Source organism: Tiliqua scincoides, chromosome 2 (assembly GCF_035046505.1).
Source record: "Tiliqua scincoides isolate rTilSci1 chromosome 2, rTilSci1.hap2, whole genome shotgun sequence".
Taxonomy (NCBI): Eukaryota; Metazoa; Chordata; class Lepidosauria; order Squamata; family Scincidae; genus Tiliqua; species Tiliqua scincoides.
Genome location: NC_089822.1, coordinates 119,942,811 through 120,006,387, shown reverse-complemented (window position 1 = coordinate 120,006,387; position 63,577 = coordinate 119,942,811). Strand labels below are relative to the sequence as shown.

General features: G+C 46.2%; 6 protein-coding genes and 3 non-coding genes across 9 annotated transcripts; all 9 read left to right on the top strand.

Annotated features, from left to right (window-relative positions):
* The first annotated feature begins 109 nt into the window (after positions 1–109).
* Positions 110–1,066, top strand: LOC136638715 (olfactory receptor 13H1-like). The gene has a single exon (XM_066612750.1). The coding sequence runs from the start codon at positions 110–112 to the stop codon at positions 1,064–1,066; it is 957 nt and encodes a 318-aa protein (XP_066468847.1).
* Positions 1,067–8,211: 7,145 nt separating this feature from the next.
* Positions 8,212–9,168, top strand: LOC136638714 (olfactory receptor 13H1-like). The gene has a single exon (XM_066612749.1). It carries the CDS (start codon positions 8,212–8,214, stop codon positions 9,166–9,168), a length of 957 nt encoding a protein of 318 aa, XP_066468846.1.
* Positions 9,169–18,120: 8,952 nt separating this feature from the next.
* LOC136638713 (olfactory receptor 13H1-like) lies at positions 18,121–19,077 on the top strand. Its single transcript, XM_066612747.1, has one exon. The coding sequence runs from the start codon at positions 18,121–18,123 to the stop codon at positions 19,075–19,077; it is 957 nt and encodes a 318-aa protein (XP_066468844.1).
* A 3,517-nt stretch (positions 19,078–22,594) lies between these two features.
* LOC136638712 (olfactory receptor 13H1-like) lies at positions 22,595–34,913 on the top strand. The gene is made up of 3 exons (XM_066612746.1): positions 22,595–22,657; positions 24,785–24,902; positions 33,961–34,913. Exons 1-3 carry the CDS (start codon positions 22,595–22,597, stop codon positions 34,911–34,913), a joined length of 1,134 nt encoding a protein of 377 aa, XP_066468843.1.
* A 4,283-nt stretch (positions 34,914–39,196) lies between these two features.
* Positions 39,197–42,452, top strand: LOC136638711 (olfactory receptor 13H1-like). The gene is made up of 3 exons (XM_066612745.1): positions 39,197–39,220; positions 40,308–40,557; positions 41,710–42,452. The coding sequence occupies exons 1-3, from the start codon at positions 39,197–39,199 to the stop codon at positions 42,450–42,452; spliced, it is 1,017 nt and encodes a 338-aa protein (XP_066468842.1).
* Positions 42,453–45,363: 2,911 nt separating this feature from the next.
* On the top strand, positions 45,364–45,436 carry TRNAA-AGC (transfer RNA alanine (anticodon AGC)). The gene has a single exon. It is a non-coding gene; the product is annotated as a tRNA-Ala (tRNA).
* A 1,791-nt stretch (positions 45,437–47,227) lies between these two features.
* TRNAA-AGC (transfer RNA alanine (anticodon AGC)) lies at positions 47,228–47,300 on the top strand. Its single transcript has one exon. It is a non-coding gene; the product is annotated as a tRNA-Ala (tRNA).
* Positions 47,301–47,401: 101 nt separating this feature from the next.
* On the top strand, positions 47,402–47,474 carry TRNAA-CGC (transfer RNA alanine (anticodon CGC)). Its single transcript has one exon. It is a non-coding gene; the product is annotated as a tRNA-Ala (tRNA).
* A 10,179-nt stretch (positions 47,475–57,653) lies between these two features.
* LOC136638710 (olfactory receptor 13H1-like) lies at positions 57,654–58,610 on the top strand. Its single transcript, XM_066612744.1, has one exon. The coding sequence runs from the start codon at positions 57,654–57,656 to the stop codon at positions 58,608–58,610; it is 957 nt and encodes a 318-aa protein (XP_066468841.1).
* Positions 58,611–63,577: the final 4,967 nt, after the last annotated feature.

The window sequence follows — 63,577 nt, the reverse complement described above, 5'->3', positions numbered from 1 at the left end:
TAGAATTACACAACCTGTCCACAATTAACAATGAGGAGAACATGATCTCATATTCCAACTAATCTCGTATATTTGCCCATTTTACCTTCCATGCAGGTAATAGGACATCATGGTCACACTTTACAATTCCACCCTTCCTGCAAGCAAGAATGAGACTGAGCCAGAGATCTTCCTACTGACTGGTCTCTCCAGCCAGCCCTTCATTCGTAAGGTGCTCTTTGTGGTGTTTCTTTTCCTCTACCTGATCACCATCATGGGGAACGGACTCATTGTGCTATTGATTGCAGTAGATTCGCACCTCCACACCCCCATGTATTTCTTCTTAGGCAACCTCTCCCTTCTCGACATCTGCTACACTTCTAGCACGATCCCTCAGATGTTGGCCCACAACCTTGCAGAAAATCCCACCATCTCCCATGCCAGGTGTTTTGCTCAGATGCGCATCTCCCTCTTCCTTGGTGTGACGGAATGCATTTTGCTGGCCGTCATGGCGTATGACCGCTTTGTGGCTATATGCAGCCCTCTCCACTACTCACTGATCATGAACAGAAAGGTGTGTGGTTGTTTGGCTGCCTCTGCATGGGCCTTGGCTTTTCTTCTATCTGTTGTACCATCCTTCACCTTGAAGATCCACCTATGTGGTCACAATGTTATCAATCATTTTTTATGTGAGGTGCAAGCTGTAGTGAAACTGGCATGCTCAGATATCTCTGCCAGTTTGGGTGTTACACTAGGCAGCAGTGTTTTTACTCTTCTTGTACCATTTGCCTTCATTCTGGTGACTTATGTTCGCATTGGTCTGGCAGTGTTGAGAATCCGCTCAGCACAGGGGTGGAGAAAGGCTCTCTCTACATGTGGCTCTCATCTTACAGTGGTTGGGATCTTCTATGGCACAGCCATAGCTATGTACTTGAAGCCACCAGACAGATCGTCAAACCAGGACAAATTTGTTGCAGTCTTCTACATAGTGGTGACCCCCATGCTCAACCCTCTGATTTACAGTTTGAGGAACAAGGATGTGAAAGGAGCCTTGTGGAGAGCAACGGGAAGGAAAATGGATTCCTAAAATTTAATGAATATATTGGAATATTCCTCTTAGATTCTCAAGTGGGAAAAGGTCCTCGTTCAAGCAGAGAAATATCAAGCTGCTGAAGAATTATGCACTGTCCCTCCATCCTTTCTCGGCTTCAGACTTATTCCTCTTTAAGCTATTTCTCTGTAGAAGAACTGACCTTTGTCCTGATAACACATACATAGGAATGTTGAGAAGGCATAGTTTACCCTCATAATACTTGGCATCTTCAAGGTTAATTTTGTATGTGAAGAGGCAAGTGAGGAAAAACATTAGGAAATAGTGATGAAATGTTTTTGGAACAACATATTAAGCAGAATAATTTTATTGGATGTTGGAGGCCTGCCAATGGAGGTGGGTTGGCAGAGTGGAAGTAATGGACAGGGATGGGAACTTGGCACTGCAGTGAGAATCGAGTCAGTGCCCGAGTCTCCGCCCCCAGCAACTCAACTTGTGCATGAGTCGTAGCGAGTGCTTGTGGTGACTCCCCCCCCCCCAAATTCCCAAATCAATTTGGTTAGAGTCTTTTGAGAAGTGGGCAGCATGGGTCAGGCACACCAGGGCATGGACCAAACGGGACTGGGCAAGGCAGGAGAGGCTGCGTGAGAGTGAAGACAGAAGTGGCAAGCAGGAGGAGGGTCACACACAGCAGCTGGGAGGCTTAGCACTACAACCCAATCCTTTGCACCTCTACTCAGAAGTAGCCCTTTTGCGCCAGTCATTCAATGAGGCTTCCTCCTCCCAAGTAATAAAGAAGCCCGCAGAAGCCATGAGGCTGGAAAGTGTGATCGCTACGAACCACCTGCCCCTGGCTTGCCCACCTGCTTCCCCCTCCAGGCTTCTTCAGCCACGTCTAAGGCAAAAACCCTCTTGGGCTCCTCCTTCTGCCCTCCCTCATCCAAAGAAAAAAATCAGACTACCCAGAAATCAGACAAGAGAGCCTGCTCCTGCCTACCTCTCCCACCTCCTGCTCAATGCAAACGGAAAACATTACGCTTTCCCTGCCTCCTGGCTGGAACCGCTGGCTTCTAAATGGTCCCACAAGGTCTTTCAAGCCGTGGGGAAAAGTAGGCAAGCACACCCACTCACTTGAGTTGTTCACATTCATTACTCATGTCTGAATCAGTGGCCTGAGGCCCGAGTCAGTGCCAGAGTCATCAACATGGGTGGCTCAAGTGTACATGAGTTGGCAAAAAAGTGTACATGAGTCGGCAAAAAAAAGTGTACATGAGTCGGCAAAAAACGTGTTTTCGCAATCACAACATCTGTGTTGTGTCAGAGGGTCCTCTACACAGAACTCTCCCCCCCCCAACTGCTCTACAGGACAGGTAACTATCTGGAACCTGAAACTCTTTCCCTTCTCCCCCCCTTTTTTCTCCCCTTCTCTCCCCATCTTTAGTTATCAATTGGGTTTGGCAGACCAGGGACCCCTAAAATCCTTCCCTACAACCTTTCCTTTTTCTAATTTCCTCGGATGCACCAAACATTCTCCACGCGCAACCACCATGAAAGCTAGGTACACTGGATTCAAGCACTAGGACCAAGGAAGATATACCTATCATTTTTCCACGTGCATTATGTTTACCTTTGTGCTTTTGTAATAAAACTATAATCTTTTATTAAAAGTTATCTTTCTCCCAGTCTCCTCTTTGAGCTAAAGGGAATTTCTCGGCATTACACCCTCTTGTTATCCAGCCTGCGATTCTGAGGTTCCAATAAGGGTAGTGTAATAATTCCCCCTAAACAAAACAGCCCTTTTGGTAACAAACGGTCTATCTGGTCCAGCTTCCTGTATCTCACAGTGGCCCACCAAATGCTTCAGGCAGGGACTACAAAAGACAGCAAGACACAACCTAAGTCCTGATGCCGTCCCCTGCATCTGGCATTCCAAGGTACTCCACTTGTAAACCCCCCCCCCCAAGAGCTGGACTGGTTTTGTCCTCTGGGTCCCCTTACAGCCCCACTTTCCCCTGCTTTAGTAACTGTCAACATCAAAGGCTGCTCCAGCCAGAGTCAGGCAGTCCAATGCCAAGCTGGTCTGGTGCCCAGCACTGCAGGAGTGTCATAGGGCCACTACTGCATCCTGTGAGGCTGGGGCAGGTGCTGGAGTCTCCTCAGGGTAAGGGAACCCTGTTTGTTCCCATACTGATAATAAAGCCCCAGTGGCCCCAGTGGCTCTCCTCAGAGCTGTGCCAGCTATTTTTCTGGTGCAGAACCAAGAAGGCCAGTGTAGGGCCCTGCAGGTCAGGTGGCAGTGTTTGCCACCATCTCTGTCCCCCCTTCTGGGCCTAATCATCCTCTGACCTGCCCTCCCCTGGCCTAGTTCTACCCCCACCCTGCTCTCCCAGTGCCCCCAAAAGCCTCTCCACTGGCTGGCAGGAACACTTACCACTGGCCACTCTGTGGGGTCGTCTTCCCAGCACTGAGGTCAGCGCCAACTGCTATGGGCATCAGTGCTGGCAACTCATCCTCACTGCTGGTGCAGATGTGCCTTATAGAATTTCTGCAACAGTGGCTGTCGGGGCAGTGTAGCAGCTGCTGGCACTGCCCAGCAATGGGATTGAGCCCTAAATAACTCGGGTCCAAAGGATAGCCAAAGAAAGCCAGACAAAAATGTGTGTTTTATGGAATCAGCCAACCGCCACACCAGTGTTCCGCTTCCGGATGTGGCAATGTTGACCTCTGTCCTTAGCAACAGCTGTGGTGGAGAACTGGTGTTGGGCCTCAACAGCCTCTGTACCAGAGCACTGGAGGCTGGGAGGGGTTGAGAATGATAGGGACAGTCTAAGATTGGGGCAAGGCAGGATGGGGAGAAGAGGAAGACTTGAGGATGATGAGAAGGGAGGAGGACAAGAGGAAGCAGGAAGGGCAAAAACAAGAGGAAGGCAAGGAGGAAGAGGCTGAGAAGCCTTGAGTCTGATCTGTTTGGGCCAGAGGGAAGGAAGAGTGGAAATAAATGTGAGAAGGGATGAGAGGAGTGAAGTGAAAGAGGCAGGAAAGTACCAGGGAAGAGTAAAGGAATGGAGAGGGACGACAAGGGGAACCAAGTAAGTCTACGGCCCTTCCGAATGCATTAGTGAGGGCTTAGGGTCCAATCCTAAACTGGCCCAGAACCAGTGCTGAACAGGGAGTGCTGGAACAGGGTCCACGCCAGTCAGCGCTGACAGGAAGAGGACATGCTGCCACCAGGGGGTAAGTGCAACTGCCAGGTGTCAGTGCAGCCTCTGGGGGGCGGGGGGAGCATGGAACAAGGATGGGGGAAGGAGGAACTGGGAGTGGAATTGGCAGAGCTCAACTTCTCCGTACCCTGAACTCTGACTCTCAGGTCTATGTCGACAAAATAGCCAAAGAAAGGCTTGAGAAGCCTCATTGTGAGGCTTGGGGCTTTCTTTCCCTGGGGGAAGGGGACCTCCAGCTGCTTCCTGGTGCCCACTGGATACAGCGATAGTCACTTTACTTTACAACACGGCAAAATGAAGAGGGCTGTCAGAAAAGAATGCTTGGGTGTAATTCACAATAAAATCGACTGCATCTAATGCCAACCGCGGCTTGGCAGCATTCACTGCCTGTTTGCCTCCCAGGTCCTCAGAATGCCTTAAAAGGTATAAGGGAACCGGAAGTAGCATTTTTTCGTGCTACAGAGGCCACACGCAGATGTGTGCAGCCTCTGGGCTTCAGAAAGTCCTCCACAGGAGACCAGAGCACAGCTCCGGTCACCTTTGAAAGGTTTAAAGGGGCCGAAACCACAAATTTCCTTATCCACATTTTTCAGTGCCGGCGAGGGGTCCGAGAACGGATCTCCTATTGGATACAAAGGCCCCACCTGTATATACAATGTTACACACTTCTTGTGATCATATTTTACTGCTGTGCCCATCGTTGCCTGCTATTTTGGCTGGAAATATAGCTTGCAAATGCCTGAAAGGCATGCCTATCCTATACTGGCCAGGATTTTAATTGCCCATTTGGGACATATTCTCAATGGTATGGGCAATTCTGCCTCTTAATCTCTTAAATGACTCAGAGCGGGAAAAGCCTGTTGGTAAGAGTTTTATCCTGTTATAATTACAAGGTGCCTTCCTTAGTTTCTAGCCACACAAATAGGTTGGTTTCCAGTGAAGTTGCTCCACGTTGTCTAGATCTCAGGTTTATTCTTCCATGCAGATAAGAAGGTCCTCTTTATCACAGAGGACCATTTTTTAAAAGATTTGTCTTGATGCAATACTCTTTGTATCGAATTCATTTGCAGAACCCCAATAGGAGCTGTCATGGAGAGTGAGATATTTACATGGCACCTATCAGTTGTAAATAGCTAGTGGAATCGGCAGGGATCTTGACCCAATTTACGCTCACATGATAAACCTAACCTAAACTTATCATACAATATAGTCATTTGTAGCTTTTGGTGAATTTATTATTGCTGTTGTTCATTTGCTCTTACTTTCAAATTGGGAAGATTTGGATTTTTTTCTTCATCCACAACTGTTTCACTGTCTGCATGATGACGATTTATGAAACTCTCTTCCATTATTTTTTAATTGTCCTTAGGCTGCAATCCTTTCCATACAGACAAGGGAGAAAACTCCACTGATTAAAATGGTACTTAATTCTAAATAAACATGCACAGCAGCTGGCTGCACAAGGCAGTCCAATCCAGCTGCATCAAACAACAGAGGACAAGAGAATTGTCTCTAGCCAGATGTTTTCAGGAAGAAGATCAGACGAGTCCTTCATGTTCATTTTCCACTGGCTGAAGGTAAGTTCTCCAAGGTTCTTTTTCCAATTATACTGCACATTTCAAGTGTCCATAAGATTTACATTCAAAACTCATGTATCTGAGAACATTTCCTATGCTGCCATTCTTACTTATGAAGGCAACCAAAGGAGGTCCTCAATAACATTAAAAAAATACTACCAAAGGTGGAAAAAAAACTAATTAAAAAATAGGCCTGAAGTAAAACAACACAGCACAACTGAAAAGCCATAGCAAAATAACTGCATCAGAACTGTGGAATATCACCCCCCTCGATAAACAGAAGCCAGGTTTTAACATATTCAGCACATTTTAACACATTCAAAATGTTCTATCCAAATTATTATTTTCCAAGTTCAGTGGCATGGAATATTTCACTGATGTCAGAAAATGGAAGTCCACTATTATGTGTGGTCCTGAAAAGGCCCATTAAGGCCCATCTTATTGGAACTGGGATATATAATATGCCAGTGGTTCCCAAAGTCCTACTCAGACTTTGGGAACCCTGTAAGTATGGGGAGGGGAGAGGAGGGGGCAGCAACATGATCGAGACAATCGTGCTACTGCCAGGGAGGGAAAAGTTTTTAAAAATTACCTGGGGGTTGCTGTGGCTCTCCGGAGGGTCTGGGGAGCCTGCAACCCCTTGTGCAGGTCTCCTTGAGTTGCCAATAGGCTTTGATAAACAAAAAATAACACTTCCTGTTTGTTTTTCGTGAAACCAGTTTTTTTTTTCTTTTTCAAAGGAGTTTGGAAGCTCATGGAGAGCTACAGAGGGAGTCACAGGCTCCCCAGACCCTCTGGAGAGCCATAGTGACCCCCAGGTAAGTTTAAAAAACCCTTCTGTCCCCGGCAGCAGCACAATTGCCCCAGTTGCGTTGGTGCCAATTTCTGAGCCGTTCCCTTTAAAAGGGAATGGCCCTTTTCTGGTTCCCCAGTGGGTTATGACCCATCAGTTTGGGAACAACTGTAATATGCTATACCATGATGTGTTCAGCCTTCAGGTTTTATCTGTGGAGGTCCATAGTCTCTGAGTAACGGGAGGAGATATCTCTGCTTGAGGAATGTGACTTGACCTTCCCTAAAAGAATGTAATTAATCTCAACAAACAGGAAACACGAGGAGAGTAGAATTTTGTATTCAGACTGTGCTTTCTTGAAAACCATATGACTTTGAGAATAGAAACTAATCTATAAGAAGCAGGAGAATTTGCCAATTTTGGTAATAGACTGAATTTGAATATGCATCAGGCCTTTGGAACAGATATATAAACATGGAATGTCTGTATCTGATTGTACATCTCTCTCATAGCTGACCAGCATGCTAGCTGTGATTGACTCTGTGCCAGACAATTGTCTTGAATAAACAGAAGTGAATGTCAGAACAGTGGGCTGTTTGTCTCTCTGAGTTCTTTCAGACTTAGAATGCAGGGGGAAGGGGATAACCAGATTCCCTTCACATTGAAAAGCGCTACAGTTCACAAATATTTGCAAAGCTCGGGGAACACCTCATTGTCCTCTTGATCGTTGTAGGTTCTCATCTCCCCATCACTTTGTATTTCCTAGGGATCTCTGACAGTACAATCACATTTATTATCTTAGTAAGTGGATTTTGGGTTGAAGAAGATTAGGAAATACTATATGTCCATATCAGGGTGCAATCCTAACATGGTGTTAGGCCAGCCCAAGTCCCTTGCGCTGGCTCAGGAGCGTCAGGAAAGTGCGCCACTCTGGAGGCACCCCACCCTGTGCCATCGTGGGCTCTGAGAAAGGTGAGTTTGCGCTGGTCAAGCTCGGCCATGGCAGGGGTCTGGGCAGGGCAGGTAGGAGGCGGGAGGGAGGCATTCCAGGGTGGGGAGTGGGCAGCAGGCATTCCTGAGGACGGGCGGTCAGGGAGCAGATCCAGCAGTTATGCTAGATCCTGACCCCATTCCTGGGCAGCCTGGGCCAGCCCTAGGCTGCTCAGAATTGTGCTACTTCCAGGGGTGGCGAAGATCTGAGTAGCCCCACTGGGGCTGCAGTGGCTCTCCCCCGGGTAAGGGGAAGCGATTCCTCTTGCCCTGGACTGAGCCACTAAATGCCTGAACCTTGTGCTGGATACAGCGCAGGCATGCTGGCCTGTCCCAGCGCAAGTTAAGATTGCGCTGTAAATTGATTGTCTCCAGATCAATGCTTGCAGGGTTTATAACATTTCTTCTCTACTACTCATGAATATTCTACAGTTAGATGCAATACTGGCCTGCCGAAGTCTTCTTAAACTGTAGCACTAAAGGGAGCATGCAAACAAGTAGGATTACATCATGTTTCCACAAATAGTGATGAGAACATGACATTACATTACAGCTAATCTATTTTTCTCTATTTACCCTCCATGCATATAATAGGACATCATGACCAGGCTTTACAATTACACCCTCCCTGCAAACGAGAACGAGACTGAGCCAGAGATCTTCCTACTGACTGGTCTCTCGAGCCAGCCATTCATGCGTAAAGTGCTCTTTGTGGTGTTTCTCTTCCTCTATCTGATTACCATCACTGGGAACGGACTTATTGTGCTTCTGACTGCAGTAGATTCGCACCTCCACACCCCCATGTATTTCTTCCTAGGCAACCTCTCCCTTCTTGATATCTGCTACACTTCCAGCACGATCCCTCAGATGTTGGCCCACAGCCTCGCAGAAAATCCCACCATCTCCCATGCCAGGTGTTTTGCTCAGATGCGCATCTCCCTCTTCCTTGGTGTGACGGAATGCATTTTGCTGGCTGTCATGGCGTATGACCGCTTTGTGGCTATATGCAGCCCTCTCCACTACTCACTGATCATGAACAGAAAGGTGTGTGGTTGTTTGGCTGCCTCTGCATGGACCTTGGCTTTTCTTCTATCTGTTGTACCATCCTTCACCATGAAAACCCAACTGTGTGGCCATAATGTTATCAATCATTTTTTATGTGAGGTGCAAGCTGTAGTGAAACTGGCATGCTCAGATATCTCTGCCAGTTTGGGTGTTACACTAGGCAGCAGTGTTTTTACTCTTCTTGTACCATTTGCCTTCATTCTGGTGACCTATGTTCGCATTGGTCTGGCAGTGTTGAGAATCCGCTCAGCACAGGGGTGGAAAAAGGCTCTCTCTACATGTGGCTCTCATCTTACAGTGGTTGGGATCTTCTATGGCACAGCAATGGCTATGTACTTGAAGCCACCAGACAGATCTTCAGACCAGGACAAATTTGTTGCAATCTTCTATGGGGTGGTGACCCCTATGCTCAACCCTCTGATTTACAGTTTGAGGAATAAGGATGTGAAAGGAGCGTTCTGGAGAGTGATGGGACGGAAAATGGGTGCTTAATAAATGTATTGAAATAGTTCTTTTGAGTCTTTCACCTTTATTTTATCTACTCAAAGCAATATATACTAAGAAATTGATTGTGGTATGAGGTACAGAAAGGAAAATGGATTCCTAAAATTTAATGAATATGTTGGAACATTCCTCTTAGGTTCTCAAGTGGGAAAAGGTACTTGTTCAAGCAGAGAAATATCAAGCTGCTGAAGAATTATGCACCGTCCCTCCATCCTTTTTCAGCTTCAGACTTATTCCTCTTTAAGCTATTTCTCTGTAGAAGAACTGATCTTTGTCCTGATAACACATATATAGGAATGTTGAGAAGGCATAGTTTACCTCATAGTACTTGGCATCTTCAAGGTTAATTTTGTATGTGAAGAGGCAAGTGAGAAAAAACATTAGGAAATAGTTACGAAATGTTTTTGGAACAACATATTAAGCACAATAATTTCATTGGAAAAATTGGGGACCAACCAAGTGCATTAAATGAATACTGCTAATGTTACCCCTGCTAATTGGGTAAGAGGCACTTTTTCAAGTGGGTGCTCCTTTTTTTAGCAGGGGGAGAGTAACTGGCTCACCTCACCCCAGCAGTGTCTGTTCTAGTGGCTGTCTGCTGGTATTCTTTTGCATCTTTTTAGATGAGCCCTTTTGGGACATGGAGCCATTTAGTTATTTTGATTTTTCTCTGTAAACCGCTTTGTGAACTTTTAGTTGAAAAGCGGTATATAAATACTGCTAATAATAATAATAATAATAATAATAATAATAATAATAATAATAATAATAATAATAGAGGAAGTCACGCAGACATTTCAGCTGGACTTTGGACTTTGCTCTCAGTCTGGAGAGTTTGAAGAGCTTTCCATCTGATCTGGTCCGGAGATAGATGCCTTCTGTTGCAGTTCCAAAGGCATGCTTCAGCAGAACAGCGAAGAAAATCCCAAACAAGGTTGGTACAAGAACACAGCCCTGCTTCACGCTGCTTCAGATGTCAAAGGGGTCTGACGTGGAGCCATCGAAGACAACAGTGCCCTTCATGTCCTTGTGGAAGGATCTGATGATGCTGAAACAGAGACGCCTGCGTTGGCTCGGTCATGTCGCGAGAATGGATGATGGCCGGATCCCAAAGGATCTCCTCTATGGAGAACTCGTGCAAGGAAAGCGCCCTACAGGTAGACCACAGCTGTGATACAAGGACATCTGCAAGAGGGATCTGAAGGTCTTAGGAGTGGACCTCAACAAGTGGGAAACCCTGGCCTCTGAGCGGCCCGCTTGGAGGCAGGCTGTGCAGCATGACCTTTCCCAGTTTGAAGAGACACTTGGCCAACAGTCTGAGGCAAAGAGGCAAAGAAGGAAGGCCCATAGCCAGGGAGACAGACCAGGGACAGACTGCACTTGTTCCCAGTGTGGAAGGGATTGTCACTCCCGAATTGGCCTTTTCAGCCACACTAGACACTGTTCCAGAACCACCTTTCAGAGCGCGATACCATAGTCTTTCGAGGCTGAAGGTTGCCAATTCATTCATTCAATAATAATAATAATAATAATAATAATAATAATAATAATAATAATAATAATAATAATAATAATAATAATAATGCTAAATGGAACTGGGATGGAATAATGTTACAGAAGGACGTGACTCACAGAGCAAATCTGTGCATGTTTACTTGGATAGAAATAAGAAACGTATACAAAAGTGAGCATAGAATAGCAGGTTTAGTCTATATCAGTGTTTCTCAATAGGATTGGGCCCTAAGAGCCTGATCCAGAACCTGGCTATTTTTTAGTTTAAACCTCAGGATTCTTCAGCCTCAAGCATCCAGTTTCAATGTGATTATACAATGTGGAATCAGTCTATTATTTATAAAAGTTGTAAAATATCACTTATACATTATAAAAGAATGAGAAAGGGTCATTTTCTATATTACTTGGTATGTCAGTGAGAATGCTTACATGTAAGTCAATTCCCAGAGGTACCTTGGAATGATGCTGTTTCATGATGCAGAATCATTGGGAGGAGGGTACTGTGGGTAAAAAGGAGGCCATCAGCCTCCACTGGAGAGGAGGAACAATGCAGCAAGGGAACAGTGTTCTGGCAGAAGCAAAATGGAGAAAGAAGCAACAGTGAAAGGTGTGACAGGTAGGCAAGTTTTGCACACATGCCCATTCGTTGCCAACCCTCACAAAATCTGGCTGAAAATTCTTATTGAAGAAATGCAGGCCCACTAATTTGGATCTTCCTTCAAAACAATAAGACGTTAGTGGCCATTAACCTTTCGTCAATAACAAAGTCTGAGGCTTCCTTCTCCCAAGTAATAAAGGAGCCCACAGAAGCCATGAGGCTGGAAAGTGTGATCGCTACGAACCACCTGCCCCTGGCTTGCCCACCTGCTTCCCCCTCCAGCCTTCTTCAGCCACTTCTAAGGCAAAAACCCTCTTGGGCTCCTCCTTCTGCCCTCCCTCATCCAAAGAAAAAAATCAGACTACCCAGAAATCAGACAAGAGAGCCTGCTCCTGCCTACCTCTCCCACCTCCTGCTCAATGCAGACGGAAAACATTACCCTTTCCCTGCCTCCTGGCTGGAACTGCTGGCTTCCAAATGGTCCCACAAGGTCTTTCAAGCCGTGGGGAAAAGTAGGCAACACACCCACTCACTTGAGTTGTTCACATTCGTTACTCATTTCTTTTCTTTTTTTACAATGCTTTATTTATTTATTACAGATACAGGTAAGGAAAATTGGATAGACTTAGGGCTAGGACTACATCGGTTACACACAAGGGTGGTGGCCATCGATTACAACAAACATTAATCCAAACAAAATTAATAATCAATACAAAAATTATCATATTCATTAACCCAACTGGTTAATACTTTAACATTCCATATTTTTCCTCTAACCTTATCTATCCCATCATAGAAAAAACTTCAGATTTTTACTTATACACTCTTCTTACCACTAAACTAGTCTCTAAAATAAAATCTTTCTTATCTAATTCTTAATTTCTAATATCACATCTAAAAAAGAAGTCTCCGATTACAATGGTATTACCCCTTCAATATCTCTTATAGCATATTATATATCATTTTCTATAACTATCCAATCAAAAAAGGCTTCAAATTTTTACTTATAGACTCTTCTTACCACTAAACTAACCTCTAAAATAAAATCTAATTCTTAATTTCTAATATCACATCTAAAAACAAATATCTCCAATTACAATGGTATTATGCTTCGCTTATCTACCACATATTTATTAACCCAAAATACAGGTTTAATATTTTCTCCAAAATAAATTGACATCTATAATTTATTTTATTTTCCTTCTCTTTTAAAAAATAACCCTTTTATTTATCTTAATACCACTTTAATTTTCACAATACTTATATTCCAAATTCCCTTTTCATCCACTTTAATTTAATATAATTAATAAAATATTTATCTTAATTCCACTTAATTTCCGCAATGTTTATATTTCAAATTTTCATTTACATCTATTTTGATTTAATATGGTTAAAAAAAAATTCTACTTATTGTTCAACCATTTTTACCTTCTTCTTATTGCTTACTTTGTACTCTATCTTATTGGTGTTCCCTCTTAGTCCTCCGACTGCTTCTTCCACTTCTTTTTCTTCTTAAGTTTGTTGAATTTCTTGGCCCCCTCTGTTTTTCTTTCTTCTTTTTCATTCTGTTATTCTTGGATTCAATCCATAAATTCTTCCTCTTCTTGAGACAGCTTGCTCTCTGAACATTTCCTCTTTTTCCTTCCTTAAGGTTCTTAGTTATTATGACAATTGCTTCTTCCGTCTCATGTCCCATTTCAAAATACTCCACTTCTTTAACTTCACCTGACATCTGATCCATTCTTTTTTCTTCTCTATTGTTTACAATCTGTTCCTGCGAGTTTACAAGGGAGGAGCTTATTTGCCCAATTTGTTCAGACAGTTCTCTGACCTGTTGCTCCATTTCTCTTCTAAAATCCATCACAAAATCCACCAACTTGGCCTGGCTTTCATGAACATCTTTTAAATTTTCAAAAGCCATTTTTATCAACACCAACTCGAACCACTTCCTGCAGGGCTACTTTCCAATTTTTATATCCAAAAAAAAGTCAGTCAAATCAACACACTCAAATTAGGTTAGTATGCCTTTAAATGACCAAAATAAAAAATAAAAAAATTCAAGCCTCTTGCTCAGAAACCGAAAGTAACAGTGACCAGGCTTAAATCAAGGCTTTTTGCTGGGAAAATGAAAGTAGACTTTATTTCCTTCGTTGAAGATTACTTATTTATCTCTCTTCAGTACATACCATTAAAAAAAATAATCTTGTACTTACTCCAGCAGGGGAAATACCAATTCACCTATTCCCCCCTTGGGTGGCTAATGGCCAGCGTGAATAATTTAGAATTATCTCCTCCTCCTCCAGACTTCTTACTTACAGTTCTCGGTAAAACTTTTTAACGAGCCAAGTTTACTCACTCTTAATAGCTTTTTTCGCTGCGATGTTGTTGTATCTAGGCCACAGGAGGGCGAATTCTCAGCTTTCCGAGCTTCTCCAAGATGGCGCCTGGGATAGATATGATTCAGCACAGAGCAAAACAGAGAGAAATCCTTGAAATTGTCTGTTTCTAAGGACCCCCCTGCTCGAGCTCTCAGCTCTTCGTACCGTCTTCCTGGCACTGAAGCGTGCCTTAGTTGTTTAGGCACATGAAAACACATCTATTTCGCAGTCTCTTCGGAAACCCCCAAAGTTCACTGCAACTTTGCAGAGAGTTAGCTCTGCCCCCCCCCCACATTCGTTACTCATTTCTGAGTCAGTGGCCTGAAGCCCGAGTCAGTGCCAGAGTCATCGACATGGGTGGCTCAAGTGTACACGAATTGGCAAAAAACGTGTTTTCACAACTCAAACTCGAGTCACCTGACTTGAGTTTCCATCCCTGGTAATGGGACAGGGTGGGTAGTTTGGGGCTGAACTGGGAGAGTTGGATGTTGGAAGTAAGGGGGTGGCACCCGTTGCAGTGGAAGTAAGGGGGTGGCACCCGTTGCAGGTGACTTGAACCTGATGCTATTTTCCCTGGTACCAGGTACCACACACCCCACAGCATCAATCCCAGCTTGACTGCAATGCACTGGGGACAATTCAAAGTACTGATTCTGACCTTGCTAGCTCTCAATGATACACCACAGGAAGTAGTTTCTCCATTACATCCCTCCCCCATAATTTTAGAATTGTAAGAAAGGTTCTGCTCTGCTTTCTGTCCTCTTTCCTGGGAAGCTTTGCCAAAGATGCAAGGTTGGACCTTCTGAGTAATGTCCCCAGTTTGTGGGACAAGCTCCTCAGGAGATCTGCCTGCCTCCTTTCTTTCTTATGAGTTGACAGCTAGTTGAAGTTTTCCTGTTGATCGAGGCATCTCGCGGTGGCTGAATATATAGTGGGCAACGTGTTTAACAGCTGTTGCTTATTTCATCCAACACAGGGTTGGAGATCTTCTTTTAAAAATACTTTAAATGTGATGCATTTGTTGTGATCATATTATACTACTGTGCCCATCATAGCCTGCTGTTTTGGCACGAAATAGAGCATGAAAATGCCAGGAAGAAAGACATACATATCCTGCATGGGCCAAGATTTTAATTGCCAGTTTGGGACATATTCTCAGAGGTATGGGTGATTCTGCCCACACAGGTAACCTTTGAAATGGCTCAGAGGGGGAAAATGTCTGTTGGAAAGAGTTTTATCCCGTTATAATTAGAAAATGCTTTTGTTAGTTTCTAGCCACACAAATGAGTTGCTTTTAGGTTGCTTCACAGTGTCCAGATCTCATCTTTCCTCTTACCTCTATGGATAAGACCATTCTTGGAACCTCTCACTAAGTACCATCTTGAAAAGATTTGCCTTGATACAGTAGTCCTGATATCAAATCCATTTGCAGACACCCGAATAGAAGGCGTCATGGAGAGTGAGGTACTTACACAGCAGCTAGCTGTTGTAAATGGCCAGTGGAATTGGCAGGGATGTTGACCCATTTTACATTCGCACTATAAACCTAACCTGATCTGTTAAGTTTATCTTCTGTTAGCTTTTGGTGAATTTTATTATTTTTTAATTACTTTGCTTCTTCCTTTGCTCTCACTACCATTTTTTTTTCTTAATCAAGAACTGTTTCACTATCTGCATGATGGCTATTTATGAAACATTTTTACATTATTTTTTAATTGTCCTTAGGCTGCAATCCTTTCCATACAGACAAGGGAGAAAACGCCACTGATTAAAATGGTACTTAATTCTAAATAAACATGCTCAGCAGCTGACTTCACAAGGCGGTTTGATCCAGCTACATCAAGCAACAGAAGTCAAGAGAATTGTCTCTGGCCAGATGTTTTCAGGAAGAAGATCAGACGAGCCCTTCAGGGTCCTTTTTCATGGATAGGTGAGTTCCCCACGGTTTTTTTCTTATTTATCACTGCGGATTTCAAATGCCCATAGGTTTTACATTCAACACTCTCTTTGAGAACATTTTCTATGCTGCTATTCTTACCTATCAAGGCAATCCAAGGTTGATCCACGATAAAATAAAGCAATCAAAGTGCAAACAAAAGAAGAAATAACAAATTAGAAAGTAAAAGAAGACAGAACAACTGAAAAGCCACAGGTAAATAACTCTACCAAAACTGCTGGACATCACCCCCTACAGAAGCTGAACAAAGAAGCCAGGTTTTAACATACATCTAGGGAAGGGATCAACCACACCATGATGGGGAGATTATTGTATAAGATTGGTGTTATCACTGAAAAGGCTCTAATAGGGGTCACCCATGCCTCTTATGGCAAAGGCACACGGGGAGGTGTATACAGGAGGAAGTAAGGTCTTCCCACTTCACAGCCACAATTAACAATGTGGCTGTCAGATGGAAAGTTGAGAGAAAGAACACCAAATATCTCCAATTTACCACCCTATCAGACCCTCGCATGGAGGTGATGTCCATCAGCTGATGTTAGCCACCAGAGAAAAATGGAGCCTCCATGTTCAGTAGCAGTATACCTTGCTGGAGGGAACAAATAGCAAGAAAAGCTGTCACTTTATGCCCTGCTGGTAGACACCCCAAACACATCTGGCTGACCAGCATGGGCAACAAAATGCTGGACAAGATGTTCCAGTTTGATCCAGAATGTCTTCTAGGTCTTAATATTAAAATGCTTGAAGAGAGGAACAGCTGGAAGATCAAAATAACTATATAAACCAACAAAAACATGGAAACAAATATTTAAATGTCTTGGGGAGTGCAAATATAATTGCACAGGTTCTGCAGTTATTAGGGCAAAACAAGGGGGACCCACAACAAAATGCCACAGTGTATCTGCAGCTCCCTAAGAAGAGCGCTTTTATCCCAGTTTTAAATTTACCTGGAATAGGATTTTTTAAAGCAATGTTTGAATCTTTCAGAAAAAAGGAAGACACTTCAGGAGGGGAGAAGAAAAGGGGCATCTCTTGACCCTCCCACTTGCCTGAAACCTTCCATGGCTGGGTTTTAAAGTGCTACAGGGCTTGGTTTCAGGGCTGGCTGATGGATCTCGCTATACAGGATGGGGAGGGGGGAGAATAATAAAGACAAATACAGGAAGAGAAATCTGCTCATCTGAAGCTTAGTGTGATTGCAATATGTTTTCCAAAATTTGTCATTGCTGTTATGAAAAATACTGTCAAAGCACATCAAGATCAGAGTGTGTAGCTTTGTAAGCAAGCTTGCATTATGCTTTCTCTTGATAGGGCCTCCACCTTACTTGGAAGTGGTAGGCAAACTGGTACTCAGGTGTGGCATGTTCTGGCCAGCGGCCACTGAAATTGTGTCACAGCTCATCTATGCAGCAGGAACGGCAATGATGGTTTTTTCCTGCAGTCTGAAGATGGTCAGGTGAAAGAAATCTGACACTGGAGTTTACTGAAAAAGGTTGCTAAGAATTTTCTGGCTGGCAGGCAGAGATGACCCAGCCAGGAGACCAACAGAACTGGCCGCTTTGAGTGGTGGACTGGTGGACAGATGGAAAATGGGGTGGGGGGGAGAGGTGCCATTAAGTCACTGGGTGGCCTGAGGCAAGACACCTGCCCTTAGCTGCAATATGGGGATAATAATATGTACAGAGAAATCCAAAGCACAGCTAGTCAGAAGTAAGTTCCATTGCATTCAATGGGCCTTACTCCCAGGAAGGTGTACATGGAATTGAGTCCTGACTCGCATTACAAGGTTGTTCTGCACTGAGAACTACTTAGCAGATTCAGAAAGTGCTATCCCAAATTACTGTTTTCTAGGTTCAGAGGCATGGAAGCTCATCAATATACCAGCGACACCTTGAAATGTTTTCCACTGCACAAGTATTTGCAAAGATAAAGGAACGCCTCATTGTACTTTTGAACATAGCAGAGTCTCATCTCCCCATCACTTTGTATTTCCTGTGGGTCGCCATCAGGACAATGCACATTTATTATCTTAGTAAATGGATTTGGGATTGAAGAAAATAATCAGCTATTGTATATCCAGGTTGCGGCTTGTGGGTTTAGGGTATTTCTTCCCCACTATCTACGTGGGCCCAATCCTATCCAACTTTCCAGCAGCAACGTAGCCGCACTACAGCCCAGAGTTAAGGAAACAAATGTTCCCTTACCTTGAGGAGACATCCAGGATTGCCACCCTACCACAGGATGCAGTGCATGCCCATTGGAACGGTTACATCTGTGCTGGAAAGTTGGATACAATTTGGCCCCAAAGGTTCTAAGGCTAGGTGGAATACTAACCTGCCAGATTCACGTTCTTAAACTATAACGCTAAACTGAACATGCAAACTAGTAGAATTACATAACTTGTCCACAATTAACAATGAGGAGAACATGATCTCATATTCCAACTAATCTCGTATATTTGCCCATTTTACCTTCCATGCAGGTAATAGGACATCATGGTCACACTTTACAATTCCACCCTTCCTGCAAGCAAGAATGAGACTGAGCCAGAGGTCTTCCTACTGACTGGTCTCTCCAGCCAGCCCTTCATTCGTAAGGTTCTCTTTGTGGTGTTTCTTTTCCTCTACCTGATCACCATCATGGGGAACGGACTCATTGTGCTATTGATTGCAGTAGATTCGCACCTCCACACCCCCATGTATTTCTTCTTAGGCAACCTCTCCCTTCTCGACATCTGCTACACTTCTAGCACGATCCCTCAGATGTTGGCCCACAACCTTGCAGAAAATCCCACCATCTCCCATGCCAGGTGTTTTGCTCAGATGCTCATCTCCCTCTTCCTTGGTGTGACGGAATGCATTTTGCTGGCTGTCATGGCGTATGACCGCTTTGTGGCTATATGCAGCCCTCTCCACTACTCACTGATCATGAACAGAAAGGTGTGTGGTTGTTTGGCTGCCTCTGCATGGGCCTTGGCTTTTCTTCTATCTGTTGTACCATCCTTCACCATGAAGATCCACCTATGTGGTCACAATGTTATCAATCATTTTTTATGTGAGGTGCAAGCTGTAGTGAAACTGGCATGCTCAGATATCTCTGCCAGTTTGGGTGTTACACTAGGCAGCAGTGTTTTTACTCTTCTTGTACCATTTGCCTTCATTCTGGTGACTTATGTTCGCATTGGTCTGGCAGTGTTGAGAGTCCGCTCAGCACAGGGGTGGAAAAAGGCTCTCTCTACATGTGGCTCTCATCTTACAGTGGTTGGGATCTTCTATGGCACAGCCATAGCTATGTACTTGAAGCCACCAGACAGATCTTCAGACCAGGACAAATTTGTTGCAATCTTCTATGGGGTGGTGACCCCTATGCTCAACCCTCTGATTTACAGTTTGAGGAACAAGGATGTGAAAGCAGCGTTCTGGAGAGCAACGGGAAGGAAAATGGATTCCTAAAATTTAATGAATATATTGGAATATTCCTCTTAGATTCTCAAGTGGGAAAAAGTACTTGTTCAAGCAGAGAAATATCAAGTTGCTGAAGAATTATGCACCCTCCCTCCATCGTTTTTCAGCTTCAGACTTATTCCTCTTTAAGCTATTTCTCTGTAGAAGAACTGACCTTTGTCCTGATAACACATATATAGGAATGTTGAAAAGGCATAGTTTACCCTCATAATACTTGGAATCTTCAAGGTTAATTTTGTTTGTGAAGAGGCAAGTGAGGAAAAACATTAGGAAATAGTTATGAAATGTTTTTGGAACAACATATTAAGCAGAATAATTTTATTGGAAAAATTGGGGACTGACCAAGGGCATTAAATGTATGCTGCTAAATGGAACTGGGATGGAATAATGTTACAGAAGAACGTGACTCGCAGAGCAAATCTGTGCATGTTTACGTGGATAGAAATAAGAAACGTACACAAAAGTGAGCATAGAATAGCAGGTTTCGTCTATATCAGTGTTTCTCAATAGGATTGGGCCCTAAGAGCCTGATCCAGAGCCTGGCTATTTTTTATTTTAAACCTCAGGATTCTTCAGCCTCAAGCATCCAGTTTCAATGTGATTATACAATGTGGAATCAGTCTATTATTTATAAAAGTTGTAAAATATCACTTATTATACATTATAAAAGAATGAGAAAGGGTCATTTTCTATATTACTTGGAATGTCATTGAAAATGCTTACATGTAAGTTGTTTCCCAGAGGTACATTGGAATGATGCTGTTGCAGGATGCAGAATCATTGGGAGGAGGGTACTGTGGGTAAAAAGGAGGCCATCAGCCTCCACTGGAGAGGAGGAACAATGCAGCAAGGGAACAGTGTTCTGGCAGAAACGAAATGGAGAAAGAAGCAACAGTGAAAGGTGTGACAGGTAGGCAAGTTTTGCACACATGCCCATTCGTTGCCAACCCTCACAAAATCTGGCTGAAAATTCTTATTGAAGAAATTTGGATCTTCCTTCAAAACAATAAGACGTTAGTGGCCATTAACCTTTCGTCAATAACAAAGTCTGAGGTTACATATAGACTAATGGCCCAATTCTATGGGCTGCTGCTACCACGGGAACTAGAGTCACACTTGTCAGGACTGCATCCAGAGAGATCATGGATGTTGGAGGCCTGCCCATGGAGGTGAGTTGGCAGATTGGAAGTAATGAACAGGGATGGGAACTTGGCACTGCAGTGAGAATCGAGTCAGTGCCCAAGTCTCCGTCCCCAGCAACTCAGCTTGTGCATGAGTTGTAGCGAGTGCTTGTGGTGACTCGCCCCCCCCCCAAAATATTCCCAAATCAATTTGATTAGAGTCTTTTGAGAAGTGGGCAGCATGGGTCAGGCACACCAGGGCATGGACCAAACGGGACTGGGCAAGGCAGGAGAGGCTGCGTGAGAGTGAAGACAGAAGTGGCAAGCAGGAGGAGGGTCACACACAGCAGCTGGGAGGCTTAGCACTACAACCCAATCCTTTGCACCTCTACTCAGAAGTAGCCCTTTTGCGCCAGTCATTCAATGAGGCTTCCTCCTCCCAAGTAATAAAGGAGCCCGCAGAAGCCATGAGGCTGGAAAGTGTGATCGCTACGAACCACCTGCCCCTGGCTTGCCCACCTGCTTCCCCCTCCAGGCTTCTTCAGCCAGTTCTAAGGCAAAAACCCTCTTGGGCTCCTCCTTCTGCCCTCCCTCATCCAAAGAAAAAAATCAGACTACCCAGAAATCAGACAAGAGAGCCTGCTCCTGCCTACCTCTCCCACCTCCTGCTCAATGCAAACGGAAAACATTACGCTTTCCCTGCCTCCTGGCTGGAACTGCTGGCTTCTAAATGGTCCCACAAGGTCTTTCAAGCCGTGGGGAAAAGTAGGCAAGCACACCCACTCACTTGAGTTGTTCACATTCGTTACTCATGTCTGAATCAGTGGCCTGAGGCCCGAGTCAGTGCCAGAGTCATCAACATGGGTGGCTCAAGTATACATGAGTTGGCAAAAAAGTGTACATGAGTCGGCAAAAAACGTGTTTTCGCAACTCGAACTTGAGTCACAACATCTGTGTTGTGTCAGAGGGTCCTCTACACAGAACTCTCCCACCCATGCAGAATGTGTTCAATCTTTGTTCTATCGAAAGGTACAGCCAAAAAACCAATGGGGGTGGGGCAATGGTATATCACCACGCCCAGCACTTAGGGTGTTGCCCCACCCATTGCATGGGGGGTGACACGCTGGCATTCCGCACCGGGTAACCCAAACCCTAGTGACGCCACTGGGAAAATGCTGCCTCTGCCTAACAGGACACATTTGCAGTCAGTGTCCTACCTATCTAGTAACTCAGTAAGAAATAAACCTGTCTTACCTTTGCTGCATTCTTACCAATGAATGCAAAGATCCCAGAAACACTGAGAAGTAGACTCATTATGGAGCTGGTCTTTTTTTTTTTAATTTAAAGCAAAAAAACTCACAAGAGGGCAAACATTTTCCAAGGAACAATCAAGCAATTCCTTTCAAAAACATAAGTAGGTGCTAGTATAGCAGTCACTCCTGACTATCCCATTTTCTAAACCAAAAGGATTTCTGGATAAGAAAGTTAATCTTGACTAAAATGACCTCACACTGGAGACAGAAGCCATAACTTTTGCCACTACCTCATGTATCAAATGAGCACCATCAGATATTACCAATGTTGAGCCCCTGTGCCACGTAAGTGGAATGCATGCTACTTTACTCTGACAATTTCCTTCCAAGCAGTTTCCAGAATGCCCCCTTCACATCTCTGTTCCTCAAGCTGTAGATCAAAGGGTTCAGCATGGGAGTTAGAGCCCAGTATGCTACAGATATTACCTTTCCCTTGTCAGAAACAGACTTTTCTTGGGGCTGCAAGTACATGATCATGATTGTGCCATAAAAGATACTCACCACCGTGAGGTGAGAGCTACAGGTGGAGAACGCTTTCTTGCGCCCCTGTGTTGAACTGATACGCAGCACAGCCAGACCTATGCGCCCATACGTGACAACAATGAAACCAAAGGGTGGTATTAGGATAAAGAGACTGGAAACATGCATGAAAATCTCACTAATATGCGTGTCAGAGCAGGCGAGCTTGAGGAAAGACTGCAGCTCACATCCAAAGTGGTTGATGATGTGTTGGCCACAGAAGTCAGTGGGCTGCAACACCACTGTGATCAGAGTTATTAGGAAGGAGAAAGACAGAGACGCAATCACTAGAGAAATGCATAATCTCCAACTCATGATCTGCATGTAATGTAGAGGTTGGCATATGGCTGCAAAGCGGTCGTATGCCATGATAGCAAGGAGAATGCATTCGGCTGTAATGAGTAATAGACCAATGTACATCTGGGCCAAACATCTGGACAAGGAGATTGTGGGTCTGGGAATAAAGCAGTTGGCTAACACCTCAGGAATTATATTGCTGGTGAGGATGAGGTCTATCGAGGAGAGGACACAGAGGAAGAAATACATGGGGGTATGAAGCCGTGGGTCAGCGATACTCAGCAGGATGAGGAGGCCATTGCCAAGAAAGCTGATGAGGTAAGCCACCAAGAGGAGACCAAAGAACACAGCCTGAGCTCTTGGGTGTTGCGATAACCCGATTAAAATGAATTCAGTCACCCTTGTCCTATTTGAAGCTCCCATTACATTCTCTGCTGGGTCTCTTCTGCAAGGAAAAATAGAACAAATTGTTTATATGTGGCACTGAAAAAGGTTTCAAAGTGCTGCTGATGCCTAAATAGTTGAAATGTTTTAATTCTCTCCACCATCCATCACAAAATGAAGCATGTTGAAGTGGAATGGATGCTATAGAAGGGACCGTTATGTACATTATTCTGGCTGAAATCAATCACATGTATGGCCCAATTCTAAGAAGGTTCTGCACAGGCAGAATGTCCATTCAGTTACAAAGATGCTGTAAGCCTTCCCCCTGGTGCCAGCAGTTGTCAGGAGGCCCGCTGGAGCAACTAGGTCCAGCACAGAGGCGGAAGGAGGGCAGAAAGAGGGTTGAACGGGATGGTGGATGGTGGAACAGAGTGGCAAAGGGGGTGCGGTGTGGGCAGATTGGAGCCAGAAGGGGAACAGGACTGGCAGCGCTATTGTGCTCTATATCCAAAACCCATTCTTGGGCCTGATCTGTCTACACAGATCAACGTGGACTTGCACCAGTGATATCGCTGGCACAGGTCTCAGTTGATCCCTTGTGGCTGATGGAGCTTCTGCTGGGACAAGCAGACTAATGTCCCCTTACCCCAAAGAGACCTCCAGCAGCCAAAGATGCCCTGCAACATCACCGCACAGGGATTTATGTTGGATTGGGTTGCTAGACTACAATCCTATACACTCTTACCTGAGAGTAAACCCTACCAAATCCAGTGGAAGATAATTCTGAGTAGACACACAAACTATTTCTGAGCTAGATATTGGATTCATTGAAATCAATAAGCTCAGGGATGCCTAGTTGTAAATAAATGGCTATGATCCCTTTTATTAATCTGCCTACTCAAGTCATATTCAAATTATGCAAGGGCACCCTAGACCTCCACTGCTTTCTCCTAAGGAAAACTAGAACCCAGATTAAATCAAAAGGCTTTTAACAAAACCAAAAGATATGCCCCCTTCACGGGCACACACTCAGCAAATCTCTGGGTGGGGGGAGCTAACCATGCACCCTGACACTGACACATTCTGCTGGCCACTTTGCCTGGAGACCAGGCACTTGCCATTTATAAGTAGGGGATGGGTCTGAACAATCAGGGGGTTCTTCCATGTCATTTGAAACCCTGACCTTTCCAAATCATGTGGAGGAACCCTCTCTGCTTCTTCCATTTCTGCCTTTTGCCAATTTCAAATGTGTGGCTGCAGTGGGATGTGGCCAGCGGGGTGGGTCAGGAGCAGGGCAGATATTCCTACTCTGCATCCAGCAGAGGGGAGCAGGCTTGTATCCAGCAGACACAACAAGCCTGCTGCCCTCTCCCAGTTGCTGGATGTGAAGTGGGGATATCTGGAGCAGGCTCAAGACGCAAAAAGAATGAGAGGGAGTGAAATTGTGCTACTCTTGCAGATATGATTCTGTTCTTGTTTTCCTATCACTTCTCAGATATTTTATTTGGGCAGGTGTCTCCAAATTCATGTGAAAATTTCAGTGTAGGTGAAATTTAGCTGCACTTCTAACTCTTTCCATGGATGAGCAGCCATCTCTCTTGCTCCATCAGGTTCCTAGTCAGGGTACTAATTCACTTCTATTCACACTTTCCTGGGATAAGTCTGAAGAAACACAATGGTTCTTACTTTTGAGTAGTCATGCATAGGATTGTGATGTTACTGTTTCCACTTGTACAATCTCACCTATTATTTGTTGGGGGGAGGGGGAAGAGGAGAATTCCCTATCCAATAACTTGGATACTAAAGAACTGTTATAACCAGAGTTGTGTTTTCTTTACTCATTAGCCTAAAATTAGTATTAACCAAACTATCACTAACTGTGGCATACATTTATTCAGTTTAAAATCAAAGCCTCCTTTCATTCTTACAGATCCAAAAGTTCTACTGCACAGATGTTATTATTTATGTCACTGAGGGCGCAATCCTAACCGGCAGTTATGCCGGTATAGGTGGCCCTGGAGGGTCGCAAACATGCCGTAAAGCACGTTTGCACCTCCTTAGGCGGGAGCTGCGTTGGCGCATTCAGATGCGCTGACACACGGACAGAGGCAGAAGCCTCCACCACAGCTCCCGCGCCAACGCTTGTGTCGGCTTGAGCGTGCCAACATAAGTGGCAAAGGTAGGTGTGGGGGGCGTGGGGAGGGGGCGTTGCTGGGCAGGGGGAGGGCGGGCTGGCTTGCCTGCTCCAGCACCGGTTAGGATTGTGCCCTATGTTACTTGATGATATTATGTATGTCAATTGCTGGGCATATTTGTTTTTCCGATTGTAAACAGCACACTTGTAGGACCCTGATCTGGATCAGGACCATTGTGGGGATAGAGAGGCATTTGCCCTACCCCACACCACAATCCTGACCTGAATCAGGGGTCTGCATGCATGCATTCTATGGCACTTCAACATTATTTCTCTTTCCACATTCTCAGTCCTCTCAGTTCACTGCTATCAGTGCTCCTCTAGCCATCATTTTGTGCCTCAGCTGCAGGATTCTCTTTGCATTTCACTAAGTCTAAATGTATTACTTAATGCAACAGGAAGGAACTTGAGTTCTACAAAAGCATCAGAATAACTGGAGGCCCAATCCTATCCAACTTTCCAGTGCTTATGCGGTCATGCCAACAGCATGTGTGCTGCAACCTGCAGGGGGTGGTCAGTCACGGGGGTTTTCTCAAGGTCAGGGAATGTTTGTCCCTTTACCTTGAGGCTGCATTGTGGTTGCATTGGCACTGGAAAGTTGCAGATGTTTGGGCCCTGGTTCCATTAAAAGAAATACACAAGAATGAAAATGCAGTCCTAAAGTGGCTGTCTGCTGGTATTTCCTGGCATCTTTTTAGATTGTGAGCCCTTTTGGGACAGGGAGCCATTTAGTTATTTGATTTTTCTCTGTAAACCGCTTTGTGAACTTTTAGTTGAAAAGCGGTATATAAATACTGTTAATAATAATAATAATAATAATAATAATAATAATAATAATAATAATAATAAAGCTGGTTTTGACATACATCCATTCTATAGCTAAAGTACCCAGCGTCAATTCATACAGTGATGCCTTGAGAGAAGACTGAGATATGTCGTAATTGGAACTCTTTACTCCAAGTACCTTTCAAGATCCAGGTCAAGCAGTAAGAGCTCTTCTTGCCAACAAGCTTGCACATGTGTTCAAGGTCAGAGAAATTCAGTTTCCTTCAGGAGCAGCTCATCTCTGCCTTGGTTCCAAAAGTGGGCTTTGGGGCTTTGCTAAGATCAATGCTCACACTGTTTCCACCTGATGATCTGTGAGCTGTGAGGGGTATTCAAGATTCCTTGTCCACTCTAGGAGGAAAAACATCATACAATGGAAAAAATGGTGGAAAGCGTTTCACTGAAGACAGCTCTATTCGTGGGGAAAGAAGGTAATGATTTAGGATGCACCTGATCCCTAGTGGTTAACATGCTATGGGTCCTCTGGAGTATGACAGGTAGGCCCAGGGGTGATTCCAAGACTGGTCTTTAATTGAACTCCAAGGATATCACTTTGGCACTTTAAATAATCGATTATTCCTAAAAGTATATGACCAGTACAGGGAAGGAGAAAAGAGCATTCAGACTCCAAGCCTTAATGATCTCCATAAACATCTCATTTGTAACTTGTATAATAACATTGGGTCAGGACCCACTAGGTGGGTCATGAGCCTATTTCAGGTGGGTCCCCATTCATTTCAATATTTTATTTTTAATATATTAGATTTGATGCTTCCATGGTATGTGACTGCATTTGGGGAAATGTGGCCTCCACGGGCCTCAGAAGGCCTTATGATCTTCATAAACATCTCCTTTATAATTTGTATAATAACAGTTATCTCCATTTTCTCTCTTTCCTGTGTTATGGTCCACTGTACCTGCTGGGATTGAGCAGTTGGGGCCTCCTTGTGGACATAGGCTGGTCCTTATGAAGGTGTAAGAACATAAGAAGACAAAATTCCCATGAATTTCTGATCTGACCTAAACCTTTCTGATCTCTTTGGGACAACCCGGGCTGGATAATTACACATTCTCCACCCAGAGAAACAAATAGCTCCAAACTTAAGCACTCTGGTTGCTCTATCAGACAACGGGCACAATCCCAGCCTGCACTGGGCAAGCCATGAAGCTTGCAATGTATCCAGCGATGGGCAGGGGCCATAAGCAGCTGAGCCAGAGGCAAGGGGAAACATTTCCCCTTACCTCCAGATAAGGGCCGCTGGCACCTATGGATCTGCTCGGAGTTGTGCCACCTCTTGAGCTGGCACAAGTCCAAGGCAAGCAGAGCGACTTGGAGGTGCTCCGTTCTCCCTGGGAACGGGGATTGGGATCTGGCATAACTGCAGGACCCCAGCCCCACCTCCTGCTCCCTGTTCGCCCTCCCTCCCTCCACCCAGCCATGCCTCCCTCCCTCCCACCTCCTCCGCGCCCCCCGCCTACCTCAGAGCGTTGCGTCAGCGCAGCCATGCTGATGCAAGGCGCTCTGAGCATTGGCCCAGCTGTTACCAAAAAGGGCTGTTATGTTTTAAGGGGAATTATTATATTACCCTTTTGGAAACTTTAGGATCGCAGGCTGGATAACAAGACAGCGTAATGCAAAGAAATTCCTTGTTTAGCTTAAAAAGGAGACTGGGAGAAAGATAACTATTCAATCAACGATTATATTTTTATTACAAAACACATAGGTAAACATAATGCACATGGAGAATTGATAAGTATAGGTTTCTAGTACTTGTGTCTAGTGTACCAAGCTTTATGGTGGTTGCATGTGCCGTGTATTTGGTGCATCCGAGAAGGAATCAGAAAAGGATAGGTTATAGGGAAGGATTTTAGGGGTCCCTGGTCTGCATAACCTAGTTGCTAACTAAGATGGGGAGAGAATGGGAGAAATAGGTGGGGGAGAAGGGAAAAGATTCCAGACGCAAGATATAGTTACCTGTCCTGGGAAGCAGTTGGGGGAAGTGGAAGAGTCCTATGGAGGACCTGTGCCTTGGGGGGCAGCCAGAGAGAGAGAGAGAGCACATGTGGCGAAGTTCTCTCTTAAAAGGCTTTTTGCTGACCTGGACGCTGGATGTGAATGACCCCCGGATGTGGCCTCCTGGATGCACATGCTCACTACACACAGTAGGACACGTGGAGCATGCAAGACAATGATGACTGGGTATCAGCCATGACTGGCCTCCTGGGGGAGGGAGGCAGTTTGCATAAGGTGCTTAAGAGTGATAAAGCTACAACAATAGAACAATAGACTTCTTCCTCCGGAGGTGCATGCTAGTTTTGCATAACAGTAATTGAATCAGGAGGCATCCCTGCATTGCTAGAGGTTGTGCAAACTTGTGACTTCTACCAGGGCCTTGGAAAAGTGTACTGGGGGAAGGGTGTCCTGTATTCTGAGGTTTGACCTGCATGAGTTTTAGTCCATAATACATACAAAATCACAACTTGGAAGGGAAAAGGAGATTTTCACGTAACACGGCTTCCTTCCGAGGAGGCGCCAACATGCCTTACAGCACGTTTGCTACCCTCCTGTGTCAGTGCAATTGACTTTCACTGGCATAAGTCAAGGACTGGATTGTACCCAATGAAGCACTGGAAGCTCATAGATTAGGAAATCCCCCAAAATGTATCAAGGAATCAAACCCTGAAATCAAAACCTGAAAGGGAGAATTAAGTAATTCTAAAGGGGAAAAAATCTGCAGTTAACATACCTCACATGCAGGTTATGTATGCCTTACTTTGTATTGGACTGTAACCATTGTTAGTACACCTGCTCAGTTGTACACTTAGGGGAAATTGGTATTTTAGAGAAGAAAAGGAAAGAAGTCAAAGGGTTCAAAGCACAGTACACAGTTGATTTAGGGATTATTTCTAATATGGAGGGGGAATCAAATAAATGAAGTACAGGACGAAAAATTAAATAAACAAAAGACCAGTAATATACTAACAATCACACATAGGCTGCAATCCTAACCAACTTTCCAGCACTGACATAAGGGCAATGCAACTCCAAGGTAAGGGAACATACATTGCCCTACCTTGTAGAAACCTCCATCTGGGCCACTGCTACGTTAACCGGGGTAAGGGGAATCACTTCGCAGCCAGCCTCAACCCTGCGCTGTATTCAGTGCAGGCTAGCCGGCCGGCCTGTTCCAGCGCAGGAAATGATTGGGCTATGAATGTATGCAATAAGTTGGAAAGTAGATTTGAATAATTAAGCTAGGGATACATTACCTATGATCGTTGGAAAACAGAGATTGATAAATACTATTTAGGGAAGAGAGAAAAACTGTAGAATCAATGGGCTGCATGTAAGAAGGAGGAAAATAGTTGAGAGTGGTGTTTTCACCACCATTTCATTGGAGAGCCCAATGTTCATGTCGGCTGCCTTTTCAGCAGCAACACCTCAGCACTGCTCAACAGCTGAGAGCCTAAAAGTTGGATAAAAAGCTTCCGCAGGCCGCATTCAGCCCCCCGGCCTTATGTTGGACACCCCTGCCTTAGAAGGTCACTTCTGGTTTTCAGGAGGAGACTGGAAGTGACCTTTTAGGCCAGCTCTAATTGCCCCTGCAAATGCCACTGCACCACTGTATTCTTTTCCGCTTTCCCGTAGTAACCAACAATGGAAGTGTGGTAGTCCGGATTGTAGCCTACTTTTTCTTTCCTTCTTTTTTTCAGTGAGTGGTTATATGTGTAAGCCCCAGCACATTTGTTATTAGAGGGGGAAATGTTCAGTCTTTTTTCAAACTCTTGAAATTCAAATTGCCACTTGGAAAGAAATTGTAAAAAGTTTCTCAAACAGTATTTGGATTGTACACCAAAAAAAAAAATAATAATAATAAAAGAAAGAGTTGAAGCCATCTCCTATAATTAGGCTGAGCTGGTTTAAATTAATGAAATTGTTACACCTACTCCTTTAGGGTAAGACTCAAAAGTCTTCACTATAACCAAATCATGATGATGCAACAGAGTTGCTATTCAATCTGATCATTAGGAGGAAAAAAGTGACTAGCTGGGATTTAAGCACTAATTAATGACTTTTGTGCATGATCCTGCTGCCTTTGGGATTCCAGTGAAATCATGCCCCATAGACATAATTAAAATTTATCTTTTTTCATATTGCATTGAGTATGGTTTCTGATATTGACTACTTAGCACTTTTTGACCCTTTTTTCATACGTTGCCTGACCTTTGAAACAAAAATCCCCTGCCCATTGCTGGTAATCAGATCCATAACCTGAATCAAGCTTCCAGACTTCATTGACCCCAGGGAACGGTCTTCATTTTGGCCATCTAAAAAGATGGCTCATGCTGCGGCCGCTGTCCGCTAAGGCTGTGTGCAAGAGGCCCTGTGGAAACAGTTAGAATTGAGGAGCCCTGAGGTATTCAATCTGTGCGTCCCGCCTCCCTAGTGAGGAGTGGCTAGCCTCCAGAGGTGTCGCCAGGCATCTGGGGGGGAGAGAGGTGGCCGCAGCTGCTCTTCTCTGCTCGGCTGTAGGTGCTGCCTCCTGACTTGCTGCTTTTCTGAGGCTGAGAAGGAGGTCAGTGGGGCAGCGTGAGGTGGGGAGGGTATGGGAAACAAGGTGGGGGAGAAGGCTGGCTGGGCAGCAGCAGAGGTGCTGCATCTCATCAGCACAGGGTGAGCTCCTGGCAGGCTTCAAACTGGGAGGGAAGCCTGACCTAGAGAGAGCAGCAAAGCGCTTTCCTCCACTTGGGGAAGAGGGAGCCAGCCTGCTCTTGGGGGGGGGGAGTGTCCAAATGCCCAGCCTGCATCCCTCCGTCTTGCCTGGGGGGAACAGGGGTAGCATCTGCATGTTGGGGTGTATCTGTGTGAGCAGCCCCCGTCTACTTTGGGGGTGAGTTGTAATCTTGCTGGGTGTGTCTGCAGTCCTAGCCACACTTTCCTGGGAGTAAGCCCCATTGACTCAAATGGGACTTACTTCTGAGTAGACCTACATAGGCTTGGAGTCTGTGTCAGCTTAACCCAGGATCCTCACCTTTCTCTTTTTCCTCCCCCTTCAACAAAGAGAAAAAAGTCACTCTTGATGGCTTTGTCTTCAAAAATTGGTTAAAAATAAAAACACCCAATTCTTTTCGGCCACCCCCCTTTTTCCTCCTGCCTCCTTGTAGTGGAATAGCGGAAGATCTGGCGAGGAGGTAGAGTGTGGTGTCCACAGTGCCCCTTGCTCTAAGTAAATGCAGGGTTAAAGCCCAGGTGGTAGCTGGAGGTGTGCTGCACAGCTGCAGCCACTAAAGGCTAAAGTGAACCTGGGAGCATACAAACACCTGGAGGAACTAGTGGGGGTGGGTTGTAGAAGGAGTGCAGGTTGGAGGAGATGAGGTGAGACTGACTGGGTTTATTGACTTTGGAATCTGACCTTGGACTGTGACTTGGTGTATTGACTTTGGACTTTGACTTGGGTACCCTGACTGATTTGACTGCCTTACCTGGAACCTGACCTCGACTGTAACTCGGCTTATTGGCTCTGGACTCTGATCTGGCAACTCTCATTGATTGGACTGGTTTACTTGGAATCTGTGGACTGGAACTGGACTCTGACTTTTGCTTGCTGCACTGGTGAGTTTCACAAGGGAAACTAATCAGCCTTAAGCGGGCATGAGGCCCAGTGGATTGGGATTTGGCAGAACACTCCTTTTTGGGGGTTACTTCCCATGTTAGCTGCTATTATAAGACAAAAGGCACAATCCTAGCTAGCTGTACTCAGAAGTAAGTCCTATTGTGTTCAATGGGACTTACTCCCCGGAAAGTGGGGTTAGGATTGCAGCCTCAGAGTGCTGGCAGCTGTTTTTTTGGTTTCTACTGTATAATTATAACACCTTCACCCCCATTTTGGGGGTAACTGAGGAGAGGTGTTGTAATGGGGAGCCGTGGCCAATGGCCACAAGGATCAGGGGAGCCACGGGCTGGAGAAGTTCAAGAACCACTGGTCTAGATAATTCCTGATAGATAATTCCTGTCACATCTTTGCCCATGTTTCTTCTGCAATCTGCTGGTAGAAGACTGTTCCTTTCTCAAATCAGAATGCTTTGATATTATTATACAATAAGTAATTCTTAGTTTTTCTAGTTCTACTTCTGGCTACAATGAGAACAATGGAAAATGCCATGGATGCTGTTCACATTGACATTTTTAGATATTTGTAAACGTGGCTAGTACTAGACAGTACTAGACTGACAGTTCCTTTACCTGCAGGCTGGGGCCCAATCCTAAACACACCCTGCGCCAGTACTATGCCCTAGTGCTGGTGCTGTGTGCCTGTAAATGTGCTGTACAGCTAGTTTACCCCACCCAACGAGTAGGGAGTGCTGGCACCAGGCCCATGCCAGTCAGGCACTGGGCCCAGCACCAGCTGGAAGGGGACATGCTGCTGGCCGGGGTAAGTGAAATTCTGAGCCGGTGGGGGGGGGCAGAACAAGGGCGAGCTTGGGGGAGGAACCAGGCAGGAGGGGGTGGGAATGGTGGAGCTCTGCTCCACCACATTCTGAACTCCGTGTTGGGCTGAAAAGCCCAACATGGAGTCTCTGAAGCCTGCATCGGTAAAATAGCTGGCACAGACTTGAGAAGCCCTATTGCTGGCCTTGGGGCTTTCCTTGGGGAAGGGGACAAAAGTCCTCTTTCCCGGAGGAGACTCCGGGTGGCTTCCCAGTGCCCTTTTGATACAGTGGTGGCTGTTTTGGTGCAGCTGCTCCAGGGGCACCAGAAAACTCAGGAGTGTACTGTGAATATCCTGATTTATTTTTTGAAGTGATTACCATTTCTTAGCAAAGAGATCGCAGTGTCAGCTGGTCATGGGAAGCAACGTAGGAATCCATAACACTATCAGTGCAGTGATTTGACAACAGCATCACCTTCCCAAAGCGGGAGCAGATTCTTCTGCTCTTTTAAACACACCTCTCCTTGTACAGGAAAAAGATGCATTTGAGTTTGAAAACACTGGGCAGAAAATGCAAATGTACTCATCTGTACTAATTGAGGGTGCTGGTGGTGAGGCTGCCTGGTGGTGCTTCTTACCATCCTGCAGTGTCTGGCATTATTCTTGTTGTCGTCGTTATTCAGTACAGTTATAGCGCTTTTCAATAATGGCCATTCACAAAGTGGATCAGATTGCAAAATAAATCAGAAGGTTCCCTGTTCCCAAAGGGCACACAACCTTTAAGAAAAGAGACACCAGCATCAGCCACTGGAGAAGACCCCCTGCAGGACTGAAGACAGGTAGTTGTGCTCTCCCTGCTAAATATACAAGGACAGCACTTTATAAGGTGCCTCTTGGCCCAGGTATCCTCTTATCACAGGCTGCGCTCAGGTTGAAAGGACCATCTGTGTCATGGTGCGCATATTTCAAACGGAGGCTGAGCCTGATGGATTGTGCTGTTCAACTCTAACTGCTGCTTTCTTAATCTGGATTGCTGAAATCCAGCTTCACAGATAACAGTCACCATGTCAGTGGCACACAGCCGGCACGCACACTGTCAAGATGGATGAACAGAGTAGAACAGTCCCACTGGGTACGCACATATTTCACATGAACCCACTTTACATGACACGATCCCTGTTCCCCTAATCAAATGTCCATCTGAAAAACAGACCGTAAAACAATTGCACGTGGCCTCCATAAACATGAAGTCAAGTCATTCCAAACATTTCAAAGAGTAGGCTCAGAAAGAACTTGCCGCCCTGATGGTAAAAACCCTGCAAAATTTTGTCGACTGTGTTATGCTTTAAGATGACTACTCCAACCCAGGGCACTGACATGCAACCATATTCTGCCATTAAGGCATGCTGTGTTCTGTGGCGACATTCTTCTTTGCCATCTCTTTGACTATGAACTTCTTGCAGGAAAGGGGAAAAAGGATCCCAGTAGCTACTGACCCACTGCCCCAGAGGGAGACTCTCCTGTGCTTTGTTCCTCAGGCAGCCTAAGAGAAGCTGGCTGTTCAGATGGAGTTCCGTCTGGGAGGACTCAGTGTAAGCTCCCAAGAGCTGCCAGCACTGCTTCATTGAATGGATTAGCCTCTAGGACATGGATTGACTACATACTCCCATCACACAGCCTTTGGAGGCAATTTCAAGAGGTCACAGCATAGCTGCTCAGTTGTGAAAAGAGACCTTCTGGTCATGCTCATCTCTCTGGTCTTTGTCTCTGATTTGTTTCCTTTGCAGGTGGGCAAGCATCAACAATGTTGGAGGACATGAGCAATAATGAGACCTTTGAGTTTGTCCTGGTGGGGCTCTCCCATCATCCCCAGGCCCAGGCTGTCTTCTTCTGGTTCCTGCTAGTAGTCTACATGGTAACTTTGATTGGCAACGGGCTCATTGTCATGGTGGTTGTGACTGATCCTGCCCTGCACACTCCCATGTACTTTTTCCTTTGCAATCTCTCTTTCCTTGACATCTGCTACTCATCTTGCAGCATCCCGCAGATGATGATCAATTGTCTGGTTGAAAGGCCAGTTATTTCTTTTACCAGATGCTTGCTTCAGATGTACGCAAGCCTTTTCCTTGGGATGACAGAGTCCCTGCTCCTGGCTGTGATGGCATATGATCGATTTGTGGCTATATGTAGTCCCCTGCACTACACTCTCATTGTAAGCTGGCGGGTGTGTGTCCAGTTGGCGGTCATGTCTTGGGCTAGTGCCTTCTTGCTGACTCTGTTACCAGTACTTGTGCAACCCACGAAATTCTGTGGCCACAATGTGATAAATCACTTCACATGTGAGCTACAGGGATTCATCAAATTGGCTTGCTCTGATACCCGCCTCAACAAGATCATTATGTTTGTCACCAGCTTTCTGGTCTTGGTGGTGCCCTTCACATTCATCCTGGTGACATATGGGCGCATTGGGCTGGCTGTCCTCCGCATCCGTTCAGCACAAGGCCGGGGCAAAGCCATCTCTACCTGCAGCTCTCATTTAGCTGTGGTAGGGATCTTCTATGGCACAGCTATGGCCATGTACTTGAGACCCCAGGACAAAACCTCCTCAGATCATGACAAGCTAGTTGCTGTGTTCTATGGAGTCATCACCCCTATGCTCAATCCCCTTATCTATAGCCTGAGAAACAGAGATATAAAGGGAGCTCTGCAAAGGACTTTTGGAAGAAAATTCATTGAGTAATATTGTATTATGATAAGAAATTTTTTTTTTTAAATATGGCTAATGTAGAAGGTGCACTTCTTATAATACTGGGGTGGCCAAAGCCAGTGGCGTAGCTAATGATCGTGTAGCCTCGTGCCAAGCTCAAAATATTGCCTCTGAAGTGATGTCACAACTTGAAGTAACATCACGCCACGGCTTTTTAAAAGTGAAAATTCTCCCCACAGCAGCTCACCCACTTGCTCTGCTGCCTTCCCCCAATCAGTGGTTTAGCTAAGGCATCTATCTGCTTCCTGGGTCAAAGAAGATTTTGTAGCCCCCCTCCCCTGTATGATAAAGTTGAATTTAATTAAGTAAATAAATAAAATAAAAAGTTATTGGTTCCATGCTGTATCATAATAACATCTCATTGGCACTCAGAACAATCAGTCTCATAGGTCAGTGTGGAGTTAAGCAAATCCACTTTTTGTTCCACAAGACAGTTGTGTTTTCATTTTCTGGCAGTTTATTTCATTGCACTCTGCGTTAAATTACCTTTCCAATGATATATAACATGATGGTATTATTCATGCATACCAAGGTTTTCACAAATTTGGTCACTAATATCAAGCTAAGCTTGTTGCCCCCCTAAAGCTTGATGCCCGGTGCAACTGCTACCCCCTGCACCCCCTTAGGTATGCCACTGGCTTGCAAGCATCTTGTGGCTCTTTGACACATTATGTTCAGCTCCTCAAAATACATTGGCTGAGCTGCTTTTAGCATCACAATTAATAAAAACTGTAAATAAATTTTTTCAAGCTTTGTAATTATTTACCAAGTATAAACTGAGAGTCTACTGGATGAAAACATAAGTTTAATGTTCATGGTAAGTAAATACGTATATTTAAGAATTTAAATGCTTCTTAAATATTGCAGTTCTCAAACACTTCTCTTGTGGATCTGAAACATCAGATATTTATCATATGTGACTCTTAGATTAAGCAAGTTTTGTCACCCCTGCATAAGAGAGGAATCATGAATATATCTCCTCTAGGTGAAGTTTCCATTTGTTAGCTCTCATCAAGGCCAAAATTGCTTCCACACACCGCCTCTCTATGACTAGAAATTGTAGGTCCGAGTGCCATTGGCTTGATACTTCAACCGAAACCTTTGGGTGACTTCTTGTAGTAGTTTCATGTAGTTGTTAAACAGCATGGGGGATAAGTTGGAACTCTACAGCACCCCACAGTCCAGTGGCCATCAGGTAGAGCATTAGATTCTCAGTATCACTCTCGGGAAGAGGTTTAAGAAGTGGGATTATAGCCACAGTAAAATGGTGCCCTCAAGTCCCATTTCTCCCAGCCAGCCCCGTAAGTTACCACAGCTGATGGTATCAAAAGACATCACATTGTCTAGGAGAGCCGTGCTGCCCCGTCTATCCCCAAGGACCTGTTCTCCACCAGAGCCATCAAGGCAGTTTGGTGTTAAAACCAGGTTGCAAACCAGATTGGAAAGGATCCAAGTTATCAGTTCTATCCATCCATGTATGCCTTTACACAAGCAGGAACTGTTTCATGTGTTTTCATGTTACCTTCAGACTCTAAGAGACACTTTGATACATGCCATCACAAAGGCCTTGTGACACGGCAAGGGCAGGTTTTAAAATCCAGACAAGTTGTACAGATTCTAATGCAGTAATTTTCAACCTTTTTCATCTCACGGCACACTGACAAGGCACTAAAACTGTCATGGCACACCATCAGGTTTTCGATAATTGCCAAGGCACAAAATGCTGCCGGTGGGGCCCTCACATCCCTACTGAACCTACTAATAAATGACCTTCCCTCAAATTCCTGTGGCACACCTGTGGACCACTCACGGCACACCAGTGTGCCACGGCACAGTGGTTGAAAATGGCTGCTTTAATACAATAAAGCCACACATTTAATAGAATGCAAAGCTTGTAATCCAGGTTTTCGCACATGCACACATAGAGGGCACAATCCTAACTTACACTGGAACAGGCAGGCTGACTGGCCTATGCTGAATCCAGGGCAAGGTAGATGAGGGCTGGGGTGAAACTTGGAGTATTTTATTCCCCTTACCCTGTGTTGCGTGCCAGCCAGCCTATTTAGATCTGTGCCTGTGATTTCTTGGGCGCAAATTCAAGCAGCCCATGTAAGTTTGCTCAAGCTGGGGACGGGGAGCGGGGGGGGGTAAGGATCCATCCTGCACTGCTGTGGCTGATCCCACCCCCTCGTGGGTCCGTTCCACCTTCTGGGTCGCCCTCCCCCCACCCAAAAACACTTCCTCACCACCTCCATTCTTCCTTCCTGCTACCCTCTCCCACCCCCTGTGCTGGATTGCCCAGGCTAGCACAAACTCATCCTGTCCAGGCCCGGGTTCAGCTCTGCTCAGTCTGCTCCCAAATACAGGTCCAGTCTTGTTATACATGGATTTTTTATACACGGATTTGACTCAACACATACGACCCCTGCAAATGAGGAGGAATGTGCTGATCCCTGGAGAGTGGGGAAAAATGCATCCTTTTAAAATCACAGTTTTAAAAGCTGCTTTTTACTGATGTAGAGAGACAGTCATGCAAGTGATTAGAGGTATAACCTAATTATCCACAGATTTTTTTTTTATCTCAATGTGATAAGTAGCCTTTAAATTAAAGGAAAACAGTCAAAACAGTTAATGTGAGAGAGCGCAGCTGGCTGTTCCATCCATCAGTCATTCTCTCTGCTGGCTTCACTCCTCCCTTCCTCATGAGCAAGTGAAAGAAAACTTAATGGCAGCTATTATCACCTCCTCTTTTCTTTCCCCCTTGCTGGGGCTCCTGGAGGAAAGGGAGGGATTGCTGCCTCCTAGTGAAGCCTAAGTGCCTGGAGAGAGACTGATTGCCTCTGTGTGCATTTCAAAAGGTCTGCAAGGCTGTTTTTAAATCACAGGAGCCAAGCCACTTTGTTCTTTAAATTTATTTGCTTTAGTGTGTTTTTTGCCATCCATGTGAGACCTGCGAATAATAAGACTCAACCTATAGTTGTGAATGTGCTTTTCAGTACCTTTAAGACACTTGGTGGGGTGGATTGTGCTGTCACTCACTCACTCAGTCTGTCTGTTCCCGAAGGCAGACAAGTGGTATATAATTAGGTTGCTCAACAAGAACATCTAATACCTGCCACTGGTTTTCAGAGAAGCTCAATACTACCAATTAATTCTGGAACAGCTACAGAGGAGACTGAGTTGTACTTCACACAGGGAAAACAAGAGCGAGACCCAACAGGTTTGACCAGGGTCCCATGTGAGCTGTGTCTGCACCCACCTAGAACAGTATCTGTAATGGATAAAGGTCTCATTATAGACATCCAGGAATTCCTTAGCAATATCATTGTAAGAAGGGTATCTGAAGCTGCTTGACATCTACTGACAGTATTGGGTAGAAACATAGCAGGTATACCACCATAGATATTTAAGCACCTTCAGTTTCTTTCAGTTTGACTGGGAGAAATAAGACTCAATTCACTGGAATCAAAACTCTTGTTTACACTGCATTCCTCCTTCACTTCAGAAGACTGCACTCCCTCACTTCTTGGAAGCAGAACTCTTCCAATTCAGAAGAGCGAAGTACAATTTTGACAATAAATTTTGCTACCTAGCTTTGATGTTAATTATCCCATGTAAGCTATTACTTTATTGCTGATTTTAGCTATATTCCCAAAGGGTACCTATTATGCCTCTCTGAACTCAGACCTGAAATGACTTAGGTCTATAAAGGTTGTTGGCAATACTTCTGAATCATAATGAGAAGACTCTCATTACTTTCTAAGCACACAAATGGATTTGCTTGCAATTATGCTACTCCGTGTTGTCTAGACTAGTTCTTACTACTGCTTTTAAGTGAAAAGGATTTACCACTCATGATCATGCCAATTCCCCCAAATCTTTGACTTTATACAGTTGTCTTTATATCTGTTTGCACAAATAAGGTAATGGCACTATATATTAGATGAAAGGTGTGCTTGATTGGTTTTTGCTTCGCATGGTAGCTTGCCATTTGACTCAGTACAGCTGTTAATAGTTTCCATTGATTATCATTAACACATCAATTTGTTTACATATTTCTCTGATCTTAAATTTTTTTTAATGTTTGCAATCTTTCCTAGCCTGTTGTCATGATAACAAAATCTTAAAGCAACACTTAAACCAGTCCTATTATATGACAAGTTATGAGATGTTGTCATATCCTTTTAGAAACATCTCTGAACTGTGGGATCCAGCACTACCAAACATCAAAGGACAAAACATTTATGTAAGGATAGATGATTCCTGGGCCAGAAGATAAGGTAAGTCCTTCCAGGATATTACTGGATATTCAAATGTTTGTAGATTCTACAGTCAAAACTGAAAATTCATATGCTATCTCATAGATACAGACTGCAACACAGCTATATTACATATTGAATTGAATGAGACTTGATTCAGAGTAAATATGCATAGGGTTGCACTGACTGTAAGTAAAATGCTGCAAGTTGCTACTACTGTATATGAATTTCAGATCAGTTGATTCACGGCCCAATCCTATCCAACTATCCAGCATCAGTGCAACCGCAATGTCGCCCCGAGGAAAGGGAACAACTGTTCTCATACCTTGAGGAGGGATCTGTGACTGCCTCCCTACCACAGGATGCAGTGCATGCCTCAATGGCATGGCTACACCGGCACTGGAAAATTGGATAGGATTGGGCCTTAAGATAACTTCCTTGTTTCCCCCTCATAACTAATTCCAGTTCCAGTTTAGCTTAGAATATCGAATTCTACTTATGTTCCAAAAGGGGTATATACAAAAATGAGAACAGTTGCTAGATTTTTAAATGGTTCCAGATCCGTTCATATCCAGTTAAGTTATTCATTTCAGTTGGTCTAACATCTCCTGATCTACAAAGATCATATTTGTATATAATGCCTATATAGCAGAATGTTCACTGTGAACAGGGCATCTCTGCTTCAGATGCCCTTGGGTGGGTGCAGGCTGTTGACATCAAAAGGAGGACCTATCTACTAGTAACTACTCAGTGTTGGTAAAGTGCAGACTGGAACTGTCTCTGCCAAGCGCAGAAGTGGAAATTCCCTGCTCATGTTGATTGTCCTGCAGCAGCAGACAGAGATTGACAACCCAATCCTAACGGGCAGCCCAATTCACAAGGGCTGCCGCTGAATCCAGTGCTCCCCGGTGCTGCTGAATCCAGCTCACTGAATCCAGCACTGAATCCAGCTCACTGAATCCAGCACTGAATCCAGCTCGCTGAATCCAGTGCTCCTGAGGTGCCTACCGTGGGAGGCACCTCAGGAGCAGGGGACATCCGCAGTGGGGCTACTCCCTTTAGCGGCACCCTTTGGGCGCCGCTAAAGGTGCTCATGTAAGGCACACAGCCTCCACGAACACCTAGCCCCCCTCCCACCAGCCCCCAGGCATGCCTCTGGCATGCCCACCCTCCCCGCATCACGCCGGCCTCCCCCCTCCCTGGAACGCCCCCGTTCCGGCCCCATTTGCCGTTCTGCAGCCCAGCGGTCGCAGGCACCACCGAGTTGCAGAACGCGGGCGCCCGCCAGGCGGTGGCTCAGTGCCGGCCGGAGCTGAGCTTGCGACTGTGGTCCGCGCCACAGAGGCGCAGTGCAGACCGTAGGTTTGGGCCCTCAGGCTGCAATCCTAACCACACTTTCCTGAGAGTAAGCCCCATTGAACAAAATAGGACTTACTTCTGAGTAGACCTGGTTAGGATTGTGCCCTTAGCTACTGCCTCTTGTCCCACCACAATGGGAGCATTAAAGGTAATCGTGTTCCTCCAGCTGACTGATCTGGCAGCTCTAGTAGTCAAGCTACTAACTCTCAGTCCCTTTCCCCCATTTCCAATAAGGGGGTGAGAACACTCTGCTAACTTACAAGGTTCTTGCAACGATTCCTTAGATAATGATTATGAAGTACTTTGAATAGTTTACAGCCCAATCCTATGGGCCTTTATGGCAGTGGGACAAGCAGCCCACAGTTGTAAAATGCCCAGTGACAGCCCAAAGATCACACTGCTGCAAGGCCATTTCAAGCTGCCACCACAAAGTAGCTGCAGTGTAGACCCCCACCACCAGGGACCCTGGACTGCACCAGGGCAGGGAAGGAAGTGGAGAAGGCTTGTCATGAGCAAGGAGGGAAGAGAGCAGGGGGTGTTTGGGGGGAGGAAGGGGTGGATCCTGGTGGCAATAAGGCCTAAATGTGTACAATGAATGGAGTTTGAGATTATACAGTCAATTCCTGGATTTTTTTTCTGGGATATTGACTGTACAATCTGGCCTATGTGCATTGGATTTCACCTGTAGATACCCTGTTTGAACATAATACTCCTACCTGAACATCTGGGGTCATGAGAGGTGAGGCAAGCATGTAGGGGAAGGGGAAGAAAGCCCACTTTCCATTTCGTAATTCAAATTCATAATTAAATATAGCATGCAGACAGATATGATTTGGACAACAAACTCCCCCCGGTCCACAGTATAGAATAAAATTGTGGAAGCTGTTAAGTAGCACCTTCTTTTTTTCACTCTCCATGCAGATAAACAGAGACTATGGAAAAAATGAACAATTCTGTAGACTTTGGAGGGAATAATGGCACAGAGCCGGAATTCTTCATCCTGATGGGTTTCTCCACCCAGCCCTGGGTGCGGATGTCACTTGCTCTCGCATTCCTGTTCCTCTATTTGATCACCGTCTTCGGAAACTGCCTGATTTTCTTTTTGATCACAATGGATTCTCACCTTCACACTCCCATGTATTTCTTCCTAGGCAACCTCTCCCTTCTTGACATCTGCTATTCCTCCTGCACTATCCCACAGATGCTGGCCCACAGCTTTACGGGGAGGCCCATCATCTCCTACGGGAAGTGCTTTGCCCAGATGAGCATTACTCTCTTTCTGGCAGTAACAGAGTGTTTCTTATTGGCTGTCATGGCATATGACCGTTTTGTGGCTATATGCAGCCCTCTCCATTATATGCTCATCATGAGCCGAAAGGTCTATGTGTGTCTGGCTGTCTTCTCCTGGACTGCTGCTCTTATGCTGTCAGTTGTGCCGTGCTTCACCTTGAAGTTCCACTTGTGTGGCCGTAATGTCATCAATCATTTTATGTGTGAAGTGCTAGCTATAATAAAACTGGAATGCTCAGATACCTCAGGGAAGGTCAATCTGTCATCAGGAACCAGTGCTTTCACCCTTCTAATGCCCTTTGCCTTCATTCTTGTGACCTACGGGCGCATTGGACTGGCAGTGATGAGGATCAAATCAGTCAAAGGTCGGAGCCGAGCTCTGTCTACATGCGGCTCCCACCTTGCTGTGGTTGGAATTTTCTATGGCTCATCCTTGGCCATGTACATGAGGCCACAAACAAAATCTTTTTCAGACCAGGACAAATTAGGAGCTGTCTTTTACATGGTGATCACTCCTGTGCTCAATCCATTGATCTACAGCCTGAGGAACAAGGACGTGAAGGGAGCCTTGTGGAGAGTGATGGGAAGGAAAACGCTCTCCTAAAAGCACTCGGGTTTCTGATTGTTTTAGAAACTCTAGCTACCCTTTTTGTCATGCCCATCATGTATTAATGGTTTAACCACTCATTGTACAGTTTCAATGTGATTTGAGAAAGATAAACCTACAACAGCAAGGCTTCAGAGGCCATTGTGGCAGGTAGTTACACCAATTTGTAGGTGTAGCTGGAGGCAACGACTTGTGCCAGGATTCTATTTTTACTTAGGGCACATCCTAACCCCTTATGTCAGTGCTTTCCAGCACTGACATAAGGGCAATGCAGCTCTAAGGTACTAGAACAAACATTCCCTTTCTTTGAGGAGGCCTCCGTGAGTGACACCCAACTGCAGGATGCAGCATGTGTTCTATTGGCACTGCTATGCTAGTGCTGGAAAGCTCTGACATAAGGGGTTAGGACTGCACCCTTAGTAAAATATTTTTACTTACCTCCTGTAAATAAGTAAATATTTTTACTTACCTCCTGCTGGTTGTCTGATTGCTTCCCCCTCCCACCATAGCATACAGTTTGCACCTACTTGCTTCATTCTATGGGGTGGGGGGATCAGATTGGGCTGCAAATGTGCTATATGCATTCCAAGGATAACTAGATTGCCCAATGAATGGGTTGGTTCAGAGGATACTTGTCCCCAATCCAGTTCATACATGTGAAATGTTTGCTTCACCCTGCTAACCTTCCACACCCATCCAGTCTGCCTCTGACTTCTGCAGATGTACAAGCTATGTTTACCATGTACTGGAATAATAGGTTTTCAGCTAATATTTCTGTCATCTTATTTCTGTCCAGAGGTGTCACTAGTGTTGGCATCACCCAGTGCAAGGGTTCATTGCGTCACCTATAATGGACCTCCTCCCATACCAGACCATACAGAATAAAATGCAATTTCGTTTGCACAGCCTAAATGCAGTGGCATCACTAGGGTTGGTGTGACCCCTGTTCACTTCATTTATTTATTTAAATATATAACAATGCAGGTCACCCAACAAATCAGTAACCTACAAAACTTGATGACACACGATTGAATAAGAATTCTAGTATTGGCTCTGATACTTGGAAATGAGAGCTCATACTAATACCTTATGGCAAGGCTGTTTAAACTGGGGTGTCGCAGCGCCCCAGACAGAAGGCCCTGGCCTCTTTCCCCTTAAGGGGTGGGAGCAGGGGGAAGGCATCTAAGGGGGCTGCAGGGACTGGCGTGTACTCACCAGTCCCTGCAGCAGCCTCCCTGGGGTGCAGGGAGCCCTGCATGAGCACCTTCAGGGCTCCCTGAAGCTTGAAAAGTGAAAGTGCAGCAATCACGCTCCACTTCCAGTTTTGCGGAGGCAGGGCGCGATTGCTGCGGTTTCACTTTTTAAGCTTTGGGGAGCCCTGCAGATGCTCGCCTAGGGCTCCCTGCACCCCAGGGAGGCTGTTTCAGGGACTGGTGAGTACATGCCAGTCCCTGCAGCCGTCTTAGCAACGTGATCTTGGGGGTCGCGTCACTGCCTTTCCCCCTCCCCTGCAAGGACTTACTGCAGTCCTCAAACTGTCTGCGAGTTTGAGAACCACAGCCTTATGTTTGCTGTGTCATAATAACATCTCATTGGCTCTCAAAACAATAAGTCTCATTCAGTCTTATTGCTCAGTTAAGAGTTGAGAAAATCTTTTTGTAACATAAGGTACTTATGTTTTCTTCTTCTGGTTAATTGGCCATAGCATTTGATAGAATACAGATAGTTCAACATGGTTTGTTTCATTACATTCTGCATGAAAGTTACCTTTCCAATGCTATATAGCATGATGGTATTCTTCATAAATGCTAATTTTCCAAAAAGTTTCCTAAATTTTGGCCAGTAGGGGTGACATCCCCTGAGGATGTCACCCAGTGCCGTCTGCATCCCTGCACCCCTAGTGATGCCACTGTTTCTGTCTGAGATAATTAGTACTTTGTTGTCCTTGATTTCTTGTACATGAATTTGTAACATGACACATCATTTTATAATTAAAAGAGACAAGTTTTTACAAGGCTTCATTGGGAATCAATATAGCACCCATTATGACCTGACTGTGGTGCTTGCATCAGTTTGATTAAATGTTAAGATTAGTTTTCAAAAGAAATTATATCCATAACTGCTATCAAAATGATAAGGGATTAGATTAGTGGATCTACTGCCTGAATTTGCAGATAATCCCCATGTTTCCCACCTTTGTAACTGGGTGAACAGGGAAAGGGAAGTGAAGCACAGCAAAGTATCCATTTCAGAGCCGACCCTCCTCTTATTTTTGGGCAGACCATCCATCCTCCATCACCTCTTCCCTCTTGTTCTCTGCTGGCTTGTTGAAACAAACAGAACAACAGAACCATGCAAAAAATAATGCAAAGGCTCACACCCACAGCCTTTATATTATTTGCAGTCCACTTTTATTGACAGTTACCCTGCACATGCCTGATCTTGTCTGATCTCGGAAGCTAAGCGGGGTCAGGCCTGGTTAGTACTTGGATGGGAGACCACCTGGGAATACCAGGTGCTGCAGGCTTATACCATAGTCTTTCGAGACGGAAGGTTGCCAACCATTTTATTGACTGCAGCAGCCAGCTATACCCGTGCCTTTGGCACTTGGGGCCACTTTGCAGGAGAGGATTGCCAGGCTCAAGCAACAAACGTGGTGGTCAAGGGCAATAAAAAGGTGTGGGCCTCTCTGCATAAAATGCATAAAATCTCCCCCATGCATGAAATCTCTGAAGATTTCAACTCACAACCTCTGGTACCAAGGGCAACAGACATACTTCTAGATCAGGCAGCCAATTGGGACCTGACCTGATGGTGGGAGCAGGCCTCCAGCCAGAGGATGCTGTCATGTTTTCCTTCCTAGGTATTTCTGAGGCTATGTGCCAGAAGGAGCATTTGCCTGCAGCATGGGGAATTAGCTCAAATGGTAGAGCGCTTGCTTAGCATGCAAGAGGTAGCAGGATCGATGCCTGCATTCTCCAGCCCTTGCAGCTGCTGCTTTTCTTTTCTGGCTGCCCACCCCTTTGACCACACATCTGGGATTGACGCCTGTCTCCACACCACACTTTTTCTAAGGCAACCTACAAAAAGCCAAAAGAGATGCCCATGCCCACATCACAAACACCTTTCTGTGCTTGCTGGCTCACATGGGACTTGAATCCATGTCCTTGGTGTTCTTATCACCCTAGTCTGACTCACTGACAACCCAATCCTAAAGGCGGGGCTGCTGCCGGGTGCAGCAGTGCCAAAGCAGCTACTGCTGCATGCTGCAGTCCTGCAGAAGCCACCAGAGGTCTCCTCCCCTGGGGAAGCCCCAAGCCCTGAAATGAAACTTCTCTAGTCTGCACTGGTTATTTTGCAGAGCTCTGCCATTCCTACCCCCTCCTGCTCTGGTTCCCCCCTGCGCTGCCCTCTCCCACCCTGGAATGCCTCCCCTCAGTGGTGTCACTAGGGTCTGCATCACCTGGTGCGGGAGGTCAGCAAGTCACCCCCATAATGGACCTCCTCCCATGCAGTGGGTGGGGCAATATCCCCGGAAGTAAACATGGTGATGCGTCATTGCCCCGCCCCTGCTGGTTTCTTGGCTATAACGTTTGATAGAATAGAGGTATTTCAGTGTGGTTTGTTTCATGCATTCTGCATGAACTTATGCATCAAATGATATATAACATGATGGTATTATTCCCATTCTGTTCAGAAATGGTGTTTGTTCTTGGCAAGGGAAAGGGCAGCAGCAGCCTGAGCACATCTACTCAGAAGTAAGCCCCACAGAGTTCACTGAGCCTTACTCCCACGTAAGTAAGTGTGTCTAGGATGGCAGCCTTGGAGACTACCATCCTATGCTACACACTCAGCTGCTGGGGGGTGAGTCTCATTCAACTAAATGAGGTTTGCAGGGAACTGCATGGGCGCATTCTTGAGTGCTCAGCCACTCACGAAATAACCCTCCAGTCTCTGGATGGAAAGGCTCCTTCTGGAAGGCTAGTGGAGGCAGACAAGCACACCTCTCCCATACACCCCGCATTGCCAGCCATGCTCCCTCCTGCACACAAGTGCTCAGCAGGTGGGCAGTACATCACCCCCTTCCAGCGCGTCACCTGGTGCGGGTTGCACCACTCACACCAGCCTAGCGATGCCACTGCCTCCTCCATCCCAAGGCCCTCACTGCTATCTCTTACCTAGCTCTGGGAAGCATCTGGCCAGCGCTGGGCTCAGTGCCAACCAGCGCGGGGCTGGCACCTGCACTGACTTGCAGCAGGGTGGTGTGGGTGTGCCTTACGGCATGTTTGCAACACCAGCAGAACACTTGCATCACCAGCGCTGAAGAGCTCAGGATTGGGCTATGAGACTGCTGGTCACATCTCTGGTTGCAGTATGTGGAATTAGCTCAAGTGGTGGAGTGCTTGCTTAGCACGTGAGAGGTAGCAGGATCAATGCCTGTATTCTCTAGCCTTTGAAGCTATTGCTCTCCTTTTTAGGCTGCCCACACCTTGGACCCTGTGGTCCTCATGTCATTGAATGAAGCAGCAGGCTCAAGCAAAGCAAATGGTGGTGGAGAGTGCATAAAAATATGAGCCCCTCCTCCCTCCATGCATAGCCTCCCCTGGGATTCAAACTGATACATACCCCTGAACCAGCCAGCCACTGGAAGTAGCTCTCTGGCTGGAGGATGTTGAAGTGTGTTCCTTCCAAAGGCATTATAGGATGTTGGAGGATGTTGAAGTGTGTTCCTTACAAAGCCAGGTGGCCCAAGAAGCTTTTGCCCATAGAGTGGGGAATTAGCTCAAATGGTAGAGCACTTGCTTAGCATGCAAGAGGTAGCAGGATCGATGCCTGCATTCTCCAGATCTTAGAGCTGCTATTTTTCTTTTCTGGCTGTCAGACAGTCCAGGGACTCTCATCTCTCCTCCTTCAGAATAGCCACTGCATCCTGCCTCTCTCCAACAGGGGGATTAGCTCAAATGGTAGAGCGCTCGCTTCGCATGCGAGAGGCAACGGGATCGATGCCCGTATTCTCCACACCTATATTTTTATAAGGGCACCTTCAGAAAGCCAAAAGAGGCACGCCTACCCAGCCACAGACATCTTCCTGCACGAGCTGGTCAACTTGAGCATGAAACCACAGCTATGGCATTATTAGTAGTATACTCTAACTGAGGTAGCTGAGGCACACCCACAGCCACTGCGGCCCTCTTGCTGTACAGTGAGCAGACCGCAAAGTTCAAGCGAGAAAAGTGGCAGAAAGGCACCTCCCACTCTTGCAGTCGTGGAAAGACGATGTAATTATTTACCCTTTTCACTTACAGTGGCTTAGTGAAACTGTAACATAATGTTTGGCAAAAGGGTTCATGGGAAAGGTGGGTTGTGATGAAGGATTAAAAAGAAGTAGAGGAGGTGGAAGCATGGATGAATTGTGGGAAGATGTTCCAGGCACAGTTTTATTAATACTCTACAGCAGTAAATATAAGAGGTATATTCTATATAACTTATGGTACATTTGCAACACTCAGCACTGGCAGTGGTCCTTCACTGAGAGTTCAGGATCAGGCCCCTCCTGATTGCCTGCTGAGTAGAGAGGCGCAGGGAGGGGATCTGAGGCTGCCCTCCAGTCCCCACTTTCCTGGGAGTAAGCCCCATTGACAGTAAGGGGACTGCCTGCTGAGTAGAGAGGTACAAGGAGGGGCTCTGAGGCTGCCCTCCGGTTCCCACTTTCCTGAGAGCAGTGGTGTAGCTAAGGAGGTGCAAGGGGTAGTAGCTGCACCAGGCATCAAGCTTTAGGGGAGCAACAAGCTGAGCTTGACACTAGTGACCAAAATTGTGAAAATCTTGGTATGTATGAACAATATCATCATGGTATATATCACTGGAAAGGTAATTTTATGCTGAATGCAAACTGCATTCAAATATCTGTATTCTATCAAGTTATGGCCAATTAACCATAAAATGAAAACATAACTGCCTTATGGAACAAAAAGTGGATTTTCTTAACTCAAAACAGACCAATGAAACTGATTGTTCTGAGAGGAAATGACATGTTATTATGTTATTGACATGTTGCAATGACATGTTATCATGATACAGCATGAAACCAATAAGGTGTTATATTAACTCTCATCAGCTCTCATTTCCATGTATTTCCATACAGTTACCCCTGCTAACTGGGTAAATAGGCACTTTTTCAAGTGGTGCCCCTCTTATATTTAGCAAGGGGAGAATAACGATCCCTCTTCACCCCAGCACAGTGTCTCTGACCGATAAGCGGCATACTTTTTAGTTATTTACTTAATTAAATTTGATTTTGTCTGGAGGGGGGCTACAAATCTTCTTTGATTTCAGGTAGCAGATAGATGCCTTAGCTATGACACTGACTGAGGGGAGGCAGCAGAGCAAGTGGGTGGCGAGCCGCTGGGGGGAGGAGATGGGCTCCTCCCAATTTTCACTTTTTGAAAAACCCGGGTGTGATGTCACTTCCTGTTGTGACATCACTTCCGAGGCAACATTTTCAGTTTGGCACTGAGCTAAACCATCATTAGCTATGCCACTGCCTGGGAGTAAGCCCCACTGACTGTAACAGGACTGCCAGCTGAGAAGAAAGGCCAGGGTGGGGCTCTGACCCCTTCCCACACTTTCCTGGGAGTAAGCCCCATGGACTATGAGGGGCTGACTGCTGAGTAGAGAGGCATAGGGAGGGCTCTGAGGCTGCCCTCCTGCCCACACTTTCCTGGGAGTAAGCCCCACTGAATATAAGGGGGCTGACTGTTGAGTAGGAGGCACAGGGTGGGGCTCTGAGGCTGCCCTCCTGTCCCCCCTTCCTGGGAGTGAGCCCCACTGGCTGTAAGGGGACTGCCTGCTGAGCAGAGGCGCAGGGAGGAGCTCTGAGGATGCCAGCCAAGACAGCTATCCGGGCTACTGCGAGGAGAGCCGCTGCCTGGTGTGCTCCTGATCCCGCCTGGGGCAAAGCAGACCGGATGTTGTTCCGTGCACGCGCTAAGCGGGCCTCGTGGGGAAGCCGGAGCATCAGGAACCTTGTGGCTCACTGAAGAGGCTCCTCCCCCGCCGCTCAGCGCGTGGAGCCTGCTTGACACGGGTTCTCGAGGGCAAAGCCGCCAGGCGCGTTGGGGGAAGAGTCTTGGCCCACATGGCGCAGAGGGAGCTCCGAGGCCGCGAGGAGCCTGCTGCCGCTGGACTCTTCTCTGCGCCACGAGCCTTCTCTCCGGGGAAGCCTGACGGGCCCCCGTCGGCCCCGCTGGCGAAAAATGGCTCCGGTGTGCACGCCGAACCCACCTTTTGCTCCCTCCCCAGGCAGGGCTGCGCCAGGCTCACAGCCCACTGGCCAGGACGCCTCCAGAGTGCCCTTGGCCAGCACTCTCTCAGCTGCACCCACCTCACAGGGTTGTTGTGAGGACCAAAGGAGGGCAGGAGCCTGCGCAACACCCCCAGCTCCTTGGCTCCAGTCCTACCCACACCTACCCAGGAGTCAGCAGGGACAGGCGCAGGGACTGCCTGCTGAGTAGAGAGGCACAGGGCGGGCTTTGAGGCTGCCCTCCTGTCCCCCCTTCCTGGGACTAAGCCCCACTGACTGTATGGGGACTGCCTTCTGAGCAGAGAGGCACAGGCAGGGGCTCTGAGGCTGCCCTCCTGCCCCCCCTTTCCTGGGAGTAAGCCCCACTGACTAGCAGGACTGCCTGCTGAGTAGAGTCACAGGGCAGGGCAGGACAAGTGGGACCCCACTTGTCCTTTCGGGAAACAGGAAAGTAACCACTTTTCTGGGAGGAAGCCCCACAGACTGTAACAGGATTTGGGAATTCTCTTTAATTTCTCCCTGACCCCTTTGGTGACAATCATGACATCCACTTTTCAAGAAACTTCCTGTATTTTCACTCCTTTTCCTCTGATCCATGTTTGTTCAGGAAGGAATCGGTCACCCTGTCTCTCAGATCATTGCATTTTTCCATTTTGTTTTAAGGTCTCACCTGTATTTGGGTATTCGACGTTAACACAGGACAGAGTCTTTTCCCAAGGCTGCCTTTTTTTTTGTCTGAGCTTCCCAGCTTGAGTGGTGGCAGCCAAGACTTATATTTCCCAGTTTAAGACCAAGACCATTCCCAGTTTAAGCAGTAAGAAGAGTGAAGCAGAGGCAAGGAAGAAAGAAGCTATCTTTACCCCCCCCCCCAACAAGAACATAAGAAGGGCCCTGCTGGATCAGGCCAATGTGTTATATGAAAATCCCCTTTTTCCTTTTAGTTGTGATTTTATATCTGGTTATGTTACTATGGACTAAAATATCATGCAGGCCAAACTACTCATACAGGCCACAATCAGGTCAAGTCACAAGCTCATGGTTACAAAATTCACCTCCCTATGATTCACATATAGAAAGAAGTCTGGCATAGTAAATCATTGTTTAAGTGTCTCCTATTCATTGTATTGTTTTAACCCAATCACTGTTTGCAAAAGTGTCTCCTAACTCAATCACTGTTTAAGTACTCTATGCAAATTTGAACTGCCTTCCTGGGTTACTGTATTCATTGTATTGTGTAAGTTCCCCTCACCTAAGAAGCCAGCCATTGCTGATAACTGACTTCCTGATCCTTTCATTGTTTTACTTACTCAAAGCATCCTGCTGGGTGGTAGTAAGCAAAGCTACCATCCAGCTCAGCACGTTCTAAAAAAACCCTTTTTAAGAGAGGGCTGGCTGCCACACGCTCTCTCTGGCTCCCCCTCCAACACATCTGTGTTGTGTCAGAGGGTCCTCTACACAGGACTCTCCCCCCCCCCAACTGCTCTACAGGACAGGTAACTATCTGGCACCTGAAACTCTTTCCCTTCTCCCCCCCTTTTTTCTCCCCTTCTCTCCCCTTCTCTCCCCATCTTTAGTTAGCAATTGGGTTTGGCAGACCAGGGACCCCTAAAATCCTTCCCTACAACCTTTCCTTTTTCTAATTTCCTCGGATGCACCAAACACTCTCCACGCGCAACCACCATGAAAGCTAGGTACACTGGATTCAAGTACTAGGACCAAGGAAGATATACCTATCATTTTTCCACGTGCATTATGTTTACCTTTGTGCTTTTGTAATAAAGCTATAATCTTTTATTAAAAGTTATCTTTCTCCCAGTCTCCTCTTTGAGCTAAAGGGAATTTCTCTGCATTACACCCTCTTGTTATCCAGCCTGCGATCCTGAGGTTCCAATAAGGGTAGTGTAATAATTCCCCCTAAACAAAACAGCCCTTTTGGTAACAAATGGTCCATCTAGTCCAGCTTCCTGTATCTCACAGTGGCCCACCAAATGCTTCAGGCAGGGAGTACAAAAGACAGCAAGACACAACCTAAGTCCTGATGCCGTCCCCTGCATCTGGCATTCCAAGGTAGTCTACTTGTAACCCCCCCCCCAAGAGCTGGACTGGTTTTGCCCTCTGGGTCCCCTTACAGCCCCACTTTCCCCTGCTTTAGTAACTGTCAACATCAAAGGCTGCTCCAGCCACAGTCAGGCAGTCCAATGCCAAGCTGGTCTGGTGCCCAGCACTGCAGGAGTGTCATATGGCCACTACTGCATCCTGTGAAGCTGGGGCAGGTGCTGGAGTCTCCTCAGGGTAAGGGAACCCTGTTTGTTCCCATACTGATAATAAAGCCCCAGTGGCCCCAGTGGCTCTCCTCAGAGCTGTGCCAGCTATTTTTCTGGTGCAGAACCAAGAAGGCCAGTGTAGGGCCCTGCAGGTCAGGTGGCAGTGTCTGCCACCATCTCTGTCCCCCCTTCTGGGCCTAATCATCCTCTGACCTGCCCTCCCCTGGCCCAGTTCTACCCCCACCCTGCTCTCCCAGTGCCCCCAAAAGCCTCTCCACTGGCTGGCAGGAACACTTACCACTGGCCACTCTGTGGGGTCGTCTTCCCAGCACTGAGGTCAGCGCCAACTGCTATGGGCATCAGTGCTGGCAACTCATCCTCACTGCTGGTGCAGATGTGCCTTATAGAATTTCTGCAACAGTGGCTGTTGGGGCAGCATAGCAGCTGCTGGCACTGCCCAGCAATGGGATTGAGCCCTAAATAACTCGGGTCCAAAGGATAGCCAAAGAAAGCCAGACAAAAATGTGTGTTTTATGGAATCAGCCAACCGCCACACCAGTGTTCCGCTTCCGGATGTGGCAATGTTGACCTCTGTCCTTAGCAACAGCTGTGGTGGAGGTGTGGTGCACCAGCTATTTTTCTGGTGCAGAACCAAGAAGGCCAGGTGGCAGTGTCTGCCACCATCTCTGTCCCCCCTCCTGGGCCTAATCATCCTCTGACCTGCCCTCCCCTGGCCCAGTTCTACCCCCACCCTGCTCTCCCACTGCCCCCAAAAGCCTCTGCACTGGCTGGCAGGAACACTTACCACTGGCCACTCTGTGGGGTCATCTTCCTAGCACTGAGGTCAGCGCTGACTGCTATGGGCATCAGTGCTGGCGACTCATCCTCACTGCTGGTGCAGAAGTGCCACTCTAGCCAGATGTTTTTAGGAAGAAGATCAGATGAGTCCTTCATGGTTCTCCAAGGTTCTTTTTGTTTCTTTGTTTCCCCAAAACAGCTGCTGGCACTGCCCAGCAATGGGATTGAGCCCTAAATAACTTGGGTCCAAACGATAGCCAAAGAAAACCAGACAAAAATGTGTGTTTTATGGAATCAGCCAACCGCCACACCAGTGTTCCGCTTCCGGATGTGGCAATGTTGACCTCTGTCCTTAGCAACAGCTGTGGTGGAGAACTGGTGTCAGGCCTCAACAGCCTCTGTACCAGAGCACTGGAGGCTGGGAGGGGTTGAGGGTGATAGGGACAGTCTAAGATTGGGGCAAGGCAGGATGGGGAGAAGAAGAAGACTTGAGGATGATGAGAAGGGAGGAGGACAAGAGGAAGCAGGAAGGGCAAAAACAAGACGAAAGCGCTGAGAAGCCTTGAGTCTGATCTGTTTGGGCCAGAGGGAAGGAAGAGTGGAAATAAATGTGAGAAGGGAAGGGAGGAGTGAAGTGAAAGAGGCAGGAAAGTACCAGGGAAGAGTAAAGGAATGGAGAGGGATGACAAGGGGAACCAAGTAAGTCTACGGCCCTTCCGAATGCATTAGTGAGGGCTTAGGGTCCAATCCTAAACTGGCCCAGAACCAGTGCTGAGCTCTGCACTGGTGCTGCGTGCCATAAACATGCCTTAAAGCATGTTTATGGTACCCAGTGAACAGGGAGTGCTGGAAGAGGGTCCACGCCAGTCAGCGCTGTCAGGAAGAGGACATGCCACAACCAGGGGGTAAGTGTAACTGTCAGGTGTCAGTGCAGCCTCTGGGGGGTGGGGGGAGCATGGAACAAGGATGGGGGAAGGAGGAACTGGAAGTGGAATTGGCAGAGCTCTGCTTCTCCGTACCCTGAACTCTGTCTCTCAAGTCTATGTTGACAAAATAGCCAAAGAAAGGCTTGAGAAGCCCCATTGTGAGGCTTGGGGCTTTCTTTCCCTGGGGGAAGGGGACCTCCGGCTGCTTCCTGGTCACTTTACAACACGGCAAAATGAAGAGGGCTGTCAGAAAAGAATGTTTGGGTGTAATTCACAATAAGATCGGCTGCATCTAATGCCAACCACGGCTTGACAGCATTCACTGCCTGTTTGCCTCCCAGGTCCTCAGGATGCCTTAAAAGGTATAAGGGAACCGGAAGTAGCATTTTTTCGTGCTACGGGGCCATTCGGAAGCCTGCAGAGGCCGCAGGCGGATGCGTGCAGTTTCTGGGCTTCAGAAAGCCCTCCACAGGTGACCAGAGCACAGCTCCGGTCACCTTTGAAAGGTTTAAAGGGGCCAAAACCACAAATTTCCTTATCCACATTTTTGAGTGTTCGCGAGGGGTCCGAGAACGGATCTCCTGTTGGATACAAAGGCCCCACCTGTATATACAAAGTTACACACTTCTTGTGATCATATTTTACTGCTGTGCCCATCGTTGCCTACTATTTTGGCTGGAAATATAGCTTGCAAATGCCTGAAAGGCATGCCTATCCTATACTGGCCAGGATTTTAATTGCCAATTTGGGACATATTCTCAGTGGTATGGGCAATTCTGCCTGCACAGGTAATCTCTTAGAGCAGGAAAAGCCTGTTGGTAAGAGTTTTATCCTGTTATAATTACAAGGTGCCTTCCTTAGTTTCTAGCCACACAAATAGGTTGGTTTCCAGTGAAGTTGCTCCACCTTGTCTAGATCTCAGGTTTACTCTTCCATGCAGATAAGAAGGTCCTCTTTATCACAGAGGACCATTTTTTAAAAGATTTGTCTTGATGCAATACTCTTGGTATCGAATCCATTTGCAGAACCCCAATAGGAGCTGTCATGGAGAGTGAGATATTTACATGGCACCTATCAGTTGTAAATAGCTAGTGGAATCGGCAGGGATGTTGATCCAATTTACACTCACATTATAAACCTAACCTAATCATACAATATAGTCATTTGTAACTTTTGGTGAATTTATTATTGCTGTTGTTCATTTGCTCTTACTTCCAAATTGGGAAGATTTGGATTTTTTTCTTCATCCACAACTGTTTCACTGTCTGCATGATGACGATTTATGAAACTCTCTTCCATTATTTTTTAATTGTCCTTAGGCTGCAATCCTTTCCATACAGACAAGGGAGAAAACTCCACTAATTAAAATGGTACTTAATTCTAAATAAACATGCACAGCAGCTGGCTGCACAAGGCAGTCCAATCCAGCTGCATCAAACAACAGAGGACAAGAGAATTGTCTCTAGCCAGATGTTTTCAGGAAGAAGATCAGACGAGTCCTTCATGTTCATTTTCCACTGGCTGAAGGTAAGTTCTCCAAGGTTCTTTTTCCAATTATACTGCACATTTCAAGTGTCCATAAGATTTACATTCAAAACTCATGTATCTGAGAACATTTCCTATGCTGCCATTCTTACTTATGAAGGCAACCCAAGGAGGTCCTCAATAACATTAAAAAAATACTACCAAAGGTGGAAAAAAAACTAATTAAAAAATAGGCCTGAAGTAAAACAACACAGCACAACTGAAAAGCCATAGCAAAATAACTGCATCAGAACTGTGGAATATCACCCCCCTCGATAAAGAGAAGCCAGGTTTTAACATATTCAGCACATTTTAACACATTCAAAATGTTCTATCCAAATTATTATTTTCCAAGTTCAGTGGCATGGAATATTTCACTGATGTCAGAAAATGGAAGTCCACTATTATGTGTGGTCCTGAAAAGGCCCATTAAGGCCCATCTTATTGGAACTGGGATATATAATATGCCAGTGGTTCCCAAAGTCCTACTCAGACTTTGGGAACCCTGTAAGTATGGGGAGGGGAGGGGGAAGCAACATGATCGAGACAATCGTGCTACTGCCAGGGAGAGAAAAGTTTTTAGAACTTACCTGGGGGTTGCTGTGGCTCTCCGGAGGGTCTGGGGAGCCTGCCACCCCATGTGCAGGCCTCCATGAGTCGCCAATCGGCTTTGAAAAACAAAAAATAACACTTCCTGTTTCTTTTTGTGCAACCAGTTTTTTTTTCTTTTTCAAAGGAGTTTGGAAGCTCATGGAGAGCTACAGAGGGAGTCACAGGCTCCCCAGACCCTCTGGAGAGCCATAGCGACCCCCAGGTAAGCTTAATAAAACCCTTCTGTCCCCGGCAGCAGCACAATTGCCCCAGTTGCGTTGGTGCCAATTTCTGAGCCGTTCCCTTTAAAAGGGAATGGCCCTTTTCTGGTTCCCCAGTGGGTTATGACCCATCAGTTTGGGAACAACTGTAATATGCTATACCATGATGTGTTCAGCCTTCAGGTTTTATCTGTGGAGGTCCATAGTCTCTGAGTAACGGGAGGAGATATCTCTGCTTGAGGAATGTGACTTGACCTTCCCTAAAAGAATGTAATTAATCTCAACAAACAGGAAACACGAGGAGAGTAGAATTTTGTATTCAGACTGTGCTTTCTTGAAAACCATATGACTTTGAGAATAGAAACTAATCTATAAGAAGCAGGAGAATTTGCCAATTTTGGTAATAGACTGAATTTGAATATGCATCAGGCCTTTGGAACAGATATATAAACATGGAATGTCTGTATCTGATTGTACATCTCTCTCATAGCTGACCAGCATGCTAGCTGTGATTGACTCTGTGCCAGACAATTGTCTTGAATAAACAGAAGAAGTGAATGTCAGAACAGTGGGCTGTTTGTCTCTCTGAGTTCTTTCAGACTTAGAATGCAGGGGGAAGGGGATAACCAGATTCCCTTCACATTGAAAAGCGCTACAGTTCACAAATATTTGCAAAGCTCGGGGAACACCTCATTGTCCTCTTGATCGTTGTAGGTTCTCATCTCCCCATCACTTTGTATTTCCTAGGGATCTCTGACAGTACAATCACATTTATTATCTTAGTAAGTGGATTTCGGGTTGAAGAAGATTAGGAAATACTATATGTCCATATCAGGGTGCAATCCTAACATGGTGTTAGGCCAGCCCAAGTCCCTTGTGCTGGCTCAGGAGCGTCAGGAAAGTGCGCCACTCTGGAGGCACCCCACCCTGTGCCATCGTGGGCTCTGGGAAAGGTGAGTTTGCGCTGGTCAAGCTCGGCCATGGCAGGGGTCTGGGGAGGGCGGGTAGGAGGCGGGAGGGAGGCATTCCAGGGTGGGGAGTGGGCAGCAGGCATTCCTGAGGACGGGCGGTCAGGGAGCAGATCCAGCAGTTATGCTAGATCCTGACCCTGTACCTGGGCAGCCTGGGCCAGCCCTAGGCTGCTCAGAATTGTGCTACTTCCAGGGGTGGCGAAGATCTGAGTAGCCCCACTGGGGCTGCAGTGGCTCTCCCCCGGGTAAGGGGAAGCGATTCCTCTTGCCCTGGACTGAGCCACTAAATGCCTGAACCTCGTGCTGGATACAGCGCAGGCATGCTGGCCTGTCCCAGCGCAAGTTAAGATTGCGCTGTAAATTGATTGTCTCCAGATCAATGCTTGCAGGGTTTATAACATTTCTTCTCTACTACTCATGAATATTCTACAGTTAGATGCAATACTGGCCTGCCGAAGTCTTCTTAAACTGTAGCACTAAAGGGAGCATGCAAACAAGTAGGATTACATCATGTTTCCACAAATAGTGATGAGAACATGACATTACATTACAGCTAATCTATTTTTCTCTATTTACCCTCCATGCATATAATAGGACATCATGACCAGGCTTTACAATTCCACCCTCCCTGCAAACGAGAACGAGACTGAACCAGAGATCTTCCTACTGACTGGTCTCTCGAGCCAGCCATTCATGCGTAAAGTGCTCTTTGTGGTGTTTCTCTTCCTCTATCTGATTACCATCACTGGGAACGGACTTATTGTGCTTCTGACTGCAGTAGATTCGCACCTCCACACCCCCATGTATTTCTTCCTAGGCAACCTCTCCCTTCTTGATATCTGCTACACTTCCAGCACGATCCCTCAGATGTTGGCCCACAGCCTCGCAGAAAATCCCACCATCTCCCATGCCAGGTGTTTTGCTCAGATGCGCATCTCCCTCTTCCTTGGTGTGACGGAATGCATTTTGCTGGCTGTCATGGCGTATGACCGCTTTGTGGCTATATGCAGCCCTCTCCACTACTCACTGATCATGAACAGAAAGGTGTGTGGTTGTTTGGCTGCCTCTACATGGACCTTGGCTTTTCTTCTATCTGTTGTACCATCCTTCATCATGAAAACCCAACTGTGTGGCCATAATGTTATCAATCATTTTTTATGTGAGGTGCAAGCTGTAGTGAAACTGGCATGCTCAGATATCTCTGCCAGTTTGGGTGTTACACTAGGCAGCAGTGTTTTTACTCTTCTTGTACCATTTGCCTTCATTCTGGTGACTTATGTTCGCATTGGTCTGGCAGTGTTGAGAATCCGCTCAGCACAGGGGTGGAGAAAGGCTCTCTCTACATGTGGCTCTCATCTTACAGTGGTTGGGATCTTCTATGGCACAGCCATAGCTATGTACTTGAAGCCACCAGACAGATCGTCAAACCAGGACAAATTTGTTGCAGTCTTCTACATAGTGGTGACCCCCATGCTCAACCCTCTGATTTACAGTTTGAGGAACAAGGATGTGAAAGGAGCCTTGTGGAGAGCAATGGGAAGGAAAATGGATTCCTAAAATTTAATGAATATATTGGAATATTCCTCTTAGATTCTCAAGTGGGAAAAGGTCCTCGTTCAAGCAGAGAAATATCAAGCTGCTGAAGAATTATGCACCGTCCCTCCATCCTTTCTCAGCTTCAGACTTATTCCTCTTTAAGCTATTTCTCTGTAGAAGAACTAACCTTTGTCCTGATAACACATACATAGGAATGTTGAGAAGGCATAGTTTACCCTCATAATACTTGGCATCTTCAAGGTTTATTGGATGTTGGAGGCCTGCCAATGCAGGTGGGTTGGCAGAGTGGAAGTAATGGACAGGGATGGGAACTTGGCACTGCAGTGAGAATCGAGTCAGTGCCCGAGTCTCCGCCCCCAGCAACTCAACTTGTGCATGAGTCGTAGCGAGTGCTTGTGGTGACTCGCCCTCCCCAAATTCCCAAATCAATTTGATTAGAGTCTTTTGAGAAGTGGGCAGCATGGGTCAGGCACACCAGGGCATGGACCAAACGGGACTGGGCAAGGCAGGAGAGGCTGCGTGAGAGTGAAGACAGAAGTGGCAAGCAGGAGGAGGGTCACACACAGCAGCTGGGAGGCTTAGCACTACAACCCAATCCTTTGCACCTCTACTCAGAAGTAGCCCTTTTGCGCCAGTCATTCAATGAGGCTTCCTCCTCCCAAGTAATAAAGGAGCCCGCAGAAGCCATGAGGCTGGAAAGTGTGATCGCTACGAACCACCTGCCCCTGGCTTGCCCACCTGCTTCCCCCTCCAGGCTTCTTCAGCCACTTCTAAGGCAAAAACCCTCTTGGGCTCCTCCTTCTGCCCTCCCTCATCCAAAGAAAAAAATCAGACTACCCAGAAATCAGACAAGAGAGCCTGCTCCTGCCTACCTCTCCCACCTCCTGCTCAATGCAAACGGAAAACATTACGCTTTCCCTGCCTCCTGGCTGGAACTGCTGGCTTCTAAATGGTCCCACAAGGTCTTTCAAGCCGTGGGGAAAAGTAGGCAACACACCCACTCACTTGAGTTGTTCACATTCATTACTCATGTCTGAATCAGTGGCCTGAGGCCCGAGTCAGTGCCAGAGTCATCAACATGGGTGGCTCAAGTGTACATGAGTCGGCAAAAAAAAGTGTACATGAGTCGGCAAAAAACGTGTTTTCGCAATCACAACATCTGTGTTGTGTCAGAGGGTCCTCTACACAGAACTCTCCCACCCCCCCCCCAACTGCTCTACAGGACAGGTAACTATCTGGCACCTGAAACTCTTTCCCTTCTCCCCCCCTTTTTTCTCCCCTTCTCTCCCCATCTTTAGTTATCAATTGGGTTTGGCAGACCAGGGACCCCTAAAATCCTTCCCTACAACCTTTCCTTTTTCTAATTTCCTCGGATGCACCAAACATTCTCCACTTGCAACCACCATGAAAGCTAGGTACACTGGATTCAAGCACTGGGACCAAGGAAGATATACCTATCATTTTTCCACGTGCATTATGTTTACCTTTGTGCTTTTGTAATAAAACTATAATCTTTTATTAAATGTTATCTTTCTCCCAGTCTCCTCTTTGAGCTAAAGGGAATTTCTCGGCATTACACCCTCTTGTTATCCAGCCTGCGATTCTGAGGTTCCAATAAGGGTAGTGTAATAATTCCCCCTAAAGAAAACAGCCCTTTTGGTAACAAATGGTCCATCTGGTCCAGCTTCCTGTATCTCACAGTGGCCCACCAAATGCTTCAGGCAGGGACTACAAAAGACAGCAAGACACAACCTAAGTCCTGATGCCGTCCCCTGCATCTGGCATTCCAAGATAGTCCACTTGTAACCCCCCCCCCCAAGAGCTGGACTGGTTTTGTCCTCTGGGTCCCCTTACAGCCCCACTTTCCCCTGCTTTAGTAACTGTCAACATCAAAGGCTGCTCCAGCCAGAGTCAGGCAGTCCAATGCCAAGCTGGTCTAGTGCCCAGCACTGCAGGAGTGTCATAGGGCCACTACTGCATCCTGTGAGGCTGGGGCAGGTGCTGGAGTCTCCTCAGGGTAAGGGAACCCTGTTTGTTCCCATACTGATAATAAAGCCCCAGTGGCCCCAGTGGCTCTCCTCAGAGCTGTGCCAGCTATTTTTCTGGTGCAGAACCAAGAAGGCCAGTGTAGGGCCCTGCAGGTCAGGTGGCAGTGTTTGCCATCATCTCTGTCCCCCCTTCTGGGCCTAATCATCCTCTGACCTGCCCTCCCCTGGCCCAGTTCTACCCCCACCCTGCTCTCCCAGTGCCCCCAAAAGCCTCTCCACTGGCTGGCAGGAACACTTACCACTGGCCACTCTGTGGGGTCGTCTTCCCAGCACTGAGGTCAGCGCCAACTGCTATGGGCATCAGTGCTGGCAACTCATCGTCACTGCTGGTGCAGATGTGCCTTATAGAATTTCTGCAACAGTGGCTGTCGGGGCAGCATAGCAGCTGCTGGCACTGCCCAGCAATGGGATTGAGCCCTAAATAACTCGGGTCCAAAGGATAGCCAAAGAAAGCCAGACAAAAATTTGTGTTTTATGGAACCAGCCAACCGCCACACCAGTGTTCCGCTTCCGGATGTGGCAATGTTGACCTCTGTCCTTAGCAACAGCTGTGGTGGAGAACTGGTGTTGGGCCTCAACAGCCTCTGTACCACAGCACTGGAGGCTGGGAGGGGTTGAGGATGATAGGGACAGTCTAAGATTGGGGCAAGGCAGGATGGGGAGAAGAGGAAGACTTGAGGATGATGAGAAGGGAGGAGGACAAGAGGAAGCAGGAAGGGCAAAAACAAGAGGAAGGCAAGGAGGAAGAGGCTGAGAAGCTTTGAGTCTGATCTGTTTGGGCCAGAGGGAAGGAAGAGTGGAAATAAATGTGAGAAGGGATGGGAGGAGTGAAGTGAAAGAGGCAGGAAAGTACCAGGGAAGAGTAAAAGAATGGAGAGGGATGACAAGGGGAACCAAGTAAGTCTACGGCCCTTCCGAATGCGTTAGTGAGGGCTTAGGGTCCAATCCTAAACTGGCCCAGAAACAGTGCTGAACAGGGAGTGCTGGAACAGGGTCCACGCCAGTCAGCGCTGACAGGAAGAGGACATGCTGCCACCAGGGGGTAAGTGCAACTGCCAGGTGTCAGTGCAGCCTCTGGGGGGCGGGGGGAGCATGGAACAAGGATGGGGGAAGGAGGAACTGGGAGTGGAATTGGCAGAGCTCAACTTCTCTGTACCCTGAACTCTGACTCTCAGGTCTATGTCGACAAAATAGCCAAAGAAAGGCTTGAGAAGCCTCATTGTGAGGCTTGGGGCTTTCTTTCCCTGGGGGAAGGGAACCTCCAGCTGCTTCCTGGTGCCCACTGGATACAGCGATAGTCACTTTACTTTACAACACGGCAAAATGAAGAGGGCTGTCAGAAAAGAATGCTTGGGTGTAATTCACAATAAAATCGACTGCATCTAATGCCAACCGCGGCTTGACAGCATTCACTGCCTGTTTGCCTCCCAGGTCCTCAGAATGCCTTAAAAGGTATAAGGGAACCGGTAGTAGCATTTTTTCGTGCTACAGAGGCCACACGCAGATGCGTGCAGCCTCTGGGCTTCAGAAAGTCCTCCACAGGAGACCAGAGCACAGCTCCGGTCACCTTTGAAAGGTTTAAAGGGGCCGAAACCACAAATTTCCTTATCCACATTTTTCAGTGTCGGCGAGGGGTCCGAGAACGGATCTCCTATTGGATACAAAGGCCCCACCTGTATATACAATGTTACACACTTCTTGTGATCATATTTTACTGCTGTGCCCATCGTTGCCTGCTATTTTGGCTGGAAATATAGCTTGCAAATGCCTGAAAGGCATGCCTATCCTATACTGGCCAGGATTTTAATTGCCCATTTGGGACATATTCTCAATGGTATGGGCAATTCTGCCTCTTAATCTCTTAAATGACTCAGAGCGGGAAAAGCCTGTTGGTAAGAGTTTTATCCTGTTATAATTACAAGGTGCCTTCCTTCGTTTCTAGCCACACAAATAGGTTGGTTTCCAGTGAAGTTGCTCCACGTTGTCTAGATCTCAGGTTTATTCTTCCATGCAGATAAGAAGGTCCTCTTTATCACAGAGGACCATTTTTTAAAAGATTTGTCTTGATGCAATACTCTTGGTATCAAATTCATTTGCAGAACCCCAATAGGAGCTGTCATGGAGAGTGAGATATTTACATGGCACCTATCAGTTGTAAATAGCTAGTGGAATCGGCAGGGATCTTGACCCAATTTACGCTCACATTATAAACCTAACCTAAACTTATCATACAATATAGTCATTTGAAGCTTTTAGTGAATTTATTATTGCTGTTGTTCATTTGCTCTTACTTCCAAATTGGGAAGATTTGGATTTTTTTCTTCATCCACAACTGTTTCACTGTCTGCATGATGACGATTTATGAAACTCTCTTCCATTATTTTTAGTTGTCCTTAGGCTGCAATCCTTTCCATACAGACAAGGGAGAAAACTCCACTGATTAAAATGGTACTTAATTCTAAATAAACATGCACAGCAGCTGGCTGCACAAGGCAGTCCAATCCAGCTGCATCAAACAACAGAGGACAAGAGAATTGTCTCTAGCCAGATGTTTTCAGGAAGAAGATCAGACGAGTCCTTCATGTTCATTTTCCACTGGCTGAAGGTAAGTTCTCCAAGGTTCTTTTTCCAATTATACTGCACATTTCAAGTGTCCATAAGATTTACATTCAAAACTCATGTATCTGAGAACATTTCCTATGCTGCCATTCTTACTTATGAAGGCAACCCAAGGAGGTCCTCAATAACATTAAAAAAAATACTACCAAAGGTGGAAAAAAACTATTTAAAAAATAGGCCTGAAGTAAAACAACACAGCACAACTGAAAAGCCATAGCAAAATAACTGCATCAGAACTGTGGAATATCACCCCCCTCGATAAAGAGAAGCCAGGTTTTAACATATTCAGCACATTTTAAC

What these genes read in the sequence shown, in the direction of transcription:
- LOC136638715 (XM_066612750.1), top strand. Translation starts at nt 110, where the DNA reads ATGGTCACACTTTACAATTCCACCCTTCCTGCAAGCAAGAATGAGACT.
- LOC136638710 (XM_066612744.1), top strand. Translation starts at nt 57,654, where the DNA reads ATGACCAGGCTTTACAATTCCACCCTCCCTGCAAACGAGAACGAGACT.
- LOC136638711 (XM_066612745.1), top strand. Translation starts at nt 39,197, where the DNA reads ATGATTCCTGGGCCAGAAGATAAG. An exon ending in TTCCTGGGCCAGAAGATAAG is followed by an intron (nt 39,221 to 40,307) that starts GTAAGTCCTTCC and finishes TAAGGCACACAG; the next exon opens with CCTCCACGAACACCTAGCCC. An exon ending in ACAGAGGCGCAGTGCAGACC is followed by an intron (nt 40,558 to 41,709) that starts GTAGGTTTGGGC and finishes ATTTCTTCCTAG; the next exon opens with GCAACCTCTCCCTTCTTGAC.
- LOC136638712 (XM_066612746.1), top strand. Translation starts at nt 22,595, where the DNA reads ATGAAGCCGTGGGTCAGCGATACTCAGCAGGATGAGGAGGCCATTGCC. An exon ending in TTGCCAAGAAAGCTGATGAG is followed by an intron (nt 22,658 to 24,784) that starts GTAAGCCACCAA and finishes GCACCTCCTTAG; the next exon opens with GCGGGAGCTGCGTTGGCGCA. An exon ending in TGCCAACATAAGTGGCAAAG is followed by an intron (nt 24,903 to 33,960) that starts GTAGGTGTGGGG and finishes TTTCCTTTGCAG; the next exon opens with GTGGGCAAGCATCAACAATG.
- LOC136638713 (XM_066612747.1), top strand. Translation starts at nt 18,121, where the DNA reads ATGGTCACACTTTACAATTCCACCCTTCCTGCAAGCAAGAATGAGACT.
- LOC136638714 (XM_066612749.1), top strand. Translation starts at nt 8,212, where the DNA reads ATGACCAGGCTTTACAATTACACCCTCCCTGCAAACGAGAACGAGACT.